This window comes from Heptranchias perlo, chromosome 9 (assembly GCF_035084215.1).
Source record: "Heptranchias perlo isolate sHepPer1 chromosome 9, sHepPer1.hap1, whole genome shotgun sequence".
Lineage (NCBI taxonomy): Eukaryota > Metazoa > Chordata > Chondrichthyes > Hexanchiformes > Hexanchidae > Heptranchias > Heptranchias perlo.
In genome coordinates, this window is record NC_090333.1 from 3,093,448 (window position 1) to 3,165,536 (window position 72,089).

The following is a 72,089-nucleotide window of genomic DNA, read 5'->3' on the forward strand; positions in this document are numbered from 1 at the left end:
AGAATCTTATAGGACAGGAGGATTTAAATAACAGGTGATGCAGTGCCCTGAGGAGAAGGGATCTGCACTGTTCTGTGTGGTACAAATGGAGAATAAGAGAGTTCAATAAAAATCCTGGGATGTGCTATTGCAGGCGGGTTGGTGAGTATTAGTGTGTTTAAACTCTGATCTCGGTCTCGCTGCACAGATAATGAAAGTATATTGTAGGATGGTGTGTGCGAGACTCCTTGCTCTGTATTTTTACTGATGAATGTGGATTTTCACTGATGTGAGTGTGGAGATTTACTGATGATGTGAGTGTGGAGATTGAGCACAGAGTTTGGGAAAGACAGAGAGTGAGCCTCGAACGGAGTGAACACATTCAACTGGGAATTTGGTGCATGTGGGAATTAGGTGCAGAGGGGGAAGGAGGTGCTAAGTGATTTAAACCCAAGAACTGTAGACGTAGACTGAGCGGAGCATAAAGGGAGACGCAGGAGGAATCAAATCAAGGCAAGGAGGCGTGCTGAGGGCAGGTCAGTAAGTATTTAGTTCATTGGTTCGTGTTTTTTAGTGGTTGGTTCGTGTTTTACTGTCAGATAAACAGTAAAGTGCCTTAAAGCTAAAGAAACAGTTTACGTGGCAGGACAGCTGGGGCCCGTCCCATGCACATCCTGTGCCATGTGGGAACTCCAGAACGCACTTTGTGTCCTGGAAAACCACATGTACAGGAAGTGCCGCCATCTGCTGGAGTTCAAGCTCAGGGCTTCTGAGTTTGAGGGGCGGCTGGCGTCACTACAGTGAATGCGGGAAGCTGAGAGTTTTGTGGATCGCACGTTTCAGGAGGTGGTCACCCCCCAGCTACTGAGAGTTCAGTGTTGAATACCAGTGAGGGTGTTTTTTTAAAATTCGTTCATGGGATGTGGGTGTCGCTGGCGAGGCCGGCATTTATTGCCCATCCCTAATTGCCCTTGAGAAGGTGGTGGTGAGCCGCCTTTTTGAATCGCTGCAGTCCGTGTGGTGAAGGTTCTCCCACAGTGCTGTTAGGAAGGGAGTTCCAGGATTTTGACCCAGCGACGATGAAGGAACGGCGATATATTTCCAAGTCGGGATGGTGTGTGACTTGGAGGGGAACGTGCAGGTGGTGTTGTTCCCATGTGCCTGCTGCTTTTGTCCTTCTAGGTGGTAGAGGTCGCGGGTTTGGGAGGTGCTACCGAAGAAGCCTTGGCGAGTTGCTGCAGTGCATCTTGTGGATGGTACACAATGCAGCCACTGTGTACCGGTGGTGAAGGGAGTGAATGTTTAGGGTGGTGGATGGGGTGCCAATCAAGCGGGCTGCTTTGTCCTGGATGGTATCGAGCTTCTTGAGTGTTATTGGAGCTGCACTCATCCAGGCAAGTGGAGAGTATTCTATCACACTCCTGACTTGTGCCTTGTAGATGGTGGAGAGGCTTTGGGGAGTCAGGAGGTGAGTCACTCGCTGCAGAATACCCAGCCTCTGACCTGCTCTTGTAGCCACAGTATTTATATGGCTGGTCCAGTTAAGTTTCTGGTCAATGGTGACCCTCAGGATGTTGATGGTGGGGGATTTGGCGATGGTAATGCCGTTGAATGTCAAGGGGAGGTGGTTAGACTCTCTCTTGTTGGAGATGGTCATTGCCTGGCACTTGTCTGGCGCGAATGTTACTTGCCACTTATCAGCCCAAGCCTGGATGTTGTCCAGGTCTTGCTGCGAGCAGGCTCGGACTGCTTCATTATTTGAGGGGTTGCGAATGGAACTGAACACTGTGCAATCATCAGCGAACATCCCCATTTCTGTCCTTACGATGGAGGGAAGGTCATTGATGAAGCAGCTGAAGATGGTTGGGCCGAGGACACTGCCCTGAGGAACTCCGGCAGCAATTTCCTGGGGCTGAGATGATTGGCCTCCAACAACCACTACCATCTTCCTTTGTGCTGGGTATGACTCCAGCCACTGGAGAGTTTTCCCCCTGATTCCCATTGACTTCAATTTTACTAGGGCTCCTTGGTGCCACACTCGGTCAAATGCTGCCTTGATGTCACGGGCAGTTCCTCTCACCTCACCTCTGGAATTCAGCTCTTTTGTCCATGTTTGGACCAAGGCCGTATTGAGCTCTGGAGCCGAGTGGTCCTGGCAGAACCCTAACTGAGCATCGGTGAGCAGGTTATTGGTGAGTAAGTGTAGCTTGATAGCACTGTTGACGACACCTTCCATCACTTTGCTGATGATTGAGAGTAGACTGATGGGGCGGTAATTGGCCGGATTGGATTTGTCCTGCTTTTTGTGGACAGGACATACCTGGGCAATTTTCTACATTGTCGGGTAGATGCCAGTGTTGTAGCTGTACTGGAACAGCTTGGCTAGAGGCGCAGCTAGTTCTGGAGCACAAGTCTTCAGCACTACAGCCGGGATGTTGTTGGGCCCATAGCCTTTGCTGGATTCAGTGCACTCAGCCCTTTCTTGATATCACGTGGAGTGAATCGAATTGGCTGAAGACTGGCTTATGTCATGATGGGGATATTGGGAGGAGGCCGAGATAGATCATCCACTCGACATTTCTGGCTGAGGATGGCTGCAAACGCTTCAGCCTTGTCTTTTGCACTCACGTGCTGGACTCCGCCATCATTGAGGATGGGGATGTTTACAGAGCCTCCTCCTCCCGTTAGTTGTTTAATTGTCCACCACCATTGACGACTGGCATGTGGCAGGACTGCAGAGCTTTGATCTGATCCGTTGGTTGTGGAATCGCTTAGCTCTGTCTATAGCATGTTGCTTCCGCTGTTTAACATGCATGTAGTCCTGAGCGGAGGCACTTGAAAGATTGGCAGGTCTCAAAGTAGAAAAGTCACCTCGTCCTGATGGGATATATCCTCGGTTACCGAGGGAAGTTAGGGTAGATATTACGGAGGCTCTGGCCACAAACTTCCAATCCTCCTTAGATATGGGGACGGTGCCGGAGGACTGGAGGATTTCAAATGTTACACTCCTGTTCACAAAGTGGGGGTGAGAGATAAACCCGGCAATTACAGGCCAGTCAGCCAAACATCAGTGGTGGGGAAACTTATGGAGACAATAATCCCGACAAAATTAATTGGCACTTGGAAAAGTATGGGCTAGTAAATGAAAGTCAGCACGGATTTGTTAAAGGAAAATCATATTTGACGAACTTGATTGAGTTCTTTGATGAAGTAACGGAGAGGGTTGATGAGGGTAGTGCGGTTGATGTTGTGTATATGAACTTTCAAAAGGCATTTGATAAAGTACCACATAATAGGCTTGTTAACAAAATTGAAGCCCATGGAATTAAAGGGACAGTGGTAGCGTGGATACAAAATTGGCTATGGGATAGAAAGCATAGAGTAGTGGTGAACGGTTGTTTTTCAGACTGGAGGGAAGTACACAGTGGTGGTCTCCAAGGGTCAGTATTAAGACCACTGCTCTTTTTGATAAATATTAATGACCTGGACTCCGGTATCAAGGGTATAATTTCAAAGTTTGCAGATGACACAAAACTTGGAAATGTAGTAAAAAATGTGGAGGATAATAACAGCCTTCAGGAGGACATAGGCAGACTGTTGAAATGGGCAGACACAAGGCAGATGGAATTTAACGCAGAGAAGTATGAAGTGATGTACTTTGGTAGGAAGAATGAGGAGGGGTGATAAACAAAATGGCACAATTTTAAAGGGGTACAGGAACAGAGAGACTTGGGGGTGCACATACACAAATCTTTGAAGGTAGCAGGACAAGTTGAGAACGCTGTTAATTCAGCATATGGGATCCTGAGCTATATAAATAGAGGCATAGAGTACAAAAGCAAGAAAGTTATGCTGAACCTTTATAAAACACTGGTTAGGCCTCAGCTGGAGTATTGTGTCCAATTCTGGGCACCACACTTTGGGAAGGATGTCACGGTCTGAGAGAGGGTGCAGAAGAGATTTACTGGAATGGTACCAGGGATGAGGGACTTCAATTATTTGGAGAGACTGGGACAGCTGGGATTGTTCTCCTTCGAGCAGAGAAGGTTAAGGCGAGATTTGATAGAGGTGTTCAAAATCATGAACTGTTTTGATAGAGTAAATAAGGAGAAACTGTTTCCAGTGGCAGAAGGGTCAGTAACCAGAGGACACAGATTTAAGTTGATCGGCAAAAGAGCCAGAGGCGACATGAGGAAACATTTTTTTTTACGCAGCGACTTGTGATGATCTGGAATACACTGCCTGAAAGGGCGGTGGAAGCAGATTCAATGGTAACTTTCAAAAGGGAATTGGATAAATACTTGAAGGGAAAAAGTTACAGGGCTATGTGGAAAGAGCAGGGGAGTGGGATTAATTGGATAGCTCTTTCAAAGAGCCAGCACGGGCTCGATGGGCTGAATGGCCTCCTCCTGTGTTGTAGCCAATCTAAGATTCGATGAAAATACTGCGGATGCTGGAAATCTGAAATAAAAAGAGAAAATGCTGGAAATATTCATCAAGTCAGGCAGCATCTCTGGAGAAAGAAACAGAGTTAATGTTTCAGGTCAAAGACCTTTCATCAGAACTGGAAGAAGCTAAAGATTTAACCGTTTTTAAGCAAGTACAGAGCCAGGGAATGGGCGGTAGGAAGGGGAGGGAGGGAAAGGCCTGTGATAGGGTGGTGGGCAGGAGTGATTAAATGACAAAAGAGATGATGGTGCAAGGCAAGGAGGGTGATAACGGGACAATTAAAGAAACAAAAGATGGTCCAGAGGAGCTGTAAATGGTAACAGCGGAACGATTACCAGCACTCGCTGTCCGATACAATGGGAGCAGTGGTTATGATCTGAAGTTATTGAAATCATGGTTGAGTCCAGAAGGTTGTAAAGTGCCTAAACGAAAGATGAGGAGCTGTTCCTCGAGCTTCAGTTGAGCTTCATTGGAACAGTGTAAGAGGCCGAGGACAGAGAGGTCAGAGTAGGTGTGGGACGGGGAATTAAAATGGCAAGTGACCGGCAGGTCAGGGTCACACTTGTGGACAGAGCGGAGGTGTTCAGCAAAGCGATCACCCAGTCTGCATTTGGTCTCCCCAGTGCAGAGGAGACCGCATGTGTGCAGCGGATACAGTATAGTAAATTGAAAGAAGTACAAGGAAATCACTGTTTCACCTGCAGGTTACATCAAGTACAGTTCAATGAAACACATTGGACATAATTACAGTTCATGACACTCGAGGGTGCCTCATTGCATTACACTCAATACACATTTTTGATAACAGGTACGTTACAGATTCTTTACAGGTTCATTACATCAATTTGAATTTTACATTCTGCCCGAGGGGGTTTTCCCTGATTGCAGCCCCTCGGTTTACAATGGCGGGAAGGCTCCAAACGGTTGCCTTTCCCCACAGAGCCTTTGCGGCGGCCGCACCCATCCTCAGTGCGTCCCTCAGCACGTAGTCCTGGACCTTGGAATGTGCCAGTCTGCAACACTCGGTCAAGGACAGCTCCTTGTGCTGGAAGACCAGCAAGTTTCGGGCAGACCAAAGGGCGTCTTTCACCGAGTTGATGGTCTTCCAGCAGCAGCTGATGTCCGTCTCAGTGTGCGTCCCCGGGAACAGCCCGTAGAGCACAGAAACCTGTGTTACGGAACTGCTCGGGACGAACCTGGACAGATACCACTGCATCTCTCTCCAGACCTTCTTTGCAAAGGCACATTCCATAAGGAGATGGGTGACGGTCTCGTCTCCACCGCAGCCTCCTCTGGGACAGCGCGCGGTGGCGCTGAGAGTCCGGGAGTGCATGAAGGATCTGACGGGAAGGGCCCTTCTCACCACCAGCCAAGCTAGGTCTTGGTGCTTGTTTGAAAGCTCTGGCGATGAGGCGTTCTGCCAAATGACATTGACAGTCTGCTCGGGGAACCAACCGACAGGATCCACCATCTCCTTTTCCTGCAGGGTCTCGAGGACGTTACGTGCGGACCACTTGCTGATCGCCTTGTGGTCAAAAGTGTTTTCCTGCACAAACCTTTCCACGAAGGACAGGTGGGGCGGAACGGTCCAACTGGACGGAGCGTTCCGTGGCAGCGTGGCCAGGCCCATCCTTCTCAACACCGGGGACAGGTAGAACCTCAGCACGTAGTGACACTTTGTGTTTGCGTACTGAGGGTCTATGCACAGCTTGATGCAGCCGCACACAAAGGTGGCCATCAGGATGAGGGCCACGTTGGGCACGCCTTTCCCCCCTTTCTCTGGAGATTTGTACATCGTGACCCTGCGGACACGGTCCATTTTTGATCTCCAGACAAAGTGGAAGATGGCTCGGGTGACTGTCGCGGCGCAGGAGCGAGGTATGGGCCAGACCTGCGCCACGTACAGCAACACCGAGAGCACCTCGCACCTGATGACCAGGTTCTTGCCCACGATTGAGAGGGATCGTTGATCCCACAGTCCCAGTTTCTGCTTAACCTTGGAGATACGCTCCTCCCAGTTTTTGGTGCACGCCCCGGCCCCCCCGAACCAGATCCCCAGCACCTTCAGGTAATCCGACCTGACGGTGAAGGGGACAAAGGATCGGTCGGTCCAGTTCCCAAAGAATATGGCCTCGCTCTTGCTACGATTTACCCTGGCCCCCAAGGCCAGTTCGAACAGATGCTCATCAATCTGCGGACCGACAGCTGATCCGAGCAAAAGACGGCGACGTCATCCATGTGCAGGTAGGCCTTGACCTGAGTGCCTCCGCTGCCTGGGATCGTCACCCCTCTTATGCCCGCATCCCTCCTGATGGACTCGGCAAAGGGTTCGATGCAACACACGAACAAGACGGAGGAGAGAGGACAGCCCTGCCTGACTCCAGATTTGATCGGAAAGCTTTCTGATTCCCACCCGTTGATTGAAACTGCGCTACTGATGTTTGTGTAGAGCAGTTGGATCCAATTGCGGATTCCCTCCCCAAACCCCATTTTGGAGAGCACGTCCATCATGTAGAGTCATAGAGTCATCGAGTCATCGAGTTATACAGCACGGATAGAGGCCCTTCGGCCCTTGTGTCCGCGCCGGCCATCAGCCCAGTCTAATCTAATCCCATATTCCAGCATTTGGTCCGTAGCCTTGTATGCTATGGCATTTCAAGTGCTCATCCAAATGCTTCTTGAATGTTGTGAGGGTTCCTGCCTCCACAACCCTCTCAGGCAGTGAGTTCCAGACTCCAACCACTCTTTGGGTGAAAAAGTTCTTTCTCAAATCCCCTCTAAACCTCCCGCCTTTTACCTTGAATCTATGCCCCCTTGTTATAGAACCCTCAACGAAGGGAAAAAGCTCCTTAGTATCCATCCTATCTGTGCCCCTCATAATTTTGTACACCTCAATCATGTCCCCCCTCAGCCTCCTCTGCTCCAAGGAAAACAAACCCAATCTTCCCAGTCTCTCTTCATAGCTGAAGCGCTCCAGCCCTGGTAACATCCTGGTGAATCTCCTCTGCACCCTCTCCAAAGCGATCACATCCTTCCTGTAGTGTGGCGACCAGAACTGCACACAGTACTCCAGCTGTGGCCGAACCAGTGTTTTATACAGCTCCATCATAACCTCCTTGCTCTTATATTCTATGCCTCGGCTAATAAAGGCAAGTATCCCATATGCCTTCTTTACCACCTTATCTACCTGTTCCGCCGCCTTCAGGGATCTGTGAACTTGCACACCAAGATCCCTCTGACCCTCTGTCTTGCCTAGGGTCCTCCCATTCATTGTGTATTCCCTTGCCTTGTTAGTCCCTCCAAAGTGCATCACCTCGCACTTTTCCGGGTTAAATTCCATTTGCCACTGTTCCGCCCATCTGACCAACCCATCTATATCGTCCTGCAGACTGAGGCTATCCTCCTCGCTATTTACCACCCTACCAATTTTTGTATCATCAGCGAACTTACTGATCATACCTTTTACATTCATATCCAAGTCGTTAATGTAGACCACAAACAGTAAGGGACCCAGCACAGATCCCTGTGGTACCCCACTGGCCACAGGCTTCCAGTCACAAAAACAACCTTCGACCATCACCCTCTGCCTTGCCAGTTTTGTATCCAAAGTGCCAAGGCACCCTGGACTCCATGGGCTCGTACCTTCTTGACCAGTCTCCTGTGCGGGACTTTATCGAAGGCCTTACTGAAATCCATGTATACCACATCCACTGCGTTACCCTCATCCACACGCCTGGTCACCCCCTCAAAAAATTCAATCAAATTAGTCAGACATGATCTTCCCTTGACAAAGCCATGTTGACGATCCCTGATTAATCCTTGCTTCTCCAAGTGGAGACTAATTTTGTCCTTCAGAATTTTTTCCAATAATTTTCCTACCACTGATGTTAGGCTCACTGGCCTGTAGTTCCCCGGTTTTTCCCTACTCCCCTTCTTGAATAATGGTACTACATTAGCGGTTCTCCAGTCCTCTGGCACATCCCCTGTGGCCAGAGAGGTTCTGAATATATGTGTTAGAGCCCCCGCAATCTCCTCCTTTGCCTCACACAGTAGCCTGGGATACATTTCGTCAGGGCCTGGGGATTTATCCATTTTTAGGCCTGCTAAAACCGCCAATACCTCCTCCCGCTCGATGTTAATATGTTCGAGTATATCACAGTCCCCCTGCCGTATTTCTATGTCTACGTCGTCCTTCTCTTGGTCCTACGTGTGGGATATTCTGTCAAAGGCCTTCTCCTGGTCCAGGCTGATCAGGCAGGTGTTCACCCCCCTGTCCTGTACGTAGGCAATCGTATCCCTGAGTAGCGCCAGGCTATCAGAGATCTTCCTGCCGGGTACGGCGCAGGTCTGATCGGGGTGGATCACCACCTCCAGGGCTGACTTGACACGATTGGCGATGACCTTGGACAGAATTTTGTAGTCCACGTTAAGTAGTGAGATGGGTCGCCAATTTTTGATTTCTTCCCTCTCCCCCTTCTGCTTGTAGATGAGGGTGATGATGCCTTTCCTCATGGAGTCTGACATGCTGCCTGCCAGGAGCATACCCCCGTACACTTCCAGCAGGTCTGGGCCTATCCAGTCCCACAGAGCGGAGTACAACTCCATCGGTAAGCCGTCGCTTCCGGGAGTCTTACTCTTCGCGAAGGAACGGACGGCCTTTGTCAGTTCGTCCAGAGTTAGCGGGTGATCCAGACTCTCCCGCTTGCTGTCGTCTAGAACCTCCGTGATAGACGACAAGAAGGAGTGGGAGGCCGCGCTGTCTGTGGGCTTCGCGTTGTACAGTCCGGCATAAAAGGATTTGCAGATCCTCAGTATGTCGGGCTGCGAGGACGTGACTGAGCCGTTCTCTTCCTTCAGGCTGCTGATCACAGAGCTCTCTCTGTGCACCTTTTGGAAGAAGAAGCGCGAGCAAGTCTCGTCCTGCTCCACGGAGCGGACTCTGGACCGGAAGATGATCTTGGAGGCCTCGGAGGCAAAGAGCGAGGCTTGCTGGTCCTTCACCTCTCTGAGTTCCTCCCCGACATCGATCCCCATCGACTGCAGCAGAAGATTCTGCATGCTTTTCTGGAGTCGGGACGTTTCCCTCTGCCTCTCTCTCGCCTTCTGAACACCTTTGAGGATGAAGAACCTCTTGATGTTCGCCTTGATGGCTTCCCACCAGTGCACTGGGGAGTCAAAGAGGGGCTTTACGGTTCTCCAACCTTTGTAATCCCTCGTCAGTTCCTCAATGTTTCCCGGGGTCAACAGTTTCACGTTCAGCTTCCATGTCCCCATGTGATAGACACTGACAGAGGGAGATCAATCAAGGTGAGACTCAGTACAGTACGACAGAGAGACACCAGCAGAGGGGGATAACGTGTGACTGAGTACAGTGAGTAATAGAGACAAACCAACAGAGGGAGTTAGTTCAAAGTGAGACTCAGTATAGTGAGTGATACAAAGAGAATCCAACAGAGGGAGGTAGTTAAAAGTGAGACTCAGTACAGTGAGTGATACATGGAGACACCAAGAGGGGCGACAGATCACGGTGAGACTGAGTGCAGGAGGTGATAGAGGGAGATAGATAAAGGTGTGACTCAGTACAGTAATTGAAACAGACACCAACAGAGAGAGATAGATAAAGGTGTGAGTGATACAGAGGGAGATAGATCCAGTTGTGTATTGGTAAATATAAAGACACAGAAAGGGAAGAGTTTGATCAAGGTCCTGACCATTCCACCTGTTTAAATGAGGGGTGATGCAGTGCAGTGAACGGATCTGCACTGTTCTGTGTGATACATGTAGAAAATGAAAGTGTTCAGTAAAAACAGGTTGAGGCACAGTGACTCCCACAGACGGACAGCGAGAGCGAGACAAACAATGCTTGAAGCACATGCTTCAAGTGCAGAGGACTTCTGCACACAGATGTCTTTGTGAATGGAAATCCGTTTCCAGTGGTGTGCCACAGGGCTCAGTGTTGGGTCCCTTGCTGTTTGTGGTATATATTAATGATTTGGACTTGAATGTAAGGGGCATGATTGGCAAATTTGCAGACGACACAAAAATTGGCCGTGTAGTTGATAGTGAAGAGGATAGCTGTAGACTCCAAGAAAATATCAATGGTTTGGTGGAATGGGCGGAAAAGTGGCAAATGGAGTTCAACCCGGAGAAGTGTGAGGTAATGCACTTAGGGAGGGCAAACAGTAAACGGGAACACGCAGTAAACGGGAATATATTGAGAGGGGGAGAGGAAGTGAGAGATCTTGGAGTGCGTGTGCACAGGTCCCTGAAGGTGGCAGTACAGGTAGATAAGGTTGTGAAGAAGGCATATGGAATGCTCTCCATTATTAGCCGAGGTATAGAATAAAAAGCAGGGATGTAATGATGGAACTGTATAAAATGCTGGTAAGGCCACAGCTGGAGTATTGAGCGCAGTTCTGGTCACCACATTACAGGAAGGATGTAATTGCTGTGGAGAGAGTGCAAAGAAGTATTACAAGAATGTTGTCAGGGCTTGAAAATTGCAGCTATGAGGAGAGATTGGATAGGCTGGGGTTGTTTTCCTTGGAGCAGAGGAGGCTGAGGGGAGACTTGATTGAGGTGTACAAAATTATGTGGGGCCTAGATAGAGTAGACAGGAAGTACCTGTTTCCCCTAGCGGAGAGTTCAAGAACGAGAGGACATTGATTTAAGATGATTGGCGGAAGGATTAGAGGGGACATGAGGAAAAATGTTTTTACCCAGAGGGTGGTGGGTGTATGGAATTCACTGCCCGAATTGGTGGTAGAGGCAGGGACCCTCAACTCTTTTAAAAAGTACCTGGACCTGCACCTAAAGTGCTGTAAGCTGCAGGGCGACAGACCGGATGCTGGAAGGTGGGATTAGAATGGGCACCTGGTTGTTCTTCGAGCCGGTGCGGACACGATGGGCCGAATGGCCCCTTCTGTGCTGTATCTTTTCCATGGTTCTATTGATGTCACAATGGGAAATGGCTGGGGATGTCAGGATTACAGGAGGAGGAGGTGCTTAAAAGATTGGCAATGCTCAAAGTAGAAAAATCACCCGGTCCAGATGGGATGCATCCGAGGTGATTGAGGGAAGTAAGGGTGGAAATTGCGTTGGGTCTGGCCACAATCTTCCAATCCTCCTTTAGATATGGGGATGGTGCCGGAGGACTGGAGGATTGCAAATGTTATACCCCTGTTCAAAAAAGGGAGAGGGATAAACCCGGCAATTGCAGTCAGCCTAACGTCGGTGGTGGGGAAACTTTTAGGGACAACAATCCGGGACAAAATGAATCAGCAGAAGAGCCAGAGGTGACGAGAGGAAACATTTTTTAATGCAGTGAGTTGTAATGATCTGGAATGCACTGCCTGAAAGGGTGGTGGAAGCAGATTCAATAGTAACTTTCAACAGAGAATTAGATAAATACTTGAAGGGAAATAACTTACAGGGCTGTGGGGAAAGAGCAGAGGGAGTGGGATTAATTGGATAGTTCTTTCAAAGAGACAGCACAGGCACGAGGGGCTGAATGGCCACCTCCTGTGCTGTATCTACTATAATACAAAGGGAACAGGGGGAGATGGAGAGACAAGAGCAGAGGGAAAAGCAGAAAGTGGATGGATACTTCAAAGGAAAAATTTGTCTACGGTGAATTAGCTGGGGAGTGGGACTAATTGGACAGCTCTTTCAAAGAGCCGGCACCGGCTCGATGGGCCCAATGGGCTCCTTCTGTGCTGTTTGATTCTGATTCTATAACAGATGGGGAACAGGGAAAGAGCAACCAAAAAGCAGACGGGTAACAGACAAAGAAGCAGCAGGTTAAAATAAAGCAAGGAACATTGAAATGAGACAATTGAGGTGATTGTAATGAAAGGAAGATCCTTCTTTTCATTAATGCTCCAGTGAGCAATGGAGCTTTGGAGGTGAGTGAGGGCTCCCCTCAGTTTCAGCTCACTGACTCTGTGCACAATGGTTAACAGGGCCCTGGCCTCCACAGGTAGTAGGCCTTATTCCTGGCTCCCAGCAGGAGGTCTGACCTCAGACAGGCCCAGGAAGGAACCACCTGGGTCACTGCACCAAGACAGAAGGCCCTCCCCCTCACAGACAGACTCACCTTGGACCCTTCCACAGAAGGGGGCTGGGTTTGAGACAGAGAAAGCAGTTACCTGGTAGGTTGGGGGCTTTGGACTGGGAGGAGAAGACTTTTGACTGACAAGTTTCTGCTCCATCAGGGGAGGCAGATGCACTGGCCCCTCTCTCTCTTACTCCTGGGATGTGCTACTGTCGGCAGGTTGGTGAGTATTACTCTTGATCTCTGTCTTGCTGCACAGGTAATGAAAGTGTATTGGAGGATGGTGTGTGGGAGACCTCTTGCTCTGTGGATTTTTACTGATGTTTTGAATGTGGATTTTTGCTGATGGAATCATAGAACCTTACAGCACAGAAGGATTTAAATGACAAGTGATGCCTGTACAAGCAATGAAAGTATATTGTAGGACAGTGCAAGTGTCTCTCTATCTTTAAACTCTTGGGTTAAATTTGTTAACTCCTGAAAACAGGTGCTGGGATCGCAGTAGGTGATTAACCTTCGCCTGTTGTTTGCGATGCAGGCAGCACGTAACATTCGTGCCACCTGATGATTTATGATTACAGTGAGTCCCCATCCCTGATTCAAAATTAGTTTCCTTGGGATGTCCAGCATGCTATCCTCTTCCTCTACTGTAAATACTGACGCAAAGTAATTAACGTAGTAAAAACAGGCTGAGGTACAGTGACTACCACAGACAGAGACAGTGAGAGAGACAAACATTGCTTGAAGCACAGACACAGAGACCTGTACACACGGACTGCACAGTGTCACAGGGGGAAATGGAAGCAAACGTCGTGATTATAAAGGGAACGGGGGGAGACGGAGAAAAAGAGCAGAGGGAAAAGCAGAAAGTGGATGTATACTTCGAAAGGAAAAATTTGCAGGGCTACAGGGAATTAGCAGGGAGTGGGACTAATTGGATAGATCTTTCAAAGAGTCAGCCCAATGGCCTCCTTCTGTGCTGTTTGATTCTATGACCGATAGGGAACAGGGAAAAAGCAATCAAAAAGCAGATGGATAACAGACAAAGAAGTAGCAGGTTAAAATAAAAGAAAGGAAACTTTTGAAATCAGACAATTGAGGTGAGTTTAATGAAAGGAAGGTGTGAGCAAAGGAGCTTTGCAGGTGATTGAGGGCTCCGTTCAGTTCATTTGCTCACTGCCTGTCTGCACACAATGGTGAAAAGAGCTCTGTCCTCTCCAGGTAGCAGACCTTGGACCTGGCTCCCAGCAGGAGGTCTCACCTCACACAGCCCCGGGAAGGAACAATCTGGGTCACTGCACCAAGACAAAATGCCCTCCCCCCTCACAGACAGACTCAACTTGGACCTTTCCACAGCAGGGGGCTGTTTGAGACAGAGAAAGCAGTTAGCTGGTAGGATAGGGGCTTTGGACTGGGAGGAGAGGACTTTTGACTGACAAGCTTCTGTTACATCAGGGCAGGTAGGTGCACTGACCCCTCTCTCTCTCACTCTTTCTCCTGGGATGTGTTATTGAAGACGGACTGGTGAGTGTAAGCATGTTTAAACTCTTGGTCTCTGTCTCACTGTACAGGTAATGAAAGTGTATTGTAGGATGGTGCGTGCGGGACTCCTTGCTCTAACAGTGATTGAGTGTGTGCGAGATTCCTTGCTCTGTGGATCTTGACCGGAGATGTGTGTGTGGATTTTGACTGATGGAATCGTAGAATCTTATAGGACAGGAGGATTTAAATAACAGGTGATGCAGTGCCCTGAGGAGAAGGGATCTGCACTGTTCTGTGTGGTACAAATGGAGAATAAGAGAGTTCAATAAAAATCCTGGGATGTGCTATTGCAGGCGGGTTGGTGAGTATTAGTGTGTTTAAACTCTGATCTCGCTGCACAGATAATGAAAGTATATTGTAGGATGGTGTGTGCGAGACTCCTTGCTCTGTATTTTTACTGATGAATGTGGATTTTCACTGATGTGAGTGTGGAGATTTACTGATGATGTGAGTGTGGAGATTGAGCACAGAGTTTGGGAAAGACAGAGAGTGAGCCTCGAACGGAGTGAACACATTCAACTGGGAATTTGGTGCATGTGGGAATTAGGTGCAGAGGGGGAAGGAGGTGCTAAGTGATTTAAACCCAAGAACTGCAGATGTTGACTGAGCGGAGCATAAAGGGAGACGCAGGAGGAATCAAAACAAGGCAAGGAGGCGCGCCGAGGGCAGGTCAGTAAGTATTTAGTTCATTGGTTAGTGTTTTTTAGTGGTTGGTTCGTGTTTTACTGTCAGATAAACAGTAAAGTGCCTTAAAGCTAAAGAAACAGTTTCCATGGCAGGACAGCTGGGGCCCGTCCCATGCACATCCTGTGCCATGTGGGAACTCCAGAACGCACTTTGTGTCCTGGAAAACCACATGTACAGGAAGTGCCGCCATCTGCTGGAGTTCAAGCTCAGGGCTTCTGAGTTTGAGGGGCGGCTGGCGTCACTACAGTGAATGCGGGAAGCTGAGAGTTTTGTGGATCGCACGTTTCAGGAGGTGGTCACCCCCCAGCTGCAGAGAGTTCAGGTGGAGAGGGAGTGGGTGTCCACCGGACAGACAAGAAGGAACAGGCAGGCCGTGCAGGAGTCCCCTGGGAGTGTGGCACTCACAAATTGGTATTCAGTGTTGAGTCCCAGTGAGGGTGTTGACACCATGGGGGAGTGCAGTCTGGAGCAAATCCACGGCACCGTGGGAGACTCGGCTGCACAGGGTCGGGGGGAGGGGGGGCACAAGAAATGCAGCTGTTATAGAGGATTCGAAAGTCCGGGGGATAGACAGGCATTTCTGCAACCGGCGACGTGAGTCCCACATGGTGTGTTGCCTCCCTGGTGCCAGGGTAAAGGACATCACTGAGAGGGTGCGGAACATTTTGAGGGGGGGCAGGGGAACAGCCAGAAGTCGTGGTCTATGTGGGAACCAATGACATAGGAAGGAAAGGGGTTGAGGTTCTGCAGCGTTTCAGGAGCTAGGGAGGAAGTTAAAAAGCAGGACCTCAAAGATAGTAATTTCTGGATTACTCCCAGTGTCTCGTGCTGGTGAGTGCAGGAATAGTAGGAAAAGACAAGTTAATGCGTGGCTGGAGCAATGGTGCAGGAGAGAGGGCTTCAGGTTCCTGGGGCATTGGGACCAGTTCTGTAGGAGGGATCTGTTCAAGATGGACGGGTGACACCTCAACAGAACTGGGACCAGTGTCCTCATGGGGAGGTTAACTAGTGCTGTGGGGGAGGGTTAATATAATATAATTGGAATATAATGTGGGAAAATGTGAAGTCATCCACTTTGGGAGGAAAAATAAAAAAGCAAAATATTATTTGAATGGAGAAATACTACAAAATGCTGCGGTACAGTGGGATCTGGGTGTCCTCGTACATGACACACAAAAAGTCAACATACAGGTGCAGCAGGTAATCCGGAAGGCAAACGGACTATTGGCCTTTATTTCTCGGGGGATGGAGTATAAAAGCAGGGAAGTCATGCTACAACTGTACAGGGTGCTGGTGAGACCACACCTGGAGTACTGCGTACAGTTCTGGTGCCCTTATTTAATGAAGGACATACTTGCATTGGAGGCAGTTCAGAGAAGGGTCACGAGGTTGATTCCGGGTATGGAAGGGTTGTCTTATGAGGAAAAATTGAACAGGCTGGGTCTATACTCATTGGAATTCAGAAGAATGAGAGGAGATCTTCTTGAAACATACAAGATTCTGAGGGGACTCGATAGGGTAGATGCTGAGAGGATGTTACCCCTCATGGGGGAATCTAAAACCAGGGGGCATAGTCTCAGAATAAGGGGTGACCGGTTTAGACTGAAATGAAGTGGAATTTCTTCTCCCAGAGGATCGTGAATCTTTGGAATTCTTTACCCCAAAAAGCTGTGGAGGCTGAGTCATTGAATACATTCAAGGCTGAGTCAGACAAATTTTTAATCAGCAAGGGAGTCAAAGGATATGGGGAAAGGGCGGGAAAGTGGAGTTGAGGTAAAAATCAGATCAGGCATGGTCTCATTAAATGGTGGAGCCGGCTCGAGGGGCCGAATGGCCTACTCCTGCTCCTATCTCGATGGTCTTATGGTGAAAACTAATTTGGCAGGGGAATGGACACCAGGAGGAAATACTTGAGGGGCGAAACAAGATGCTCAGAGGACTGGGAGGGACACGTAGCACTAGATTAAAGAATAGTTCAGAAATAGGGATCAGTCAGGGGGAAAATGCGAGGCAGTTTAAGATGAGATTGTGGGAGTACCTTCATCACACGGACTGCAGCGGTTCAAGAAGGCGGCTCACCACCACCAGCAACACCCACATTCCATGAACGAATCAGAAAAAAGATTGGAGTGCATTTGCGTAAATTCACGTAGTGTGGTAAATAAGGTTGGTGAGCTGCAGGTTCAAGTCGCCACATGGGACAATGATATAGTGGCAATAACAGAGACCTGGCTCAAAGAAGGGGAGGATTACGTACTTAATATTCCTGGCTACAAGGTATTCAGGAGAAAGAGGGAAGGATAGAAAGGAGGGGGGACTAGCAGTGTTGATCAAAGAAACTGTTATAGCACTGGAAAGGGATGATGTTGTTGAGGGGTCAAAGACAGAATCTATTTGGTTAGAATTAAGGGACAATAGAGGAACTATTATGTTACTGGGTGTATACTACAGGCCACCAAATAGTGGGGAGGAGAGAGAGGAGAACATTTGCAGGCAAATTACAGAAAGATGCAAGAACTATAGGGCAGTAATAATGGGGGACTTCAATTATCCTAATATAGATTGGGATAGTAACAGTATAAAGGGCAAAGAGGGGGAGGAATTCCTGAAATGTGTTCCAGAGAGCTTTCTGGAACAGTGTGTTTCCAGCCCAACCAGGAAGGAAACAGTGCTGGACCTAGTTCTGGGGAATGAAGTGGGGCAGGGAGAGCATGTTTCAGTGGGGGAGCATTTGGGGAACAGTGATCATAATGTCATTAGGTTTAGAATAGTAATGGAAAAGAACAAGGAACAATCAAATGTGAAAATGCTTAACTGGAGAAGGGCAAATTTCAGTCAGTTAAAAGAGATCATGCCCAGGTGGAGTGGAATCAAAAATCGGCAGGCAAAACGGTAATTGAACGATGGGAGGCCAGTAAGGAGAAGTCTGTTTGAGTGCAGAGTGGACACATCCCAATGAGGGGAAAAGGGCGTTACAAAGCTAGAGCTCCCTGAATGACTAAAGATATCGAGATTAAAATGAAACATAAAAAGGAGGCTTATGATGAATGTAAGGTTCATAATACAGTAGAGAACCAGGCTGAATAATGGAAGTACAGTGGAGACCTTGTTTAAAATAAAGGGAATAATAGGGGCAAAGAGAGAGGATGAGAATAGATTAGAGGCTAATATAAAAGGGAACCCAAAAGTCTTTCATAAACACACGAATAGTAAAAGGGTAGTCAAAGGAGATCTTCTTGTGCAGGCAGAGGATATGGCTGAGGTACTAAATGAATACTTTGCATCGGTCTTCACTAGAGAAGAGGATGCTGCCATTGTACCAGTAAAGGAGGAGGTGGTAGTGATGTTGGACAGGATAAAAATAGATAAAGAGGAGATACTTAAAAGATTGGCAGGGCTCAAAGTAGAAAAGTCACCTGGTCCAGATGGGATGCAATCCAGGTTACTGAGGGAAGTAAGGGTAGAAATTACAGAGGCTCTGGCCACAATCTTCTAATCCTCCTTCGATACGGGGATGGTGCTGGAGGATTGCAAATGTTACACCCCTGTTCAAAAAAGGGGCGAGGTATAAACCCGGCAATTCCAGGCAGTCAGCCCAACATCGGTGGTGAGGAAACTTTGAGGCAAAAATCCAGACAAAATAAATTGGCACTTGGAAGAGTCTGGGCTAATAAATGAAAGTCAGCATGGATTTGTTAAAGGAAAATCGAGTTTGACTAACTTGATTGAGTTCTTTGATGAAATAACGGAGAGGGTTGATATTGTGTTTATGGACTTTCAAAAGGCAATTGATAAAGTACCGCATAATAGACTTGTTAGCAAATTTCTACCCCATTGCGATTAAAACGACAGTGGCAGCATGGATATAAACTTGGCTATGGGATAGAAAGCAGAGAGTACTGGTGACCGGTTATTTTTCAGACTGGAGGGAAGTATAGAGTGGTGTTCCCCAGGGGTCAGTATTCGGACCACTGCTATTTTTAATATATATTAGTGACCTGGACTTGGATCTGGAGGGTATAATTTCAAAGTTTGCAGATGACACAAAACTCGGAAAAGTAGTAAACAATGTGGAGGATAGTAACAGACTTCAGGGGGACGTAGACAGACTGGTGAAATGGGCAGACACATGGCAGTGAAATTTACTGCAGAGAAGTGTGAAGTGATGCATTTTGGTAAGAAGAATAAGGAGAGGCAATATAAACTAAATGGTACAATTTTAAAGGGGGTGCAGGAACAGAGAGAACTGGGGGTGTATATACATTAACCTTTGAAGGTGACAGGACAAGTTGAGAAGGCTCTTAATCAAGTCCAGGATCCCATATGCTTTATTAAGAGCATAGAGTACAAAAGCAAGGAAGTTAAGTTAAACCTTTATAAAACACTGGTTAGGCCTCAACTGGAGTATTGTGTTCAATTCTGGGCACCGCACTTCAGGAAGGATGGAAAGGCCTTAGGGTTCAAAAGAGATTTACTAGAATGGAACCAGGGATGAGGGACTTCAGTGATGTGGAGAGACTGAAGAAGCTTGGGTTGTTCTCCTTGGAGCAGAGAAGGCGAAGGGGAGATTTGTTAGAGGTGCTCAATATCATGAACGGTTTTGACAGAGTAAATATGAGAAACTGTTTCCAGAGGCAGAAGGGTCAGTCACGAGTGGGTACAGAGATAAAATGATTGGCAAAAGAACCAGAGGCGACATGAGGAAACATTTTTTTATGCAGCCAGTTGTAATGATCTGGAATACACTGCCTGAAAGGGTGGATGAAGCAGATTCAATTGTAACTTTCAAAAGGGAATTGGATAAATACTTGACTTGGAAAAAAATTGACAGGGCCATGGGGAAAGACCACTGCATCGCTGCAGTATTTTCTCTGAGTATGTTATCGGATACATGTTACAATACAGGAGCAAAATTAATCTCTGAGCATTAGCACATTGTGAGTGAAGAGGCAGTGAATGCTGTCAAGTGGCACTGTGTGGAGACATAAGGCATACTTACCTGGCAGGGGAGAATCTGTGATCCTGAAGGTGGATCTCCCAGGATGAGGCTAGCCCATTGCACACGGGGTGCGCTGACGCCTGCGATGTCCCCAAATGCGGGATACTTAACTGCAAAATTTGTGGTAGTGGGGGACTGCGTTCGGGCTCTCCCCTGCATTGAAACTAAAAGTTTGATTTTCGATCCAGTAGTCCACCAATCGGATGGGAGGCGGTGTTGTGTGTGTGTGTGTGTGTGTGTATGTGTGTGTACGTTGTGTCAGTCAGTGAGTCTCTCTCTCTCTCTCTCTCTCTCTCACCCAGAGGCTGCTGTGGAAGGAAAGCTTTTTAAAAGGAACTTGCAGATTGAAAGAAAGATGTGTCTGAAGCTGCTGGGCCCTGTCCATTGTCACGTTAATGGCAGGGCGGGGCAGGACTGCTTTGACCAGGAGACCTGTTTTCTGGGTCGGAGGTGTGACATTCCACTGATTTCCCACCCTCCCGTCCTTCCTTCTGAACACCTTTGCCGTTTAATCGAGGGCCAAAAGCCTGTGAAAGGGAAGGACCGGACGGACAGCTCCCTGCTGGTCGGTGCTGCCATTGGGGCCGGCGTGCATGTTCTCAGCCTCATGTGCAGGTTCCTCAGGGAGGTTGAGGCAGGTCTAGTGGTTAGGACTGTAGGGTGCTTTGGGGTTGTTCTCACCCTATTGATCGGTGCAGATATCTGGTCCCCGGTCTAGCCAAGGAACACTTATACCTCACGGACCGGGGGTTCAGGAAGACAGGACTTTTGCTAACGCACCCGGTGATGGATCACGTAGCCGAATAGCACAGAGAACACACAAACTCGGTGTTTGAATTTAATTGGAATGTTGCTTTTATTATTCCATCAACACGAAGAAAATAACGATAAAAACGGTCCTGCACAGTACATTGAGTTACACACACCCACGACAGTACCTTATCCCGCTAAACTAAGAGGCTGGTGGGGACCCTGGAGACACCTATCACACACACACACGTATGGTTGGGGCTCACCATTCCTTTGCACTCTTCGGTCTGGCTGATCGGTTCTCTCACATTGGTTTCACTGGAAGCTGCTCGTCTCCCTGGAGAGCTCGGGTGAAAAAAAAAGAGCGAGCAGGAACAAAGAGAGAGAGAAAGAGAGATAGAGCTGGAAAAGGGATAAGAGCTCAGAAGCAAGAGAGCAAGAACCAGAGACAGCAAACAAGAGCAAAAAACAAGAGACCAAACGCAAGAGAGCAAACAAGAGAGAGAGGGGTTTCGAGCTTCCACTTATATACCCCTCTCTTACAATAGTTTTCGTTGTTAAATGAGGCCCTTCCATGTCTGTTTAGCAGTTCTTACAAAGTCGTTAAGAGTCTTTAATGGTTTTTGATGGTCTCTCATCATGTTGCAATTGCTTCTCTCGATGGGCCATTGTTCTTCGAATTCATTCCGATCGTCGAGCACTTGCCACACAAGGCTCCCTTTTCACCCCACGTCCTCGCTGTCGATTGGTTTTGCATCAGAACCGAGGCATGGCTCCGCCATGTCTGGAGCAGTTGCCTCTCTCAATGACCGACTGCCTCTCGAATTAGTGCTGATCATTGACCACCTGCTGTAGGTTTTGCATTGAAACAGAGACTGGTGACGTCTCACCTATCCTTCCATCTTAGGATTTTGGTCAATGGCCACAGTTTTACATACTCGGAAAAGGAGGAATTCCCAGAATTCTGACAGGACGCAACCTTTCAAACTCGTTGAGACCTGGGTTCGAATCCCGGTCGGGGGGAGCGACTTTCTGGTGCGGATTAATTGGCACCATCAAAGAAAGTCTCCTTTCCTGAGCGCGATGCTCCACCCTCACCACCACCGCCTTTTCCTCTCCTTGACAGACAGACAGAGAGTTCAGGAGCACGCACACTTTAATCTCGCAGTTTTCATTTGTACGCACAAAGACACGCAGACCCTGCTCGTTTAAAGTCAACGACGTCAAGGTATTTTGCAGTTTGAATTATATCGCTGCGAGGGAGCGAGGGGCACTCAGCCCAGGAGAAGAAAAGAATAGCAATGAGCTGAGAAAGTAAGTGCAATATATCAGCTTTATTCTGAGTAATAATCCATACACACGTAGAGAGACACTGGGAAAGAGCTGTTTTTCCTTTTGAATATCTCCCCACAGGGAGGTGCACCGTTCCCAGAGACACTGCAATACTGGGTCGATGCGTGGAGTGGACGGAGCAAGCCCCTATTCCATCTCCCTGTTCCAAAAATCAATTTAATATATGGTCCCCAGATAGGGGACGTATCAGATATTAAACTGATAAGAACAGATTTTTTTTCAAAAAATATACTTTATTCATAAAATTTGCAGCAGTACATACAAAACAGTTGTCATATCACATTCCAAACGTACACAATACAGATTATATAATTTGCAGGTTACGTTAAGTGCAGTACAATGAACACATTGGACATTATTACAGTTCATGACACTCTAGGGTGTCTCATTGCATCATACTCAACACAGATTATTGATTTCAGATTCATTTCAGATTCATTACAGGTACATCTCAGCAATTTGAATTTTACATTCTGCCCGAGGGGGTTTTTCCCTGATTGCAGCCCCTCGGTTTACAATGGCGGGAAGGCTCTAAACGGTTGCCTTTCCCCACAGAGCCTTTGCGGCGGCCGCACCCATCCTCAGTGCGTCCCTCAGCACGTAGTCCTGGACCTTGGAATGTGCCAGTCTGCAACACTCGGTCGAGGACAGCTCCTTGTGCTGGAAGACCAGCAAGTTTCGGGCAGACCAAAGGGCGTCTTTCACCGAGTTGATGGTCTTCCAGCAGCAGCTGATGTCCGTCTCAGTGTGCGTCCCCGGGAACAGCCCGTAGAGCACAGAAACCTGTGTTACGGAACTGCTCGGGACGAACCTGGACAGATACCACTGCATCTCTCCAGACCTTCTTTGCAAAGGCACACTCCATAAGGAGATGGGTGACGGTCTCGTCTCCACCGCAGCCTCCTCTGGGGCAGCGCGCGGTGGCGCTGAGAGCCCGGGAGTGCATGAAGGATCTGACGGGAAGGGCCCTTCTCACCACCAGCCAAGCTCGGTCTTGGTGCTTGTTTGAAAGCTCTGGCGATGAGGCGTTCTGCCAAATGACATTGACAGTCTGCTCGGGGAACCAACCGACAGGATCCACCATCTCCTTTTCCCGCAGGGTCTCGAGGACGTTACGTGCGGACCACTTGCTGATCGCCTTGTGGTCAAAGGTGTTTTCCTGCACAAACCTTTCCACGAAGGACAGGTGGGGCGGAACGGTCCAACTGGACGGAGCATTCCGTGGCAGCGTGGCCAGGCCCATCCTTCTCAACACCGGGGACAGGTAGAACCTCAGCACGTAGTGACACTTTGTGTTTGCGTACCGAGGGTCTATGCACAGCTTGATGCAGCCGCACACAAAGGTGGCCATCAGGATGAGGGCCACGTTGGGCACGCCTTTCCCCCCTTTCTCTGGAGATTTGTACATCGTGACCCTGCGGACACAAAGGGAACGGGGGGAGATGGAGAGACAAGAGCAGAGGGAAAAGCAGAAAGTGGATGTTTTCTTCAAAAGGAAAAATTTGGCTACGGGGGATTAGCTGGGGAGTGGGACTAATTGGACAGCTCTTTCAAAGAGCCGGCACAGGCACGATGGGCCCAATGGGCTCCTTCTGTGCTGTTTGATTCTGATTCTATAACAGATGGGGAACAGGGAAAGAGCAACCAAAAAGCAGACGGGTAACAGACAAAGAAGCAGCAGGTTAAAATAAAGCAAGGAACATTGAAATGAGACAATTGAGGTGATTGTAATGAAAGGAAGATCCTTCCTTTCATTAATGCTCCAGTGAGCAATGGAGCTTTGGAGGTGAGTGAGGGCTCCCCTCAGTTTCAGCTCACTTACTCTGTGCACAATGGTTAACAGGGCCCTGGCTTCCACAGGTAGTAGGCCTTATTCCTGGCTCCCAGCAGGAGGTCTGACCTCACACAGGCCCAGGAAGGAACCACCTGGGTCACTGTACCAAGACAGAAGGCCCTCCCCCCTCACAGACAGATTTATCTTGGACCCTTCCACAGAAGGGGGCTGGGTTTGAGACAGAGAAAGCAGTTACCTGGTAGGTTGGGGGCTTTGGACTGGGAGGAGAGGACTTTTGACTGACAAGCTTCTGCTACATCAGGGGAGGCAGATGCACTGGCCCCTCTCTCTCTTACTCCTGGTATGTGCTGCTGCAGGCAGGTTGGTGAGTATTACTCTTGATCTCTGTCTTGCTGCACAGGTAATGAAAGTGTATTGGAGGATGGTGTGTGGGAGACCTCTTGCTCTGTGGATTTTTACTGATGTTTTGAATGTGGATTTTTGCTGATGGAATCATAGAATCTTACAGCACAGAAAGATTTAAATGACAAGTGATGCCTGTACAAGTAATGAAAGTATATTGTAGGACAGTGCAAGTGTCTCTCTATCTTTAAACTCTTGGGTTAAATTTGTTAACTCCTGAAAACAGGTGCTGGGATCGCGGTAGATGATTAACCTTCGCCTGTTGTTTGCGATGCAGGCAGCACGTAACATTCGTGCCACCTGATGATTTATGATTGCTGTGTGCAATCAGCGCTACCTGCACTTTTCATTGGCTGCACGCATGAGCAGGGGGCCCCAATATCGGGAGTGACTGGCACTACTTAAAGGCAGCCTGCACCTCTTAAAAGGGAGGTGCACTGTGGCTGCAGAAAGTGGTGAGAGAAGTGATTCCTGGGCTCTGATATTTGGAAGAATGGCTGCAGCTGGGAAAGAGCGAACACCAAGGTTCTCTGATGATGCACTAGAGACCTTGGTGCAAGAGATGGACAGAAGGTGGGGCATCCCATATCAGGGCAAGAGGCCCTCCAGAGGCAGTGGGAGGAATTAGCCCCAAGAATCTGGATGCAGTGCAGGAAGAAATTCAATGTATTCTGATCTATCCTTTTTAGGTCCACAGTGGATGACCTCACACTTGCTTACATTGGTCAAAACTGTGGCAAATGGATTTCATTCACTTTATCTGTTAATATGTCATTTTATGCTTCCATCTACACTGCTTACAATGCTGCCTATCTTTTGTGTCATCGGCAAACTTGGATATGTGACACTCTATGCCGTCATCTAAGTCGTTAATAAATACAGTGAATAGTTGAGGCTCCAACGCAGATCCCTGTGGGACACCACTAGTCACATCCTGCCAATTGGAGTTCCTGCCCATTACCCCTACTGTCTGCCTCCTGCTGCTCAGCCAATTTCCTAACCAGGTCAATAATTTGCCCTCCGTTCCATGAGCTTCAACTTTATCTAACAATCTCTTATGAGGGACTTTATTGAATGCCTTCTCGAAGTCCATATAAACAACATCCATAGACATTCCCCTGTCCGCTACTTTAATCACCTCTTCAAAAAATTCAACCAGGTTCATTAGCCATGACCTACCCTTTACAAATCCATGCTGGCTCTCTCTGATCAGCTGAAAATTTTCAAGATGTTCAGTCACTCTATCCTTGATTATAGACTCGAGTAATTTCCCGACAACAGATGTTAGGTTAACTGGTCTATAATTTCCTGGTTTCCCCCTCTCACCATTCTTGAATCGCGGAGTGATGTGCAAATTTCCATTCTAAAGGAATGGTTCCTGAATTGAGAGAACTATGGACGATTATAGTTCGGGCATCTGCAGTGTCCTCACCTACTTCCTGCAAAACCCTGGGATGGAAATCCTGGGCATTTGTCACTCTTTAGTGCCATTATTTTCTTCATTACTGTTAATGTGCTCACGTTAATTATAATGAGTCCCCATCCCTGATTCAAAATTAGTTTCCTTGGGATGTCCAGCATGCTATCCTCTTCCTCCACTGTAAATACTGACGCAAAGTAATTAACGTAGTAAAAACAGGCTGAGGTACAGTGACTACCACAGACAGAGACAGTGAGAGAGACAAACATTGCTTGAAGCACAGACACAGAGACCTGTACACACGGACTGCACAGTGTCACAGGGGGAAATGGAAGCAAACGTCATGATTATAAAGGGAACGGGGGGAGACGGAGAAAAAGAGCAGAGGGAAAAGCAGAAAGTGGATGTAGACTTCAAAAGGAAAAATTTGCAGGGCTACGGGGAATTAGCAGGGAGTGGGACTAATTGGATAGATCTTTCAAAGCGTCAGCCCAATGGCCTCCTTCTGTGCTGTTTGATTCTATGACCGATAGGGAACAGGGAAAAAGCAATCAAAAAGCAGATGGATAACAGACAAAGAAGTAGCAGGTTAAAATAAAAGAAAGGAAACTTTTGAAATCAGACAATTGAGGTGAGTTTAATGAAAGGAAGGTGTGAGCAAAGGAGCTTTGCAGGTGATTGAGGGCTCCGTTCAGTTCATTTGCTCACTGCCTGTCTGCACACAATGGTGAAAAGAGCTCTGACCTCTCCAGGTAGCAGACCTTAGACCTGGCTCCCAGCAGGAGGTCTCACCTCACACAGCCCCGGGAAGGAACAATCTGGGTCACTGCACCAAGACAAAATGCCCTCCCCCCTCACAGACGGACTCAACTTGGACCTTTCCACAGCAGGGGGCTGTTTGAGACAGAGAAAGCAGTTAGCTGGTAGGATAGGGGCTTTGGACTGGGAGGAGAGGACTTTTGACTGACAAGCTTCTGTTATATCAGGGCAGGTAGGTGCACTGACCCCTCTCTCTCTCACTCTTTCTCCTGGGATGTGTTATTGAAGACGGACTGGTGAGTGTAAGCATGTTTAAACTCTTGGTCTCTGTCTCACTGTACAGGTAATGAAAGTGTATTGTAGGATGGTGCGTGCGGGACTCCTTGCTCTAACAGTGATTGAGTGTGTGCGAGACTCCTTGCTCTGTGGATCTTGACCGGAGTTGTGTGTGTGGATTTTGACTGATGGAATCGTAGAATCTTATAGGACAGGAGGATTTAAATAACAGGTGATACAGTGCCCTGAGGAGAAGGGATCTGCACTGTTCTGTGTGGTACAAATGGAGAATAAGAGAGTTCAATAAAAATCCTGGGATGTGCTCTTGCAGGCAGGTTGGTGAGTATTAGTGTGTTTAAACTCTGATCTCGGTCTCGCTGCAGATAATGAAAGGAAATTGTAGGATGGTGTGTGCGAGACTCCTTGCTCTGTATTTTTACTGATGAATGTGGATTTTCACTGATGTGAGTGTGGAGATTTACTGATGATGTGAGTGTGGAGATTTACTGATGATGTGAGTGTGGAGATTGAGCACAGAGTTTGGGAAAGACAGAGAGTGAGCCTCGAACGGAGTGAACACATTCAACTGGGAATTTGGTGCATGTGGGAATTAGGTGCAGAGGGGGAAGGAGGTGCTAAGTGATTTAAACCCAAGAACTGTAGACGTAGACTGAGCGGAGCATAAAGGGAGACGCAGGAGTAATCAAATCAAGGCAAGGAGGCGTGCTGAGGGCAGGTCAGTAAGTATTTAGTTCATTGGTTAGTGTTTTTTAGTGGTTGGTTAGTGTTTTACTGTCAGATAAACAGTAAAGTGCCTTAAAGCTAAAGAAACAGTTTACGTGGCAGGACAGCTGGGGCCCGTCCCATGCACATCCTGTGCCATGTGGGAACTCCAGAACGCACTTTGTGTCCTGGAAAACCACATGTACAGGAAGTGCCGCCATCTGCTGGAGTTCAAGCTCAGGGCTTCTGAGTTTGAGGGGCGGCTGGCGTCACTACAGTGAATGCGGGAAGCTGAGAGTTTTGTGGATAGCACGTTTCAAGAGGTGGTCACCCCCCAGCTACTGAGAGTTCAGTGTTGAATACCAGTGAGGGTGTTTTTTTAAAATTCGTTCATGGGATGTGGGTGTCGCTGGCGAGGCCGGCATTTATTGCCCATCCCTAATTGCCCTTGAGAAGGTGGTGGTGAGCCGCCTTTTTGAATCGCTGCAGTCCGTGTGGTGAAGGTTCTCCCACAGTGCTGTTAGGAAGGGAGTTCCAGGATTTTGACCCAGCGACGATGAAGGAACGGCGATATATTTCCAAGTCGGGATGGTGTGTGACTTGGAGGGGAACGTGCAGGTGGTGTTGTTCCCATGTGCCTGCTGCTTTTGTCCTTCTAGGTGGTAGAGGTCGCGGGTTTGGGAGGTGCTACCGAAGAAGCCTTGGTGAGTTGCTGCAGTGCATCTTGTGGATGGTACACACTGCAGCCACAGTGCGCCGGTGGTGAAGGGAGTGAATGTTTAGGGTGGTGGATGGGGTGCCAATCAAGCGGGCTGCTTTGTCCTGGATGGTATCGAGCTTCTTGAGTGTTATTGGAGCTGCACTCATCCAGGCAAGTGGAGAGTATTCTATCACACTCCTGACTTGTGCCTTGTAGATGGTGGAGAGGCTTTGGGGAGTCAGGAGGTGAGTCACTCGCTGCAGAATACCCAGCCTCTGACCTGCTCTTGTAGCCACAGTATTTATATGGCTGGTCCAGTTCAGTTTCTGGTCAATGGTGACCCCCAGGATGTTGATGGTGGGGGATTTGGCGATGGTAATGCCGTTGAATGTCAAGGGGAGGTGGTTAGACTCTCTCTTGTTGGAGATGGTCATTGCCTGGCACTTGTCTGGCGCGAATGTTACTTGCCACTTATCAGCCCAAGCCTGGATGTTGTCCAGGTCTTGCTGCGAGCAGGCTCGGACTGCTTCATTATTTGAGGGGTTGCGAATGGAACTGAACACTGTGCAATCATCAGCGAACATCCCCATTTCTGTCCTTACGATGGAGGGAAGGTCATTGATGAAGCAGCTGAAGATGGTTGGGCCGAGGACACTGCCCTGAGGAACTCCGGCAGCAATTTCCTGGGGCTGAGATGATTGGCCTCCAACAAGCACTACCATCTTCCTTTGTGCTGGGTATGACTCCAGCCACTGGAGAGTTTTCCCCCTGATTCCCATTGACTTCAATTTTACTCGGGCTCCTTGGTGCCACACTCGGTCAAATGCTGCCTTGATGTCACGGGCAGTTCCTCTCACCTCACCTCTGGAATTCAGCTGTTTTGTCCATGTTTGGACCAAGGCCGTATTGAGCTCTGGAGCCGAGTGATCCTGGCAGAACCCTAACTGAGCATCGGTGAGCAGGTTATTGGTGAGGAAGTGTAGCTTGATAGCACTGTTGACGACGCCTTCCATCACTTTGCTGATGATTGAGAGTAGACTGATGGGGCGGTAATTGGCCGGATTGGATTTATCCTGCTTTTTGTGGACAGGACATACCTGGGCAATTTTCTACATTGTCAGGTAGATGCCAGTGTTGTAGCTGTACTGGAACAGCTTGGCTAGAGGCGCAGCTAGTTCTGGAGCACAAGTCTTCAGCACTACAGCCGGGATGTTGTTGGGCCCATAGCCTTTGCTGGATTCAGTGCACTCAGCCCTTTCTTGATATCACGTGGAGTGAATCGAATTGGCTGAAGACTGGCTTATGTCATGATGGGGATATTGGGAGGAGGCCGAGATAGATCATCCACTCGACATTTCTGGCTGAGGATGGCTGCAAACGCTTCAGCCTTGTCTTTTGCACTCACGTGCTGGACTCCGCCATCATTGAGAATGGGGATGTTTACAGAGCCTCCTCCTCCCGTTAGTTGTTTAATTGTCCACCACCATTGACGACTGGCATGTGGCAGGACTGCAGAGCTTTGATCTGATCCGTTGGTTGTGGAATCGCTTAGCTCTGTCTATAGCATGTTGCTTCCGCTGTTTAACATGCATGTAGTCCTGAGCGGAGGCACTTGAAAGATTGGCAGGTCTCAAAGTAGAAAAGTCACCTCGTCCTGATGGGATATATCCTCGGTTACCGAGGGAAGTTAGGGTAGAAATTACGGAGGCTCTGGCCACAAACTTCCAATCCTCCTCAGATATGGGGACGGTGCCGGAGGACTGGAGGATTTCAAATGTTACACTCCTGTTCACAAAGTGGGGGTGAGAGATAAACCCGGCAATTACAGGCCAGTCAGCCAAACATCAGTGGTGGGGAAACTTATGGAGACAATAATCCCGACAAAATTAATTGGCACTTGGAAAAGTATGGGCTGGTAAATGAAAGTCAGCACGGATTTGTTAAAGGAAAATCATATTTGACGAACTTGATTGAGTTCTTTGATGAAGTAACGGAGAGGGTTGATGAGGGTAGTGCAGTTGATGTTGTGTATATGAACTTTCAAAAGGCATTTGATAAAGTACCACATAATAGGCTTGTTAACAAAATTGAAGCCCATGGAATTAAAGGGACAGTGGTAGCGTGGATACAAAATTGGCTATGGGATAGAAAGCAGAGAGTAGTGGTGAACGGTTGTTTTTCAGACTGGAGGGAAGTACACAGTGGTGGTCTCCAAGGGTCAGTATTAAGACCACTGCTCTTTTTGATAAATATTAATGACCTGGACTCCGGTATCAAGGGTATAATTTCAAAGTTTGCAGATGACACGAAACTTGGAAATGTAGTAAAAAATGTGGAGGATAATAACAGCCTTCAGGAGGACAAAGGCAGACTGTTGAAATGGGCAGACACAAGGCAGATGGAATTTACCGCAGAGAAGTATGAAGTGATGTACTTTGGTAGGAAGAATGAGGAGGGGTGATAAACAAAATGGTACAATTTTAAAGGGGTACAGGAACAGAGAGACTTGGGGGTGCACATACACAAATCTTTGAAGGTAGCAGGACAAGTTGAGAACGCTGTTAATTAAGCATATGGGATCCTGAGCTATATAAATAGAGGCATAGAGTACAAAAGCAAGAAAGTTATGCTAAACCTTTATAAAACACTGGTTAGGCCTCAGCTGGAGTATTGTGTCCAATTCTGGGCACCACACTTTGGGAAGGATGTCACGGTCTGAGAGAGGGTGCAGAAGAGATTTACTGGAATGGTACCAGGGATGAGGGACTTCAATTATTTGGAGAGACTGGGACAGCTGGGATTGTTCTCCTTCGAGCAGAGAAGGTTAAGGCGAGATTTGATAGAGGTGTTCAAAATCATGAACTGTTTTGATAGAGTAAATAAGGAGAAACTGTTTCCAGTGGCAGAAGGGTCTGTAACCAGAGGACACAGATTTAAGTTGATCGGCAAAAGAGCCAGAGGCGACATGAGGAAACATTTTTTTTTACGCAGCGAGTTGTGATGATCTGGAATACACTGCCTGAAAGGGCGGTGGAAGCAGATTCAATAGTAACTTTCAAAAGGGAATTGGATAAATACTTGAAGGGAAAAAGTTACAGGGCTATGTGGAAAGAGCAGGGGAGTGGGATTAATTGGATAGCTCTTTCAAAGAGCCAGCACGGGCTCGATGGGCTGAATGGCCTCCTCCTGTGTTGTAACCAATCTAAGATTCGATGAAAATACTGCGGATGCTGGAAATCTGAAATAAAAAGAGAAAATGCTGGAAATATTCATCAAGTCAGGCAGCATCTCTGGAGAAAGAAACAGAGTTAATGTTTCAGGTCAAAGACCTTTCATCAGAACTGGAAGAAGCTAAAGATTTAACAGTTTTTAAGCAAGTACAGAGCCAGGGAATGGGCGGTAGGAAGGGGAGGGAGGGAAAGGCCTGTGATAGGGTGGTGGGCAGGAGTGATTAAATGACAAAAGAGATGATGGTGCAAGGCAAGGAGGGTGATAACGGGACAATTTAAAGAAACAAAAGATGGTCCAGAGGAGCTGTAAATGGTAACAGCGGAACGATTACCAGCACTCGCTGTCCGATACAATGGGAGCAGTGGTTATGATCTGAAGTTATTGAAATCATGGTTGAGTCCAGAAGGTTGTAAAGTGCCTAAACGAAAGATGACGAGCTGTTCCTCGAGCTTCAGTTGAGCTTCATTGGAACAGTGTAAGAGGCCGAGGACAGAGAGGTCAGAGTAGGTGTGGGACGGGGAATTAAAATGGCAAGTGACCGGCAGGTCAGGGTCACACTTGTGGACAGAGCGGAGGTGTTCAGCAAAGCGATCACCCAGTCTGCGTTTGGTCTCCCCAGTGTAGAGGAGACCGCATGTGTGCAGCGGATACAGTATAGTAAATTGAAAGAAGTACAAGTAAATCACTGTTTCACCTGCAGGTTACATCAAGTACAGTTCAATGAAACACATTGGACATAATTACAGTTCATGACACTCGAGGGTGCCTCATTGCATTACACTCAATACACATTTTTGATAACAGGTACGTTACAGATTCTTTACAGGTTCATTACAGATTCATTACAGTTACATTACATCAATTTGAATTTTACATTCTGCCCGAGGGGGTTTTTCCCTGATTGCAGCCCCTCGGTTTACAATGGCGGGAAGGCTCTAAACGGTTGCCTTTCCCCACAGGGCCTTTGCGGCGGCCGCACCCATCCTCAGTGCGTCCCTCAGCACGTAGTCCTGGACCTTGGAATGTGCCAGTCTGCAACACTCGGTCGAGGACAGCTCCTTGTGCTGGAAGACCAGCAAGTTTCGGGCAGACCAAAGGGCGTCTTTCACCGAGTTGATGGTCTTCCAGTAGCAGCTGATGTCCGTCTCAGTGTGCGTCCCCGGGAACAGCCCGTAGAGCACAGAATCCTGTGTTACGGAACTGCTCGGGACGAACCTGGACAGATACCACTGCATCTCTCTCCAGACCTTCTTTGCAAAGGCACATTCCAGAAGGAGATGGGTGACGGTCTCGTCTCCGCCGCAGCCTCCTCTGGGACAGCGCGCAGTGGCGTTGAGAGCCCGGGAGTGCATGAAGGATCTGACGGGAAGGGCCTTTCTCACCACCAGCCAAGCTCGGTCTTGGTGCTTGTTTGAAAGCTCTGGCGATGAGGCGTTCTGCCAAATGACATTGACAGTCTGCTCGGGGAACCAACCGACAGGATCCACCATCTCCTTTTCCCGCAGGGTCTCGAGGACGTTACGTGCGGACCACTTGCTGATCGCCTTGTGGTCAAAAGTGTTTTCCTGCACAAACCTTTCCACGAAGGACAGGTGGGGCGGAACGGTCCAACTGGACGGAGCGTTCCGTGGCAGCGTGGCCAGGCCCATCCTTCTCAACACCGGGGACAGGTAGAACCTCAGCACGTAGTGACACTTTGTGTTTGCGTACTGAGGGTCTCTGCACAGCTTGATGCAGCTGCACACAAAGGTGGCCATCAGGATGAGGGCCACGTTGGGCACGCCTTTCCCCCCTTCCTCTGGAGATTTGTACATCGTGACCCTGCGGACACGGTCCATTTTTGATCTCCAGACAAAGTGGAAGATGGCTCGGGTGACTGTCGCGGCGCAGGAGCGAGGTATGGGCCAGACCTGCGCCACGTACAGCAACACCGAGAGCACCTCGCACCTGATGACCAGGTTCTTGCCCACGATCGAGAGGGATCGTTGATCCCACAGTCCCAGTTTCTGCTTAACCTTGGAGATACGCTCCTCCCAGTTTTTGGTGCACGCCCCGGCCCCCCCGAACCAGATCCCCAGCATCTTCAGGTAATCCGACCTGACGGTGAAGGGGACAAAGGATCGGTCGGTCCAGTTCTCAAAGAACATGGCCTCGCTCTTGCTACGATTTACCCTGGCCCCCGAGGCCAGTTCGAACTGGTCGCAGATGCTCATCAATCTGCGGACCGACAGCTGATCCGAGCAAAAGACGACGACGTCATCCGTGTACAGGGAGGCCTTGACCTGAGTGCCTCCGCCGCCTGGGATCGTCACCCCTCTTATGCCCGCATCCCTCCTGATGGACTCGGCAAAGGGTTCGATGCAACACACGAACAAGACGGAGGAGAGAGGACAGCCCTGCCTGACTCCAGATTTGATCGGAAAGCTTTCTGATTCCCACCCGTTGATTGAAACTGCGCTACTGATGTTTGTGTAGAGCAGTTGGATCCAATTGCGGATTCCCTCCCCAAACCCCAATTTGGAGAGCACGTCCATCATGTAGAGTCATAGAGTCATGGAGTTATACAGCACGGATAGAGGCCCTTCGGCCCATTGTGTCCGCGCCGGCCATCAAGCCCAGTCTAATCTAATCCTATATTCCAGCATTTGGTCCGTAGCCTTGTATGCTATGGCATTTCAAGTGCTCATCCAAATGCTTCTTGAATGTTGTGAGGGTTCCTGCCTCCACAACCCTCTCAGGCAGTGAGTTCCAGACTCCAACCACTCTCTGGGTGAAAAAGTTCTTTCTCAAATCCCCTCTAAACCTCCCGCCTTTTACCTTGAATCTATGCCCCCTTGTTTTGAACCCTCAACGAAGGGAAAAAGCTCCTTAGTATCCATCCTATCTATGCCCCTCATAATTTTGTACACCTCAATCATGTCCCCCCTCAGCCTCCTCTGCTCCAAGGAAAACAAACCCAATCTTCCCAGTCTCTCTTCATAGCTGAAGCGCTCCAGCCCTGGTAACATCCTGGTGAATCTCCTCTGCACCCTCTCCAAAGCGATCACATCCTTCCTGTAGTGCGGCGACCAGAACTGCACACAGTACTCCAGCTGTGGCCTAACCAGTGTTTTATACAGCTCCATCATAACCTCCTTGCTCTTATATTCTATGCCTCGGCTAATAAAGGCAAGTATCCCATATGCCTTCTTTACCACCTTATCTACCTGTTCCGCCGCCTTCAGGGATCTGTGAACTTGCACACCAAGATCCCTCTGACCCTCTGTCTTGCCTAGGGTCCTCCCATTCATTGTGTATTCCCTTGCCTTGTTAGTCCCTCCAAAGTGCATCACCTCGCACTTTTCCGGGTTAAATTCCATTTGCCACTGTTCCGCCCATCTGACCAACCCATCTATATCGTCCTGCAGACTGAGGCTATCCTCCTCGCTATTTACCACCCTACCAATTTTTGTATCATCAGCGAACTTACTGATCATACCTTTTACATTCATATCCAAGTCGTTAATGTAGACCACAAACAGCAAGGGACCCAGCACAGATCCCTGTGGTACCCCACTGGCCACAGGCTTCCAGTCACAAAAACAACCTTCGACCATCACCCTCTGCCTTCTGCCACTAAGCCAGTTTTGTATCCAAAGTGCCAAGGCACCCTGGACTCCATGGGCTCGTACCTTCTTGACCAGTCTCCTGTGCGGGACTTTATCGAAGGCCTTACTGAAATCCATGTATACCACATCCACTGCGTTACCCTCATCCACACGCCTAGTCACCCCCTCAAAAAATTCAATCAAATTAGTCAGACATGATCTTCCCTTGACAAAGCCATGTTGACTATCCCTGATTAATCCTTGCTTCTCCAAGTGGAGACTAATTTTGTCCTTCAGAATTTTTTCCAATAATTTTCCTACCACTGATGTTAGGCTCACTGGCCTGTAGTTCCCCGGTTTTTCCCGACTCCCCTTCTTGAATAATGGTACTACATTAGCGGTTCTCCAGTCCTCTGGCACATCCCCTGTGGCCAGAGAAGTTCTGAATATATGTGTTAGAGCCCCCGCAATCTCCTCCTTTGCCTCACACAGTAGCCTGGGATACATTTCGTCCGGGCCTGGGGATTTATCCATTTTTAGGCCTGCTAAAACCGCCAATACCTCCTCCCGCTCGATGTTAATATGTTCGAGTATATCACAGTCCCCCTGCCGTATTTCTATGTCTACGTCGTCCTTCTCTTGGTCCTACGTGTGGGATATTCTGTCAAAGGCCTTCTCCTGGTCCAGGCTGATCAGGCAGGTGTTCACCCCCCTGTCCTGTACGTAGGCAATCGTATCCCTGAGTAGCGCCAGGCTATCAGAGATCTTCCTGCCGGGTACGGCGCAGGTCTGATCGGGGTGGATCACCACCTCCAGGGCTGACTTGACCCGATTGGCGATGACCTTGGACAGAATTTTGTAGTCCACGTTAAGTAGTGAGATGGGTCGCCAATTTTTGATTTCTTCCCTCTCCCCCTTCTGCTTGTAGATGAGGGTGATGATGCCTTTCCTCATGGAGTCTGACATGCTGCCTGCCAGGAGCATACCCCGTACACTTCCAGCAGGTCTGGGCCTATCCAGTCCCACAGAGCCGAGTACAACTCCATCGGCAAGCCGTCGCTTCCGGGAGTCTTACTCTTCTCCAAGGAACGGACGGCCTTTGTCAGTTCGTCCAGAGTTAGCGGGTGATCCAGACTCTCCCGCTTGCTGTCGTCTAGAACCTCCGTGATAGACGACAAGAAGGAGTGGGAGGCCGCGCTGTCTGTGGGCTTCGCGTCGTACAGTCCGGCATAAAAGGATTTGCAGATCCTCAGTATGTCGGGCTGCGAGGATGTGACCGAGCCGTTCTCTCTGTGCACCTTTTGGAAGAAGAAGCGCGAGCAAGTCTCGTCCTGCTCCACGGAGCGGACTCTGGACCGGAAGATGATCTTGGAGGCCTCGGAGGCAAAGAGCGAGGCTTGCTGGTCCTTCACCTCTCTGAGTTCCTCCCCGACATCGATCCCCATCGACTGCAGCAGGAGAAGATTCTGCATGCTTTTCTGGAGTCGGGACGTTTCCCTCTGCCTCTCTCTCGCCTTCTGAACACCTTTGAGGATGAAGAACCTCTTGATGTTCGCCTTGATGGCTTCCCACCAGTGCACTGGGGAGTCAAAGAGGGGCTTTACGGTTCTCCAACCTTTGTAATCCCTCGTCAGTTCCTCAATGTTTCCCGGGGTCAACAGTTTCACGTTCAGCTTCCATGTCCCCATGTGATAGACACCGACAGAGGGAGATAAATAAAGGTGAGACTCAGTACAGTACGACAGAGAGACACCAGCAGAGGGGGATAACGTGTGACTGAGTACAGTGAGTAATAGAGACAAACCAACAGAGGGAGTTAGTTCAAAGTGAGACTCAGTATAGTGAGTGATACAAAGAGAATCCAACAGAGGGAGGTCTCCAACCTTTTTTTTATTCGTTCACGGGATGTGGGCGTCGCTGGCGAGGCCGGCATTTATTGCCCATCCCTAATTGCCCTTGAGAAGGTGGTGGTGAGCCGCCTTCTTGAACCGCTGCAGTCCGTGTGGTGAAGGTTCTCCCACAGTGCTGTTAGGAAGGGAGTTCCAGGATTTTGACCCAGCGACAATGAAGGAACGGCGATATATTTCCAAGTCGGGATGGTGTGTGACTTGGAGGGGAACGTGCAGGTGGTATTGTTCCCATGCGCCTGCTGTTCTTGTCCTTCTAGGTGGTAGAGGTCGCGGGTTTGGGAGGTGCTGTCGAAGAAGCCTTGGCGAGTTGCTGCAGTGCATCCTGTGGATGGTGCACACTGCAGCCACAGTGCGCCGGTGGTGAAGGGAGTGAATGTTTAGGGTGGTGGTTGGTGTGCCAATCAAGCGGGCTGCTTTATCTTGGATGGTGTCGAGCTTCTTGAGTGTTGTTGGAGCTGCACTCATCCAGGCAAGTGGAGAGTATTCCATCACACTCCTGACTTGTGCCTTGTAGATGGTGGAAAGGCTTTGGGGAGTCAGGAGGTGAGTCACTCGCCGCAGAATACCCAGCCTCTGACCTGCTCTCGTAGCCACAGTATTTATATGGCTGGTCCAGTTAAGTTTCTGGTCACTGGTGACCTCCAGGATGTTGATGGTGGGGGATTCGGCGATGGTAATGCCGTTGAATGTCAAGGGGAGGTGGTTAGACGCTCTCTTGTTGGAGATGGTCATTGCCTGGCACTTATCTGGCGCGAATGTTACTTGCCACTTATGAGCCCAAGCCTGGATGTTGTCCAGGTCTTGCTGCATGCAGACTCGGACTGCTTCATTATTTGAGGGGTTGCGAATGGAACTGAACACTGTGCAGTCATCAGCGAACATCCCCATTTCTGACCTTATGATGGAGGGAAGGTCATTGATGAAGCAGCTGAAGATGGTTGGGCCTAGGACACTGCCCTGCGGAACTCCTGCAGCAATGCCCTGGGGCTGAGATGATTGGCCTCCAACAACCACTACCATCTTCCTTTGTGCTCAGTATGACTCCAGCCACTGGAGAGTTTTCCCCCTGATTCCCATTGACTTCAATTTTACTCGGGCTCCTTGGTGCCACACTCGGTCAAATGCTGCCTTGATGTCAAGGGCAGTCACTCTCACCTCACCTCTGGAATTCAGCTCTTTTGTCCATGTTTGGACCAAGGCTGTAATGAGGTCTGGAGCCGAGTGGTCCTGGCGGAACCCAAACTGAGCATCGGTGAGCAGGTTATTGGTGAGTAAGTGCTGCTTGATAGCACTGTCGACGACACCTTCCATCACTTTGCTGATGATTGAGAGTGAACTGATGGGGCAGTAATTGGCCGGATTGGATTTGTCCTGCTTTTTGTGGACAGGACATACCTGGGCAATTTTCCACATTGTCGGGTGGATGCCAGTGTTGTAGCTGTACTGGAACAGCTTGGATAGAGGCGCAGCTAGTTCTGGAGCACAAGTCTTCAGCACTACAGCTGGGATGTTGTCGGGGCCCATAGCCTTTGCTGTATCCAGTGCACTCAGCCGTTTCTTGATATCACGTGGAGTGAATCGAATTGGCCGAAGACTGGCTTCCGTGATGGTGGGGATATCGGGAGGAGGCTGAGATGGATTATCCACTCGGCACTTCTGGCTGAAGATGGTTGCAAACGCTTCAGCCTTGTCTTTTGCACTCACGTGCTGGACTCCGCCATCATTGAGAATGGGGATGTTTACAGAGCCTCCTCCTCCCGTTAGTTGTTTAATTGTCCACCACCATTGACGACTGGATGTGGCAGGACTGCAGAGCTTTGATCTGATCCGTTGGTTGTGGAATCGCTTAGCTCTGTCTATAGCATGTTGCTTCCGCTGTTTAACATGCATGTAGTCCTGAGCGGAGGCACTTGAAAGATTGGCAGGTCTCAAAGTAGAAAAGTCACCTCGTCCTGATGGGATATATCCTCGGTTGCCGAGGGAAGTTAGGGTAGAAATTACGGAGGCTCTGGCCACAAACTTCCAATCCTCCTTAGATATGGGGACGGTGCCGGAGGACTGGAGGATTTCAAATGTTACACTCCTGTTCACAAAGTGGGGGTGAGAGATAAACCCGGCAATTACAGGCCAGTCAGCCAAACATCAGTGGTGGGGAAACTTATGGAGACAATAATCCCGACAAAATTAATTGGCACTTGGAAAAGTATGGGCTAGTAAATGAAAGTCAGCACGGATTTGTTGAAGGAAAATCATATTTGACGAACTTGATTGAGTTCTTTGATGAAGTAATGGAGAGGGTTGATGAGGGTAGTGCGGTTGATGTTGTGTATATGAACTTTCAAAAGGCATTTGATAAAGTACCACATAATAGGCTTGTTAACAAAATTGAAGCCCATGGAATTAAAGGGACAGTGGTAGCGTGGATACAAAATTGGCTATGGGATAGAAAGCAGAGAGTAGTGGTGAACGGTTGTTTTTCAGACTGGAGGGAAGGACACAGTGGTGGTCTCCAAGGGTCAGTATTAAGACCACTGCTCTTTTTGATAAATATTAATGACCTGGACTCCGGTATCAAGGGTATAATTTCAAAGTTTGCAGATGACACGAAACTTAGAAATGTAGTAAAAAATGTGGAGGATAATAACAGCCTTCAGGAGGACAAAGGCAGACTGTTGAAATGGGCAGACACAAGGCAGATGGAATTTAACGCAGATAAGTATGAAGTGATGTACTTTGGTAGGAAGAATGAGGAGGGGTGATAAACAAAATGGCACAATTTTAAAGGGGTACAGGAACAGAGAGACTTGGGGGTGCACATACACAAATCTTTGAAGGTAGCAGGACAAGTTGAGAACGCTGTTAATTAAGCATATGGGATCGTGGGCTTTATAAATAGAGGCATAGAGTACAAAAGCAAGAAAGTTATGCTAAACCTTTATAAAACACTGGTTAGGCCTCAGCTGGAGTATTGTGTCCAATTCTGGGCACCACACTTTGGGAAGGATGTCACGGTCTGAGAGAGGGTGCAGAAGAGATTTATTGGAATGGTACCAGGGATGAGGGACTTCAATTATTTGGAGAGACTGGGACAGCTGGGATTGTTCTCCTTCGAGCAGAGAAGGTTAAGGCGAGATTTGATAGAGGTGTTCAAAATCATGAACTGTTTTGATAGAGTAAATAAGGAGAAACTGTTTCCAGTGGCAGAAGGGTCGGTAACCAGAGGACACAGATTTAAGTTGATCGGCAAAAGAGCCAGAGGCGACATGAGGAAACATTTTTTTTTACGCAGCGAGTTGTGATGATCTGGAATACACTGCCTGAAAGGGCGGTGGAAGCAGATTCAATAGTAACTTTCAAAAGGGAATTGGATAAATACTTGAAGGGAAAAAGTTACAGGGCTATGTGGAAAGAGCAGGGGAGTGGGATTAATTGGATAGCTCTTTCAAAGAGCCAGCACGGGCTCGATGGGCTGAATGGCCTCCTCCTGTGTTGTAGCCAATCTAAGATTCGATGAAAATACTGCGGATGCTGGAAATCTGAAATAAAAAGAGAAAATGCTGGAAATATTCATCAAGTCAGGCAGCATCTCTGGAGAAAGAAACAGAGTTAATGTTTCAGGTCAAAGACCTTTCATCAGAACTGGAAGAAGCTAAAGATTTAACCGTTTTTAAGCAAGTACAGAGCCAGGGAATGGGCGGTAGGAAGGGGAGGGAGGGAAAGGCCTGTGATAGGGTGGTGGGCAGGAGTGATTAAATGACAAAAGAGATGATGGTGCAAGGCAAGGAGGGTGATAACGGGACAATGAAAGAAACAAAAGATGGTCCAGAGGAGCTGTAAATGGTAACAGCGGAACGATTACCAGCACTCGCTGTCCGATACAATGGGAGCAGTGGTTATGATCTGAAGTTATTGAAATCATGGTTGAGTCCAGAAGGTTGTAAAGTGCCTAAACGAAAGATGAGGAGCTGTTCCTCGAGCTTCAGTTGAGCTTCATTGGAACAGTGTAAGAGGCCGAGGACAGAGAGGTCAGAGTAGGTGTGGGACGGGGAATTAAAATGGCAAGTGACCGGCAGGTCAGGGTCACACTTGTGGACAGAGCGGAGGTGTTCAGCAAAGCGATCACCCAGTCTGCGTTTGGTCTCCCCAGTGTAGAGGAGACCGCATGTGTGCAGCGGATACAGTATAGTAAATTGAAAGAAGTACAAGGAAATCACTGTTTCACCTGCAGGTTACATCAAGTACAGTTCAATGAAACACATTGGACATAATTACAGTTCATGACACTCGAGGGTGCCTCATTGCATTACACTCAATGCACATTTTTGATAACAGGTACGTTACAGATTCTTTACAGGTTCATTACAGATTCATTACAGTTACATTACATCAATTTGAATTTTACATTCTGCCCGAGGGGGTTTTTCCCTGATTGCAGCCCCTCGGTTTACAATGGCGGGAAGGCTCTAAACGGTTGCCTTTCCCCACAGAGCCTTTGCGGCGGCGGCACCCATCCTCAGTGCGTCCCTCAGCACGTAGTCCTGGACCTTGGAATGTGCCAGTCTGCAACACTCGGTCGAGGACAGCTCCTTGTGCTGGAAGACCAGCAAGTTTCGGGCAGACCAAAGGGCGTCTTTCACCGAGTTGATGGTCTTCCAGCAGCAGCTGATGTCCGTCTCAGTGTGCGTCCCCGGGAACAGCCCATAGAGCACAGAATCCTGTGTTACGGAACTGCTCGGGACGAACCTGGACAGATACCACTGCATCTCTCTCCAGACCTTCTTTGCAAAGGCACATTCCAGAAGGAGATGGGTGACGGTCTCGTCTCCACCGCAGCCTCCTCTGGGACAGCGCACGGTGGCGCTGAGTCCGGGAGTGCATGAAGGATCTGACGGGAAGGGCCTTTCTCACCACCAGCCAAGCTAGGTCTTGGTGCTTGTTTGAAAGCTCTGGCGATGAGGCGTTCTGCCAAATGACATTGGCAGTCTGCTCGGGGAACCAACCGACAGGATCCACCATCTCCTTTTCCCGCAGGGTCTCGAGGACGTTACGTGCGGACCACTTGCTGATCGCCTTGTGGTCAAAAGTATTTTCCTGCACAAACCTTTCCACGAAGGACAGGTGGGGCGGAACGGTCCAACTGGACGGAGCGTTCCGTGGCAGCGTGGCCAGGCCCATCCTTCTCAACACCGGGGACAGGTAGAACCTCAGCACGTAGTGACACTTTGTGTTTGCGTACTGAGGGTCTCTGCACAGCTTGATGCAGCTGCACACAAAGGTGGCCATCAGGATGAGGGCCACGTTGGGCACGCCTTTCCCCCCTTCCTCTGGAGATTTGTACATCGTGACCCTGCGGACACGGTCCATTTTTGATCTCCAGACAAAGTGGAAGATGGCTCGGGTGACTGTCGCGGCGCAGGAGCGAGGTATGGGCCAGACCTGCGCCACGTACAGCAACACCGAGAGCACCTCGCACCTGATGACCAGGTTCTTGCCCACGATCGAGAGGGATCGTTGATCCCACAGTCCCAGTTTCTGCTTAACCTTGGAGATACGCTCCTCCCAGTTTTTGGTGCACGCCCCGGCCCCCCCGAACCAGATCCCCAGCATCTTCAGGTAATCCGACCTGACGGTGAAGGGGACAAAGGATCGGTCGGTCCAGTTCCCAAAGAACATGGCCTCGCTCTTGCTACGATTTACCCTGGCCCCCGAGGCCAGTTCGAACTGGTCGCAGATGCTCATCAATCTGCGGACCGACAGCTGATCCGAGCAAAAGACGACGACGTCATCCGTGTACAGGGAGGCCTTGACCTGAGTGCCTCCGCCGCCTGGGATCGTCACCCCTCTTATGCCCGCATCCCTCCTGATGGACTCGGCAAAGGGTTCGATGCAACACACGAACAAGACGGAGGAGAGAGGACAGCCCTGCCTGACTCCAGATTTGATCGGAAAGCTTTCTGATTCCCACCCGTTGATTGAAACTGCGCTACTGATGTTTGTGTAGAGCAGTTGGATCCAATTGCGGATTCCCTCCCCAAACCCCAATTTGGAGAGCACGTCCATCATGTAGAGTCATAGAGTCATGGAGTTATACAGCACGGATAGAGGCCCTTCGGCCCATTGTGTCCGCGCCGGCCATCAAGCCCAGTCTAATCTAATCCTATATTCCAGCATTTGGTCCGTAGCCTTGTATGCTATGGCATTTCAAGTGCTCATCCAAATGCTTCTTGAATGTTGTGAGGGTTCCTGCCTCCACAACCCTCTCAGGCAGTGAGTTCCAGACTCCAACCACTCTCTGGGTGAAAAAGTTCTTTCTCAAATCCCCTCTAAACCTCCCGCCTTTTACCTTGAATCTATGCCCCCTTGTTATAGAACCCTCAACGAAGGGAAAAAGCTCCTTAGTATCCATCCTATCTATGCCCCTCATAATTTTGTACACCTCAATCATGTCCCCCCTCAGCCTCCTCTGCTCCAAGGAAAACAAACCCAATCTTCCCAGTCTCTCTTCATAGCTGAAGCGCTCCAGCCCTGGTAACATCCTGGTGAATCTCCTCTGCACCCTCTCCAAAGCGATCACATCCTTCCTGTAGTGCGGCGACCAGAACTGCACACAGTACTCCAGCTGTGGCCTAACCAGTGTTTTATACAGCTCCATCATAACCTCCTTGCTCTTATATTCTATGCCTCGGCTAATAAAGGCAAGTATCCCATATGCCTTCTTTACCACCTTATCTACCTGTTCCGCCGCCTTCAGGGATCTGTGAACTTGCACACCAAGATCCCTCTGACCCTCTGTCTTGCCTAGGGTCCTCCCATTCATTGTGTATTCCCTTGCCTTGTTAGTCCCTCCAAAGTGCATCACCTCGCACTTTTCCGGGTTAAATTCCATTTGCCACTGTTCCGCCCATCTGACCAACCCATCTATATCGTCCTGCAGACTGAGGCTATCCTCCTCGCTATTTACCACCCTACCAATTTTTGTATCATCAGCGAACTTACTGATCATACCTTTTACATTCATATCCAAGTCGTTAATGTAGACCACAAACAGCAAGGGACCCAGCACAGATCCCTGTGGTACCCCACTGGCCACAGGCTTCCAGTCACAAAAACAACCTTCGACCATCACCCTCTGCCTTCTGCCACTAAGCCAGTTTTGTATCCAAAGTGCCAAGGCACCCTGGACTCCATGGGCTCGTACCTTCTTGACCAGTCTCCTGTGCGGGACTTTATCGAAGGCCTTACTGAAATCCATGTATATCACATCCACTGCGTTACCCTCATCCACACGCCTAGTCACCCCCTCAAAAAATTCAATCAAATTAGTCAGACATGATCTTCCCTTGACAAAGCCATGTTGACTATCCCTGATTAATCCTTGCTTCTCCAAGTGGAGACTAATTTTGTCCTTCAGAATTTTTTCCAATAATTTTCCTACCACTGATGTTAGGCTCACTGGCCTGTAGTTCCCCGGTTTTTCCCTACTCCCCTTCTTGAATAATGGTACTACATTAGCGGTTCTCCAGTCCTCTGGCACATCCCCTGTGGCCAGAGAGGTTCTGAATATATGTGTTAGAGCCCCCGCAATCTCCTCCTTTGCCTCACACAGTAGCCTGGGATACATTTCGTCCGGGCCTGGGGATTTATCCATTTTTAGGCCTGCTAAAACCGCCAATACCTCCTCCCGCTCGATGTTAATATGTTCGAGTATATCACAGTCCCCCTGCCGTATTTCTATGTCTACGTCGTCCTTCTCTTGGTCCTACGTGTGGGATATTCTGTCAAAGGCCTTCTCCTGGTCCAGGCTGATCAGGCAGGTGTTCACCCCCCTGTCCTGTACGTAGGCAATCGTATCCCTGAGTAGCGCCAGGCTATCAGAGATCTTCCTGCCGGGTACGGCGCAGGTCTGATCGGGGTGGATCACCACCTCCAGGGCTGACTTGACCCGATTGGCGATGACCTTGGACAGAATTTTGTAGTCCACGTTAAGTAGTGAGATGGGTCGCCAATTTTTGATTTCTTCCCTCTCCCCCTTCTGCTTGTAGATGAGGGTGATGATGCCTTTCCTCATGGAGTCTGACATGCTGCCTGCCAGGAGCATACCCCGTACACTTCCAGCAGGTCTGGGCCTATCCAGTCCCACAGAGCCGAGTACAACTCCATCGGTAAGCCGTCGCTTCCGGGAGTCTTACTCTTCTCCAAGGAACGGACGGCCTTTGTCAGTTCGTCCAGAGTTAGCGGGTGATCCAGACTCTCCCGCTTGCTGTCGTCTAGAACCTCCGTGATAGACGACAAGAAGGAGTGGGAGGCCGCGCTGTCTGTGGGCTTCGCGTTGTACAGTCCGGCATAAAAGGATTTGCAGATCCTCAGTATGTCGGGCTGCGAGGATGTGACCGAGCCGTTCTCTCTGTGCACCTTTTGGAAGAAGAAGCGCGAGCAAGTCTCGTCCTGCTCCACGGAGCGGACTCTGGACCGGAAGATGATCTTGGAGGCCTCGGAGGCAAAGAGCGAGGCTTGCTGGTCCTTCACCTCTCTGAGTTCCTCCCCGACATCGATCCCCATCGACTGCAGCAGGAGAAGATTCTGCATGCTTTTCTGGAGTCGGGACGTTTCCCTCTGCCTCTCTCTCGCCTTCTGAACACCTTTGAGGATGAAGAACCTCTTGATGTTCGCCTTGATGGCTTCCCACCAGTGCACTGGGGAGTCAAAGAGGGGCTTTACGGTTCTCCAACCTTTGTAATCCCTCGTCAGTTCCTCAATGTTTCCCGGGGTCAACAGTTTCACGTTCAGCTTCCATGTCCCCATGTGATAGACACCGACAGAGGGAGATAAATAAAGGTGAGACTCAGTACAGTACGACAGAGAGACACCAGCAGAGGGGGATAACGTGTGACTGAGTACAGTGAGTAATAGAGACAAACCAACAGAGGGAGTTAGTTCAAAGTGAGACTCAGTATAGTGAGTGATACAAAGAGAATCCAACAGAGGGAGGTCTCCAACCTTTTTTTTATTCGTTCACGGGATGTGGGCGTCGCTGGCGAGGCCGGCATTTATTGCCCATCCCTAATTGCCCTTGAGAAGGTGGTGGTGAGCCGCCTTCTTGAACCGCTGCAGTCCGTGTGGTGAAGGTTCTCCCACAGTGCTGTTAGGAAGGGAGTTCCAGGATTTTGACCCAGCGACAATGAAGGAACGGCGATATATTTCCAAGTCGGGATGGTGTGTGACTTGGAGGGGAACGTGCAGGTGGTATTGTTCCCATGCGCCTGCTGCTCTTGTCCTTCTAGGTGGTAGAGGTCGCGGGTTTGGGAGGTGCTGTCGAAGAAGCCTTGGCGAGTTGCTGCAGTGCATCCTGTGGATGGTGCACACTGCAGCCACAGTGCGCCGGTGGTGAAGGGAGTGAATGTTTAGGGTGGTGGTTGGTGTGCCAATCAAGCGGGCTGCTTTATCTTGGATGGTGTCGAGCTTCTTGAGTGTTGTTGGAGCTGCACTCATCCAGGCAAGTGGAGAGTATTCCATCACACTCCTGACTTGTGCCTTGTAGATGGTGGAAAGGCTTTGGGGAGTCAGGAGGTGAGTCACTCGCCGCAGAATACCCAGCCTCTGACCTGCTCTCGTAGCCACAGTATTTATATGGCTGGTCCAGTTAAGTTTCTGGTCACTGGTGACCTCCAGGATGTTGATGGTGGGGGATTCGGCGATGGTAATGCCGTTGAATGTCAAGGGGAGGTGGTTAGACGCTCTCTTGTTGGAGATGGTCATTGCCTGGCACTTATCTGGCGCGAATGTTACTTGCCACTTATGAGCCCAAGCCTGGATGTTGTCCAGGTCTTGCTGCATGCAGGCTCGGACTGCTTCATTATTTGAGGGGTTGCGAATGGAACTGAACACTGTGCAGTCATCAGCGAACATCCCCATTTCTGACCTTATGATGGAGGGAAGGTCATTGATGAAGCAGCTGAAGATGGTTGGGCCTAGGACACTGCCCTGCGGAACTCCTGCAGCAATGCCCTGGGGCTGAGATGATTGGCCTCCAACAACCACTACCATCTTCCTTTGTGCTCAGTATGACTCCAGCCACTGGAGAGTTTTCCCCCTGATTCCCATTGACTTCAATTTTACTCGGGCTCCTTGGTGCCACACTCGGTCAAATGCTGCCTTGATGTCAAGGGCAGTCACTCTCACCTCACCTCTGGAATTCAGCTCTTTTGTCCATGTTTGGACCAAGGCTGTAATGAGGTCTGGAGCCGAGTGGTCCTGGCGGAACCCAAACTGAGCATCGGTGAGCAGGTTATTGGTGAGTCAGTGCTGCTTGATAGCACTGTCGACGACACCTTCCATCACTTTGCTGATGATTGAGAGTGAACTGATGGGGCGGTAATTGGCCGGATTGGATTTGTCCTGCTTTTTGTGGACAGGACATACCTGGGCAATTTTCCACATTGTCGGGTGGATGCCAGTGTTGTAGCTGTACTGGAACAGCTTGGCTAGAGGCGCAGCTAGTTCTGGAGCACAAGTCTTCAGCACGACAGCTGGGATGTTGTCGGGGCCCATAGCCTTTGCTGTATCCAGTGCACTCAGCCGTTTCTTGATATCACGTGGAGTGAATCGAATTGGCCGAAGACTGGCTTCCGTGATGGTGGGGATATCGGGAGGAGGCTGAGATGGATTATCCACTCGGCACTTCTGGCTGAAGATGGTTGCAAACGCTTCAGCCTTGTCTTTTGCACTCACGTGCTGGACTCCGCCATCATTGAGAATGGGGATGTTTACAGAGCCTCCTCCTCCCGTTAGTTGTTTAATTGTCCACCACCATTGACGACTGGATGTGGCAGGACTGCAGAGCTTTGATCTGATCCGTTGGTTGTGGAATCGCTTAGCTCTGTCTATAGCATGTTGCTTCCGCTGTTTAACATGCATGTAGTCCTGAGCGGAGGCACTTGAAAGATTGGCAGGTCTCAAAGTAGAAAAGTCACCTCGTCCTGATGGGATATATCCTCGGTTACCGAGGGAAGTTAGGGTAGAAATTACGGAGGCTCTGGCCACAAACTTCCAATCCTCCTCAGATATGGGGACGGTGCCGGAGGACTGGAGGATTTCAAATGTTACACTCCTGTTCACAAAGTGGGGGTGAGAGATAAACCCGGCAATTACAGGCCAGTCAGCCAAACATCAGTGGTGGGGAAACTTATGGAGACAATAATCCCGACAAAATTAATTGGCACTTGGAAAAGTATGGGCTAGTAAATGAAAGTCAGCACGGATTTGTTGAAGGAAAATCATATTTGACGAACTTGATTGAGTTCTTTGATGAAGTAATGGAGAGGGTTGATGAGGGTAGTGCGGTTGATGTTGTGTATATGAACTTTCAAAAGGCATTTGATAAAGTACCACATAATAGGCTTGTTAACAAAATTGAAGCCCATGGAATTAAAGGGACAGTGGTAGCGTGGATACAAAATTGGCTATGGGATAGAAAGCAGAGAGTAGTGGTGAACGGTTGTTTTTCAGACTGGAGGGAAGGACACAGTGGTGGTCTCCAAGGGTCAGTATTAAGACCACTGCTCTTTTTGATAAATATTAATGACCTGGACTCCGGTATCAAGGGTATAATTTCAAAGTTTGCAGATGACACGAAACTTAGAAATGTAGTAAAAAATGTGGAGGATAATAACAGCCTTCAGGAGGACAAAGGCAGACTGTTGAAATGGGCAGACACAAGGCAGATGGAATTTAACGCAGATAAGTATGAAGTGATGTACTTTGGTAGGAAGAATGAGGAGGGGTGATAAACAAAATGGTACAATTTTAAAGGGGTACAGGAACAGAGAGACTTGGGGGTGCACATACACAAATCTTTGAAGGTCGCAGGACAAGTTGAGAACGCTGTTAATTAAGCATATGGGATCGTGGGCTTTATAAATAGAGGCATAGAGTACAAAAGCAAGAAAGTTATGCTAAACCTTTATAAAACACTGGTTAGGCCTCAGCTGGAGTATTGTGTCCAATTCTGGGCACCACACTTTGGGAAGGATGTCACGGTCTTAGAGAGGGTGCAGAAGAGATTTATTGGAATGGTACCAGGGATGAGGGACTTCAATTATTTGGAGAGACTGGGACAGCTGGGATTGTTCTCCTTCGAGCAGAGAAGGTTAAGGCGAGATTTGATAGAGGTGTTCAAAATCATGAACTGTTTTGATAGAGTAAATAAGGAGAAACTGTTTCCAGTGGCAGAAGGGTCGGTAACCAGAGGACACAGATTTAAGTTGATCGGCAAAAGAGCCAGAGGCGACATGAGGAAACATTTTTTTTTACGCAGCGAGTTGTGATGATCTGGAATACACTGCCTGAAAGGGCGGTGGAAGCAGATTCAATAGTAACTTTCAAAAGGGAATTGGATAAATACTTGAAGGGAAAAAGTTACAGGGCTATGTGGAAAGAGCAGGGGAGTGGGATTAATTGGATAGCTCTTTCAAAGAGCCAGCACGGGCTCGATGGGCTGAATGGCCTCCTCCTGTGTTGTAACCAATCTAAGATTCGATGAAAATACTGCGGATGCTGGAAATCTGAAATAAAAAGAGAAAATGCTGGAAATATTCATCAAGTCAGGCAGCATCTCTGGAGAAAGAAACAGAGTTAATGTTTCAGGTCAAAGACCTTTCATCAGAACTGGAAGAAGCTAAAGATTTAACAGTTTTTAAGCAAGTACAGAGCCAGGGAATGGGCGGTAGGAAGGGGAGGGAGGGAAAGGCCTGTGATAGGGTGGTGGGCAGGAGTGATTAAATGACAAAAGAGATGATGGTGCAAGGCAAGGAGGGTGATAACGGGACAATTTAAAGAAACAAAAGATGGTCCAGAGGAGCTGTAAATGGTAACAGCGGAACGATTACCAGCACTCGCTGTCCGATACAATGGGAGCAGTGGTTATGATCTGAAGTTATTGAAATCATGGTTGAGTCCAGAAGGTTGTAAAGTGCCTAAACGAAAGATGAGGAGCTGTTCCTCGAGCTTCAGTTGAGCTTCATTGGAACAGTGTAAGAGGACGAGGACAGAGAGGTCAGAGTAGGTGTGAGACGGGGAATTAAAATGGCAAGTGACCGGCAGGTCAGGGTCACACTTGTGGACAGAGCGGAGGTGTTCAGCAAAGCGATCACCCAGTCTGCGTTTGGTCTCCCCAGTGTAGAGGAGACCGCATGTGTGCAGCGGATACAGTATAGTAAATTGAAAGAAGTACAAGTAAATCACTGTTTCACCTGCAGGTTACATCAAGTACAGTTCAATGAAACACATTGGACATAATTACAGTTCATGACACTCGAGGGTGCCTCATTGCATTACACTCAATACACATTTTTGATAACAGGTACGTTACAGATTCTTTACAGGTTCATTACAGATTCATTACAGTTACATTACATCAATTTGAATTTTACATTCTGCCCGAGGGGGTTTTTCCCTGATTGCAGCCCCTCGGTTTACAATGGCGGGAAGGCTCTAAACGGTTGCCTTTCCCCACAGGGCCTTTGCGGCGGCCGCACCCATCCTCAGTGCATCCCTCAGCACGTAGTCCTGGACCTTGGAATGTGCCAGTCTGCAACACTCGGTCGAGGACAGCTCCTTGTGCTGGAAGACCAGCAAGTTTCGGGCAGACCAAAGGGCGTCTTTCACCGAGTTGATGGTCTTCCAGTAGCAGCTGATGTCCGTCTCAGTGTGCGTCCCCGGGAACAGCCCATAGAGCACAGAATCCTGTGTTACGGAACTGCTCGGGACGAACCTGGACAGATACCACTGCATCTCTCTCCAGACCTTCTTTGCAAAGGCACATTCCAGAAGGAGATGGGTGACGGTCTCGTCTCCGCCGCAGCCTCCTCTGGGACAGCGCGCAGTGGCGTTGAGAGCCCGGGAGTGCATGAAGGATCTGACGGGAAGGGCCTTTCTCACCACCAGCCAAGCTCGGTCTTGGTGCTTGTTTGAAAGCTCTGGCGATGAGGCGTTCTGCCAAATGACATTGACAGTCTGCTCGGGGAACCAACCGACAGGATCCACCATCTCCTTTTCCCGCAGGGTCTCGAGGACGTTACGTGCGGACCACTTGCTGATCGCCTTGTGGTCAAAAGTGTTTTCCTGCACAAACCTTTCCACGAAGGACAGGTGGGGCGGAACGGTCCAACTGGACGGAGCGTTCCGTGGCAGCGTGGCCAGGCCCATCCTTCTCAACACCGGGGACAGGTAGAACCTCAGCACGTAGTGACACTTTGTGTTTGCGTACTGAGGGTCTCTGCACAGCTTGATGCAGCTGCACACAAAGGTGGCCATCAGGATGAGGGCCACGTTGGGCACGCCTTTCCCCCCTTCCTCTGGAGATTTGTACATCGTGACCCTGCGGACACGGTCCATTTTTGATCTCCAGACAAAGTGGAAGATGGCTCGGGTGACTGTCGCGGCGCAGGAGCGAGGTATGGGCCAGACCTGCGCCACGTACAGCAACACCGAGAGCACCTCGCACCTGATGACCAGGTTCTTGCCCACGATCGAGAGGGATCGTTGATCCCACAGTCCCAGTTTCTGCTTAACCTTGGAGATACGCTCCTCCCAGTTTTTGGTGCACGCCCCGGCCCCCCCGAACCAGATCCCCAGCATCTTCAGGTAATCCGACCTGACGGTGAAGGGGACAAAGGATCGGTCGGTCCAGTTCCCAAAGAACATGGCCTCGCTCTTGCTACGATTTACCCTGGCCCCCGAGGCCAGTTCGAACTGGTCGCAGATGCTCATCAATCTGCGGACCGACAGCTGATCCGAGCAAAAGACGACGACGTCATCCGTGTACAGGGAGGCCTTGACCTGAGTGCCTCCGCCGCCTGGGATCGTCACCCCTCTTATGCCCGCATCCCTCCTGATGGACTCGGCAAAGGGTTCGATGCAACACACGAACAAGACGGAGGAGAGAGGACAGCCCTGCCTGACTCCAGATTTGATCGGAAAGCTTTCTGATTCCCACCCGTTGATTGAAACTGCGCTACTGATGTTTGTGTAGAGCAGTTGGATCCAATTGCGGATTCCCTCCCCAAACCCCAATTTGGAGAGCACGTCCATCATGTAGAGTCATAGAGTCATAGAGTTATACAGCACGGATAGAGGCCCTTCGGCCCATTGTGTCCGCGCCGGCCATCAAGCCCAGTCTAATCTAATCCTATATTCCAGCATTTGGTCCGTAGCCTTGTATGCTATGGCATTTCAAGTGCTCATCCAAATGCTTCTTGAATGTTGTGAGGGTTCCTGCCTCCACAACCCTCTCAGGCAGTGAGTTCCAGACTCCAACCACTCTCTGGGTGAAAAAGTTCTTTCTCAAATCCCCTCTAAACCTCCCGCCTTTTACCTTGAATCTATGCCCCCTTGTTATAGAACCCTCAACGAAGGGGAAAAGCTCCTTAGTATCCATCCTATCTGTGCCCCTCATAATTTTGTACACCTCAATCATGTCCCCCCTCAGCCTCCTCTGCTCCAAGGAAAACAAACCCAATCTTCCCAGTCTCTCTTCATAGCTGAAGCGCTCCAGCCCTGGTAACATCCTGGTGAATCTCCTCTGCACCCTCTCCAAAGCGATCACATCCTTCCTGTAGTGCGGCGACCAGAACTGCACACAGTACTCCAGCTGTGGCCTAACCAGTGTTTTATACAGCTCCATCATAACCTCCTTGCTCTTATATTCTATGCCTCGGCTAATAAAGGCAAGTATCCCATATGCCTTCTTTACCACCTTATCTACCTGTTCCGCCGCCTTCAGGGATCTGTGAACTTGCACACCAAGATCCCTCTGACCCTCTGTCTTGCCTAGGGTCCTCCCATTCATTGTGTATTCCCTTGCCTTGTTAGTCCCTCCAAAGTGCATCACCTCGCACTTTTCCGGGTTAAATTCCATTTGCCACTGTTCCGCCCATCTGACCAACCCATCTATATCGTCCTGCAGACTGAGGCTATCCTCCTCGCTATTTACCACCCTACCAATTTTTGTATCATCAGCGAACTTACTGATCATACCTTTTACATTCATATCCAAGTCGTTAATGTAGACCACAAACAGCAAGGGACCCAGCACAGATCCCTGTGGTACCCCACTGGCCACAGGCTTCCAGTCACAAAAACAACCTTCGACCATCACCCTCTGCCTTCTGCCACTAAGCCAGTTTTGTATCCAAAGTGCCAAGGCACCCTGGACTCCATGGGCTCGTACCTTCTTGACCAGTCTCCTGTGCGGGACTTTATCGAAGGCCTTACTGAAATCCATGTATACCACATCCACTGCGTTACCCTCATCCACACGCCTAGTCACCCCCTCAAAAAATTCAATCAAATTAGTCAGACATGATCTTCCCTTGACAAAGCCATGTTGACTATCCCTGATTAATCCTTGCTTCTCCAAGTGGAGACTAATTTTGTCCTTCAGAATTTTTTCCAATAATTTTCCTACCACTGATGTTAGGCTCACTGGCCTGTAGTTCCCCGATTTTTCCCTACTCCCCTTCTTGAATAATGGTACTACATTAGCGGTTCTCCAGTCCTCTGGCACATCCCCTGTGGCCAGAGAGGTTCTGAATATATGTGTTAGAGCCCCCGCAATCTCCTCCTTTGCCTCACACAGTAGCCTGGGATACATTTCGTCCGGGCCTGGGGATTTATCCATTTTTAGGCCTGCTAAAACCGCCAATACCTCCTCCCGCTCGATGTTAATATGTTCGAGTATATCACAGTCCCCCTGCCGTATTTCTATGTCTGCGTCGTCCTTCTCTTGGTCCTACGTGTGGGATATTCTGTCAAAGGCCTTCTCCTGGTCCAGGCTGATCAGGCAGGTGTTCACCCCCCTGTCCTGTACGTCGGCAATCGTATCCCTGAGTAGCACCAGGCTATCAGAGATCTTCCTGCCGGGTACGGCGCAGGTCTGATCGGGGTGGATCACCACCTCCAGGGCTGACTTGACCCGATTGGCGATGACCTTGGACAGAATTTTGTAGTCCACGTTAAGTAGTGAGATGGGTCGCCAATTTTTGATTTCTTCCCTCTCCCCCTTCTGCTTGTAGATGAGGGTGATGATGCCTTTCCTCATGGAGTCTGACATGCTGCCTGCCAGGAGCATACCCCGTACACTTCCAGCAGGTCTGGGCCTATCCAGTCCCACAGAGCCGAGTACAACTCCATCGGTAAGCCGTCGCTTCCGGGAGTCTTACTCTTCTCGAAGGATCGGACGGCCTTTGTCAGTTCGTCCAGAGTTAGCGGGTGATCCAGACTCTCCCGCTTGCTGTCGTCTAGAACCTCCGTGATAGACGACAAGAAGGAGTGGGAGGCCGCGCTGTCTGTGGGCTTCGCGTTGTACAGTCCGGCATAAAAGGATTTGCAGATCCTCAGTATGTCGGGCTGCGAGGACGTGACCGAGCCGTTCTCTTCCTTCAGGCTGCTGATCACAGAGCTCTCTCTGTGCACCTTTTGGAAGAAGAAGCGCGAGCAAGTCTCGTCCTGCTCCACGGAGCGGACTCTGGACCGGAAGATGATCTTGGAGGCCTCGGAGGCAAAGAGCGAGGCTTGCTGGTCCTTCACCTCTCTGAGTTCCTCCCCGACATCGATCCCCATCGACTGCAGCAGGAGAAGATTCTGCATGCTTTTCTGGAGTCGGGACGTTTCCCTCTGCCTCTCTCTCGCCTTCTGAACACCTTTGAGGATGAAGAACCTCTTGATGTTCGCCTTGATGGCTTCCCACCAGTGCACTGGGGAGTCAAAGAGGGGCTTTACGGTTCTCCAACCTTTGTAATCCCTCGTCAGTTCCTCAATGTTTCCCGGGGTCAACAGTTTCACGTTCAGCTTCCATGTCCCCATGTGATAGACACCGACAGAGGGAGATAAATAAAGGTGAGACTCAGTACAGTACGACAGAGAGACACCAGCAGAGGGGGATAACGTGTGACTGAGTACAGTGAGTAATAGAGACAAACCAACAGAGGGAGTTAGTTCAAAGTGAGACTCAGTATAGTGAGTGATACAAAGAGAATCCAACAGAGGGAGGTCTCCAACCTTTTTTTTATTCGTTCACGGGATGTGGGCGTCGCTGGCGAGGCCGGCATTTATTGCCCATCCCTAATTGCCCTTGAGAAGGTGGTGGTGAGCCGCCTTCTTGAACCGCTGCAGTCCGTGTGGTGAAGGTTCTCCCACAGTGCTGTTAGGAAGGGAGTTCCAGGATTTTGACCCAGCGACAATGAAGGAACGGCGATATATTTCCAAGTCGGGATGGTGTGTGACTTGGAGGGGAACGTGCAGGTGGTATTGTTCCCATGCGCCTGCTGTTCTTGTCCTTCTAGGTGGTAGAGGTCGCGGGTTTGGGAGGTGCTGTCGAAGAAGCCTTGGCGAGTTGCTGCAGTGCATCCTGTGGATGGTGCACACTGCAGCCACAGTGCGCCGGTGGTGAAGGGAGTGAATGTTTAGGGTGGTGGTTGGTGTGCCAATCAAGCGGGCTGCTTTATCTTGGATGGTGTCGAGCTTCTTGAGTGTTGTTGGAGCTGCACTCATCCAGGCAAGTGGAGAGTATTCCATCACACTCCTGACTTGTGCCTTGTAGATGGTGGAAAGGCTTTGGGGAGTCAGGAGGTGAGTCACTCGCCGCAGAATACCCAGCCTCTGACCTGCTCTCGTAGCCACAGTATTTATATGGCTGGTCCAGTTAAGTTTCTGGTCACTGGTGACCTCCAGGATGTTGATGGTGGGGGATTCGGCGATGGTAATGCCGTTGAATGTCAAGGGGAGGTGGTTAGACGCTCTCTTGTTGGAGATGGTCATTGCCTGGCACTTATCTGGCGCGAATGTTACTTGCCACTTATGAGCCCAAGCCTGGATGTTGTCCAGGTCTTGCTGCATGCAGGCTCGGACTGCTTCATTATTTGAGGGGTTGCGAATGGAACTGAACACTGTGCAGTCATCAGCGAACATCCCCATTTCTGACCTTATGATGGAGGGAAGGTCATTGATGAAGCAGCTGAAGATGGTTGGGCCTAGGACACTGCCCTGCGGAACTCCTGCAGCAATGCCCTGGGGCTGAGATGATTGGCCTCCAACAACCACTACCATCTTCCTTTGTGCTCAGTATGACTCCAGCCACTGGAGAGTTTTCCCCCTGATTCCCATTGACTTCAATTTTACTAGGGCTCCTTGGTGCCACACTCGGTCAAATGCTGCCTTGATGTCAAGGGCAGTCACTCTCACCTCACCTCTGGAATTCAGCTCTTTTGTCCATGTTTGGACCAAGGCTGTAATGAGGTCTGGAGCCGAGTGGTCCTGGCGGAACCCAAACTGAGCATCGGTGAGCAGGTTATTGGTGAGTAAGTGCTGCTTGATAGCACTGTCGACGACACCTTCCATCACTTTGCTGATGATTGAGAGTGAACTGATGGGGCAGTAATTGGCCGGATTGGATTTATCCTGCTTTTTGTGGACAGGACATACCTGGGCAATTTTCCACATTGTCGGGTGGATGCCAGTGTTGTAGCTGTACTGGAACAGCTTGGATAGAGGCGCAGCTAGTTCTGGAGCACAAGTCTTCAGCACTACAGCTGGGATGTTGTCGGGGCCCATAGCCTTTGCTGTATCCAGTGCACTCAGCCGTTTCTTGATATCACGTGGAGTGAATCGAATTGGCCGAAGACTGGCTTCCGTGATGGTGGGGATATCGGGAGGAGGCTGAGATGGATTATCCACTCGGCACTTCTGGCTGAAGATGGTTGCAAACGCTTCAGCCTTGTCTTTTGCACTCACGTGCTGGACTCCGCCATCATTGAGAATGGGGATGTTTACAGAGCCTCCTCCTCCCGTTAGTTGTTTAATTGTCCACCACCATTCACGACTGGATGTGGCAGGACTGCAGAGCTTTGATCTGATCCGTTGGTTGTGGAATCGCTTAGCTCTGTCTATAGCATGTTGCTTCCGCTGTTTAACATGCATGTAGTCCTGAGCGGAGGCACTTGAAAGATTGGCAGGTCTCAAAGTAGAAAAGTCACCTCGTCCTGATGGGATATATCCTCGGTTACCGAGGGAAGTTAGGGTAGAAATTACGGAGGCTCTGGCCACAAACTTCCAATCCTCCTTAGATATGGGGACGGTGCCGGAGGACTGGAGGATTTCAAATGTTACACTCCTGTTCACAAAGTGGGGGTGAGAGATAAACCCGGCAATTACAGGCCAGTCAGCCAAACATCAGTGGTGGGGAAACTTATGGAGACAATAATCCCGACAAAATTAATTGGCACTTGGAAAAGTATGGGCTAGTAAATGAAAGTCAGCACGGATTTGTTGAAGGAAAATCATATTTGACGAACTTGATTGAGTTCTTTGATGAAGTAATGGAGAGGGTTGATGAGGGTAGTGCGGTTGATGTTGTGTATATGAACTTTCAAAAGGCATTTGATAAAGTACCACATAATAGGCTTGTTAACAAAATTGAAGCCCATGGAATTAAAGGGACAGTGGTAGCGTGGATACAAAATTGGCTGTGGGATAGAAAGCAGAGAGTCGTGGTGAACGGTTGTTTTTCAGACTGGAGGGAAGGACACAGTGGTGGTCTCCAAGGGTCAGTATTAAGACCACTGCTCTTTTTGATAAATATTAATGACCTGGACTCCGGTATCAAGGGTATAATTTCAAAGTTTGCAGATGACACGAAACTTAGAAATGTAGTAAAAAATGTGGAGGATAATAACAGCCTTCAGGAGGACAAAGGCAGACTGTTGAAATGGGCAGACACAAGGCAGATGGAATTTAACGCAGATAAGTATGAAGTGATGTACTTTGGTAGGAAGAATGAGGAGGGGTGATAAACAAAATGGCACAATTTTAAAGGGGTACAGGAACAGAGAGACTTGGGGGTGCACATACACAAATCTTTGAAGGTCGCAGGACAAGTTGAGAACGCTGTTAATTCAGCATATGGGATCGTGGGCTTTATAAATAGAGGCATAGAGTACAAAAGCAAGAAAGTTATGCTAAACCTTTATAAAACACTGGTTAGGCCTCAGCTGGAGTATTGTGTCCAATTCTGGGCACCACACTTTGGGAAGGATGTCACGGTCTTAGAGAGGGTGCAGAAGAGATTTATTGGAATGGTACCAGGGATGAGGGACTTCAATTATTTGGAGAGACTGGGACAGCTGGGATTGTTCTCCTTCGAGCAGAGAAGGTTAAGGCGAGATTTGATAGAGGTGTTCAAAATCATGAACTGTTTTGATAGAGTAAATAAGGAGAAACTGTTTCCAGTGGCAGAAGGGTCGGTAACCAGAGGACACAGATTTAAGTTGATCGGCAAAAGAGCCAGAGGCGACATGAGGAAACATTTTTTTTTACGCAGCGAGTTGTGATGATCTGGAATACACTGCCTGAAAGGGCGGTGGAAGCAGATTCAATAGTAACTTTCAAAAGGGAATTGGATAAATACTTGAAGGGAAAAAGTTACAGGGCTATGTGGAAAGAGCAGGGGAGTGGGATTAATTGGATAGCTCTTTCAAAGAGCCAGCACGGGCTCGATGGGCTGAATGGCCTCCTCCTGTGTTGTAACCAATCTAAGATTCGATGAAAATACTGCGGATGCTGGAAATCTGAAATAAAAAGAGAAAATGCTGGAAATATTCATCAAGTCAGGCAGCATCTCTGGAGAAAGAAACAGAGTTAATGTTTCAGGTCAAAGACCTTTCATCAGAACTGGAAGAAGCTAAAGATTTAACAGTTTTTAAGCAAGTACAGAGCCAGGGAATGGGCGGTAGGAAGGGGAGGGAGGGAAAGGCCTGTGATAGGGTGGTGGGCAGGAGTGATTAAATGACAAAAGAGATGATGGTGCAAGGCAAGGAGGGTGATAACGGGACAATTTAAAGAAACAAAAGATGGTCCAGAGGAGCTGTAAATGGTAACAGCGGAACGATTACCAGCACTCGCTGTCCGATACAATGGGAGCAGTGGTTATGATCTGAAGTTATTGAAATCATGGTTGAGTCCAGAAGGTTGTAAAGTGCCTAAACAAAAGATGAGGAGCTGTTCCTCGAGCTTCAGTTGAGCTTCATTGGAACAGTGTAAGAGGCCGAGGACAGAGAGGTCAGAGTAGGTGTGGGACGGGGAATTAAAATGGCAAGTGACCGGCAGGTCAGGGTCACACTTGTGGACAGAGCGGAGGTGTTCAGCAAAGCGATCACCCAGTCTGCGTTTGGTCTCCCCAGTGTAGAGGAGACCGCATGTGTGCAGCGGATACAGTATAGTAAATTGAAAGAAGTACAAGTAAATCACTGTTTCACCTGCAGGTTACATCAAGTACAGTTCAATGAAACACATTGGACATAATTACAGTTCATGACACTCGAGGGTGCCTCATTGCATTACACTCAATGCACATTTTTGATAACAGGTACGTTACAGATTCTTTACAGGTTCATTACAGATTCATTACAGTTACATTACATCAATTTGAATTTTACATTCTGCCCGAGGGGGTTTTTCCCTGATTGCAGTCCCTCGGTTTACAATGGCGGGAAGGCTCTAAACGGTTGCCTTTCCCCACATAGCCTTTGCGGCGGCCGCACCCATCCTCAGTGCGTCCCTCAGCACGTAGTCCTGGACCTTGGAATGTGCCAGTCTGCAACACTCGGTCGAGGACAGCTCCTTGTGCTGGAAGACCAGCAAGTTTCGGGCAGACCAAAGGGCGTCTTTCACCGAGTTGATGGTCTTCCACCAGCAGCTGATGTCCGTCTCAGTGTGCGTCCCCGGGAACAGCCCGTAGAGCACAGAAACCTGTGTTACGGAACTGCTCGGGACGAACCTGGACAGATACCACTGCATCTCTCTCCAGACCTTCTTTGCAAAGGCACATTCCAGAAGGAGATGGGTGACGGTCTCGTCTCCACCGCAGCCTCCTCAGGGACAGCGCACGGTGGCGCTGAGTCCGGGAGTGCATGAAGGATCTGACGGGAAGGGCCTTTCTCACCACCAGCCAAGCTAGGTCTTGGTGCTTGTTTGAAAGCTCTGGCGATGAGGCGTTCTGCCAAATGACATTGGCAGTCTGCTCGGGGAACCAACCGACAGGATCCACCATCTCCTTTTCCCGCAGGGTCTCGAGGACGTTACGTGCGGACCACTTGCTGATCGCCTTGTGGTCAAAAGTGTTTTCCTGCACAAACCTTTCCACGAAGGACAGGTGGGGCGGAACGGTCCAACTGGACGGAGCGTTCCGTGGCAGCGTGGCCAGGCCCATCCTTTTCAACACCGGGGACAGGTAGAACCTCAGCACGTAGTGACACTTTGTGTTTGCGTACTGAGGGTCTATGCACAGCTTGATGCAGCCGCACACAAAGGTGGCCATCAGGATGAGGGCCACGTTGGGCACGCCTTTCCCCCCTTTCTCTGGAGATTTGTACATCGTGACCCTGCGGACATGGTCCATTTTTGATCTCCAGACAAAGTGGAAGATGGCTCGGGTGACTGTCGCGGCGCAGGAGCGAGGTATGGGCCAGACCTGCGCCACGTACAGCAACACCGAGAGCACCTCGCACCTGATGACCAGGTTCTTGCCCACGATTGAGAGGGATCGTTGATCCCACAGTCCCAGTTTCTGCTTAACCTTGGAGATACGCTCCTCCCAGTTTTTGGTGCACGCCCCGGCCCCCCCGAACCAGATCCCCAGCACCTTCAGGTAATCCGACCTGACGGTGAAGGGGACAAAGGATCGGTCGGTCCAGTTCCAAAAGAACATGGCCTCGCTCTTGCTACGATTTACCCTGGCCCCCGAGGCCAGTTCGAACTGGTCGCAGATGCTCATCAATCTGCGGACCGAGAGCTGATACGAGCAAAAGACGACGATGTCATCCGTGTACAGGGAGGCCTTGACCTGAGTGCCTCCGCCGCCTGGGATCGTCACCCCTCTTATGCCCGCATCCCTCCTGATGGACTCGGCAAAGGGTTCGATGCAACACACGAACAAGACGGAGGAGAGAGGACAGCCCTGCCTGACTCCAGATTTGATCGGAAAGCTTTCTGATTCCCACCCGTTGATTGAAACTGCGCTACTGATGTTTGTGTAGAGCAGTTGGATCCAATTGCGGATTCCCTCCCCAAACCCCAATTTGGAGAGCACGTCCATCATGTAGAGTCATAGAGTTATACAGCACGGATAGAGGCCCTTCGGCCCATTGTGTCCGCGCCAGCCATCAAGCCCAGTCTAATCTAATCCCATATTCCAGCATTTGGTCCGTAGCCTTGTATGCTATGGCATTTCAAGTGCTCATCCAAATGCTTCTTGAATGTTGTGAGGGTTCCTGCCTCCACAACCCTCTCAGGCAGTGAGTTCCAGACTCCAACCACTCTCTGGGTGAAAAAGTTCTTTCTCAAATCCCCTCTAAACCTCCCGCCTTTTACCTTGAATCTATGCCCCCTTGTTATCGAACCCTCAACGAAGGGAAAAAGCTCCTTAGTATCCATCCTATCTATGCCCCTCATAATTTTGTACACCTCAATCATGTCCCCCCTCAGCCTCCTCTGCTCCAAGGAAAACAAACCCAATCTTCCCAGTCTCTCTTCATAGCTGAAGCGCTCCAGCCCTGGTAACATCCTGGTGAATCTCCTCTGCACCCTCTCCAAAGCGATCACATCCTTCCTGTAGTGCGGCGACCAGAACTGCACACAGTACTCCAGCTGTGGCCTAACCAGTGTTTTATACAGCTCCATCATAACCTCCTTGCTCTTATATTCTATGCCTCGGCTAATAAAGGCAAGTATCCCATATGCCTTCTTTACCACCTTATCTACCTGTTCCGCCGCCTTCAGGGATCTGTGAACTTGCACACCAAGATCCCTCTGACCCTCTGTCTTGCCTAGGGTCCTCCCATTCATTGTGTATTCCCTTGCCTTGTTAGTCCCTCCAAAGTGCATCACCTCGCACTTTTCCGGGTTAAATTCCATTTGCCACTGTTCCGCCCATCTGACCAACCCATCTATATCGTCCTGCAGACTGAGGCTATCCTCCTCGCTATTTACCACCCTACCAATTTTTGTATCATCAGCGAACTTACTGATCATACCTTTTACATTCATATCCAAGTCGTTAATGTAGACCACAAACAGCAAGGGACCCAGCACAGATCCCTGTGGTACCCCACTGGCCACAGGCTTCCAGTCACAAAACCAACCTTCGACCATTACCCTCTGCCTTCTGCCACTAAGCCAGTTTTGTATCCAAAGTGCCAAGGCACCCTGGACTCCATGGGCTCGTACCTTCTTGACCAGTCTCCTGTGCAGGACTTTATCGAAGGCCTTACTGAAATCCATGTATACCACATCCACTGCGTTACCCTCATCCACATGCCTAGTCACCCCCTCAAAAAATTCAATCAAATTAGTCAGATATGATCTTCCCTTGACAAAGCCATGTTGACGATCCCTGATTAATCCTTGCTTCTCCAAGTGGAGACTAATTTTGTCCTTCAGAATTTTTTCCAATAATTTTCCTACCACTGATGTTAGGCTCACTGGCCTGTAGTTCCCCGGTTTTTCCCTACTCCCCTTCTTGAATAATGGTACTACATTAGCGGTTCTCCAGTCCTCTGGCACATCCCCTGTGGCCAGAGAGGTTCTGAATATATGTGTTAGAGCCCCCGCAATCTCCTCCTTTGCCTCACACAGTAGCCTGGGATACATTTCGTCCGGGCCTGGGGATTTATCCAATTTTAGGCCTGCTAAAACCGGCAATACCTCCTCCCGCTCGATGTTAATATGTTCGAGTATATCACAGTCCCCCTGCCGTATTTCTATGTCTACGTCGTCCTTCTCTTGGTCCTACGTGTGGGATATTCTGTCAAAGGCCTTCTCCTGGTCCAGGCTGATCAGGCAGGTGTTCACCCCCCTGTCCTGTACGTAGGCAATCGTATCCCTGAGTAGCGCCAGGCTATCAGAGATCTTCCTGCCGGGTACGGCGCAGGTCTGATCGGGGTGGATCACCACCTCCAGGGCTGACTTGACCCGATTGGCGATGACCTTGGACAGAATTTTGTAGTCCACGTTAAGTAGTGAGATGGGTCGCCAATTTTTGATTTCTTCCCTCTCCCCCTTCTGTTTGTAGATGAGGGTGATGATGCCTTTCCTCATGGAGTCTGACATGCTGCCTGCCAGGAGCATACCCCCGTACACTTCCAGCAGGTCTGGGCCTATGCAGTCCCACAGAGCCGAGTACAACTCCATCGGTAAGCCGTCGCTTCCGGGAGTCTTACTCTTCTCGAAGGATCGGACGGCCTTTGTCAGTTCGTCCAGAGTTAGCGGGTGATCCAGACTCTCCCGCTTGCTGTCGTCTAGAACCTCCGTGATAGACGACAAGAAGGAGTGGGAGGCCGCGCTGTCTGTGGGCTTCGCGTCGTACAGTCCGGCATAAAAGGATTTGCAGATCCTCAGTATGTCGGGCTGCGAGGATGTGACCGAGCCGTTCTCTTCCTTCAGGCTGCTGATCACAGAGCTCTCTCTGTGCACCTTTTGGAAGAAGAAGCGCGAGCAAGTCTCGTCCTGCTCCACGGAGCGGACTCTGGACCGGAAGATGATCTTGGAGGCCTCGGAGGCAAAGAGCGAGGCTTGCTGGTCCTTCACCTCTCTGAGTTCCTCCCCGACATCGATCCCCATCGACTGCAGCAGGAGAAGATTCTGCATGCTTTTCTGGAGTCGGGACGTTTCCCTCTGCCTCTCTCGCCTTCTGAACACCTTTGAGGATGAAGAACCTCTTGATGTTCGCCTTGATGGCTTCCCACCAGTGCACTGGGGAATCAAAGAGGGGCTTTACGGTTCTCCAACCTTTGTAATCCCTCGTCAGTTCCTCAATGTTTCCCGGGGTCAACAGTTTCACGTTCAGCTTCCATGTCCCCATGTGATAGACACCGACAGAGGGAGATAAATAAAGGTGAGACTCAGTACAGTACGACAGAGAGACACCAGCAGAGAGGGATAATGTGTGACTGAGTACAGTGAGTAATAGAGACAAACCAACAGAGGGAGTTAGTTCAAAGTGAGACTCAGTATAGTGAGTGATACAAAGAGAATCCAACAGAGGGAGGTAGTTAAAAGTGAGACTCAGTACAGTGAGTGATACATGGAGACACCAAGAGGGGCGACAGATAAAGGTGAGACTGAGTGCAGGAGGTGATAGAGGGAGATAGATAAAGGTGTGACTCAGTACAGTAATTGAAACAGACACCAACAGAGAGAGATAGATAAAGGTGTGAGTGATACAGAGGGAGATAGATCCAGTTGTGTATTGGTAAATATAAAGACACAGAAAGGGAAGAGTTTGATCAAGGTCCTGACCATTCCACCTGTTTAAATGAGGGGTGATGCAGTGCAGTGAACGGTTCTGCACTGTTCTGTGTGATACATGTAAAAAATGAAAGTGTTCAGTAAAAACAGGTTGAGGCACAGTGACTCCCACAGACGGACAGCGAGAGCGAGACAAACAATGCTTGAAGCACATGCTTCAAGTGCAGAGGACTTCTGCACACAGATGTCTTTGTGAATGGAAATCCGTTTCCAGTGGTGTGCCACAGGGCTCAGTGTTGGGTCCCTTGCTGTTTGTGGTACATATTAATGATTTGGACTTGAATGTAAGGGGCATGATTGGCAAATTTGCAGACGACACAAAAATTGGCCGTGTAGTCGATAGTGAAGAGGATAGCTGTAGACTCCAAGAAAATATCAATGGTTTGGTGGAGTGGGCGGAAAAATGGCAAATGGAGTTCAACCCGGAGAAGTGTGAGGTAATGCACTTAGGGAGGGCAAACAGTAAAAGGGAATACGCAGTAAACGGGAATATATTGAGAGGGGTAGAGGAAGTGAGAGATCTTGGAGTGCGTGTGCACAGGTCCCTGAAGGTGGCAGTCCAGGTTGATAAGGTTGTGAAGAAGGCATATGGAATGCTCTCCATTATTAGCCGAGGTATAGAATAAAAAGCAGGGATGTAATGATGGAACTGTATAAAATGCTGGTAAGGCCACAGCTGGAGTATTGAGCGCAGTTCTGGTCACCACATTACAGGAAGGATGTAATTGCTGTGGAGAGAGTGCAAAGAAGTATTACAAGAATGTTGTCAGGGCTTGAAAATTGCAGCTACGAGGAGAGATTGGATAGGCTGGGGTTGTTTTCCTTGGAGCAGAGGAGGCTGAGGGGAGATTTGATTGAGGTGTACAAAATTATGTGGGGCCTAGATAGAGTAGACAGGAAGTACCTGTTTCCCCTAGCGGAGAGTTCAAGAACGAGAGGACATTGATTTAATATGATTGGCGGAAGGATTAGAGGGGACATGAGGAAAAACTTTTTTACCCAGAGGGTGGTGGGTGTATGGAATTCACTGCCTGAATTGGTGGTAGAGGCAGGGACCCTCAACTCTTTTAAAAAGTACCTGGACCTGCACCTAAAGTGCTGTAAGCTGCAGGGCTACAGACCGGATGCTGGAAGGTGGGATTAGAATGGGCACCTGGTTGTTCTTCGAGCCGGTGCGGACACGATGGGCCGAATGGCCCCTTCTGTGCTGTATCTTTTCCATGGTTCTATTGATGTCACAATGGGAAATGGCTGGGGATGTCAGGATTACAGGAGGAGGAGGTGCTTAAAAGATTGGCAATGCTCAAAGTAGAAAAGTCACCCGGTCCAGATGGGATGCATCCTCGGTTATTGAGGGAAGTTAGGGTGGAAATTGCGTTGGGTCTGGCCACAATCTTCCAATCCTCCTTTAGATATGGGGATGGTGCCGGAGGACTGGAGGATTGCAAATGTTATACCCCTGTTCAAAAAAGGGGAGAGGGATAAACCCAGCAATTGCAGTCAGCCTAACGTCGGTGGTGGGGAAACTTTTAGAGACAACAATCCGGGACAAAATGAATCAGCAGAAGAGCCAGAGGTGACGAGAGGAAACATTTTTTAATGCAGTGAGTTGTAATGATCTGGAATGCACTGCCTGAAAGGGTGGTGGAAGCAGATTCAATAGTAACTTTCAACAGAGAATTAGATAAACACTTGAAGGGAAATAACTTACAGGGCTGTGGGGAAAGAGCAGAGGGAGTGGGATTAATTGGATAGTTCTTTCAAAGAGCCAGCACAGGCATGAGGGGCCGAATGGCCACCTCCTGTGCTGTATCTACTATACTACAAAGGGAACAGGGGGAGATGGAGAGACAAGAGCAGAGGGAAAAGCAGAAAGTGGATGGATACTTCAAAGGAAAAATTTGGCTACGGTGAATTAGCTGGGGAGTGGGACTAATTGGACAGCTCTTTCAAAGAGCCGGCACCGGCTCGATGGGCCCAATGGGCTCCTTCTGTGCTGTTTGATTCTGATTCTATAACAGATGGGAAACAGGGAAAGAGCAACCAAAAAGCAGACGGGTAACAGACAAAGAAGCAGCAGGTTAAAATAAAGCAAGGAACATTGAAATGAGACAATTGAGGTGATTGTAATGAAAGGAAGATCCTTCTTTTCATTAATGCTCCAGTGAGCAATGGAGCTTTGGAGGTGAGTGAGGGCTCCCCTCAGTTTCAGCTCACTGACTCTGTGCACAATGGTTAACAGGGCCCTGGCCTCCACAGGTAGTAGGCCTTATTCCTGGCTCCCAGCAGGAGGTCTGACCTCAGACAGGCCCAGGAAGGAACCACCTGGGTCACTGCACCAGGACAGAAGGCCCTCCCCCCTCACAGACAGACTCACCTTGGACCCTTCCACAGAAGGGGGCTGGGTTTGAGACAGAGAAAGCAGTTACCTGGTAGGTTGGGGGCTTTGGACTGGGAGGAGAAGACTTTTGACTGACAAGCTTCTGCTCCATCAGGGGAGGCAGATGCACTGGCCCCTCTCTCTCTTACTCCTGGGATGTGCTACTGTTGGCAGGTTGGTGAGTATTACTCTTGATCTCTGTCTTGCTGCACAGGTAATGAAAGTGTATTGGAGGATGGTGTGTGGGAGACCTCTTGCTCTGTGGATTTTTACTGATGTTTTGAATGTGGATTTTTACTGATGGAATCATAGAACCTTACAGCACAGAAAGATTTAAATGACAAGTGGTGCCTGTACAAGTAATGAAAGTATATTGTAGGACAGTGCAAGTGTCTCTCTATCTTTAAACTCTTGGGTTAAATTTGTTAACTCCTGAAAACAGGTGCTGGGATCGCGGTCGGTGATTAACCTTCGCCTGTTGTTTGCGATGCAGGCAGCACGTAACATTCGTGCCACCTGATGATTTATGATTACAGTGAGTCCCCATCCCTGATTCAAAATTAGTTTCCTTGGGATGTCCAGCATGCTATCCTCTTCCTCTACTGTAAATACTGACGCAAAGTAATTAACGTAGTAAAAACAGGCTGAGGTACAGTGACTACCACAGACAGAGACAGTGAGAGAGACAAACATTGCTTGAAGCACAGACACAGAGACCTGTACACACGGACTGCACAGTGTCACAGGGGGAAATGGAAGCAAATGTCGTGATTATAAAGGGAACGGGGGGAGACGGAGAAAAAGAGCAGAGGGAAAAGCAGAAAGTGGATGTATACTTCGAAAGGAAAAATTTGCAGGGCTACGGGGAATTAGCAGGGAGTGGGACTAATTGGATAGATCTTTCAAAGAGTCAGCCCAATGGCCTCCTTCTGTGCTGTTTGATTCTATGACCGATAGGGAAGAGGGAAAAAGCAATCAAAAAGCAGATGGATAACAGACAAAGAAGTAGCAGGTTAAAATAAAAGAAAGGAAACTTTTGAAATCAGACAATTGAGGTGAGTTTAATGAAAGGAAGGTGTGAGCAAAGGAGCTTTGCAGGTGATTGAGGGCTCCGTTCAGTTCATTTGCTCACTGCCTGTCTGCACACAATGGTGAAAAGAGCTCTGTCCTCTCCAGGTAGCAGACCTCAGACCAGGCTCCCAGCAGGAGGTCTCACCTCACACAGCCCCGGGAAGGAACAATCTGGGTCACTGCACCAAGACAAAATGCCCTCCCCCCTCACAGACAGACTCAACTTGGACCTTTCCACAGCAGGGGGCTGTTTGAGACAGAGAAAGCAGTTAGCTGGTCGGATAGGGGCTTTGGACTGGGAGGAGAGGACTTTTGACTGACCAGCTTCTGTTATATCAGGGCAGGTAGGTGCACTGACCCCTCTCTCTCTCACTCTTTCTCCTGGGATGTGTTATTGAAGACGGACTGGTGAGTGTAAGCATGTTTAAACTCTTGGTCCCTGTCTCACTGTACAGGGAATGAAAGTGTATTGTAGGATGGTGCGTGCGGGACTCCTTGCTCTGTGGATCTTGACCGGAGTTGTGTGTGTGGATTTTGACTGATGGAATCGTAGAATCTTATAGGACAGGAGGATTTAAATAACAGGTGATGCAGTGCCCTGAGGAGAAGGGATCTGCACTGTTCTGTGTGGTACAAATGGAGAATAAGAGAGTTCAATAAAAATCCTGGGATGTGCTATTGCAGGGAGGTTGGTGAGTATTAGTGTGTTTAAACTCTGATCTCGGTCTCGCTGCACAGATAATGAAAGTATATTGTCGGATGGTGTGTGCGAGACTCCTTGCTCTGTATTTTTACTGATGAATGTGGATTTTCACTGAGTGTGGAGATTTACTGATGATGTGAGTGTGGAGATTGAGCACAGAGTTTGGGAAAGACAGAGAGTGAGCCTCGAACGGAGTGAACACATTCAACTGGGAATTTGGTGCATGTGGGAATTAGGTGCAGAGGGGGAAGGAGGTGCTAAGTGATTTAAACCCAAGAACTGTAGACTTAGACTGAGCGGAGCATAAAGGGAGACGCAGGAGGAATCAAAACAAGGCAAGGAGGCGCGCCGAGGGCAGGTCAGTCAGTATTTAGTTCATTGGTTAGTGTTTTTTAGTGGTTGGTTCGTGTTTTACTGTCAGATAAACAGTAAAGTGCCTTAAAGCTAAAGAAACAGTTTCCATGGCAGGACAGCTGGGGCCCGTCCCATGCACATCCTGTGCCATGTGGGAACTCCAGAACGCACTTTGTGTCCTGGAAAACCACATGTACAGGAAGTGCCGCCATCTGCTGGAGTTCAAGCTCAGGGCTTCTGAGTTTGAGGGGCGGCTGGCGTCACTACAGTGAATGCGGGAAGCTGAGAGTTTTGTGGATCGCACGTTTCAGGAGGTGGTCACCCCCCAGCTGCAGAGAGTTCAGGTGGAGAGGGAGTGGGTGTCCACCGGACAGACAAGAAGGAACAGGCAGGCCGTGCAGGAGTCCCCTGGGAGTGTGGCACTCACAAATTGGTATTCAGTGTTGAGTCCCAGTGAGGGTGTTGACACCATGGGGGAGTGCAGTCTGGAGCAAATCCACGGCACCATGGGAGACTCGGCTGCACAGGGTCGGGGGGAGGGGGGGCACAAGAAATGCAGCTGTTATAGAGGATTCGAAAGTCCGGGGGATAGACAGGCATTTCTGCAACCGGCGACGTGAGTCCCACATGGTGTGTTGCCTCCCTGGTGCCAGGGTAAAGGACATCACTGAGAGGGTGCGGAACATTTTGAGGGGGGGCAGGGGAACAGCCAGAAGTCGTGGTCTATGTGGGAACCAATGACATAGGAAGGAAAGGGGTTGAGGTACTGCAGCGTTTCAGGAACTAGGGAGGAAGTTAAAAAGCAGGACCTCAAAGATAGTAATCTCTGGATTACTCCCAGTGTCTCGTGCTGATGAGTGTAGGAATAGTAGGAAAAGACAAGTTAATGCGTGGCTAGAGCAATGGTGCAGGAGAGAGGGCTTCAGGTTCCTGGGGCATTGGGACCAGTTCTGTAGGAGGGATCTGTTCAAGATGGACGGGTGACACCTCAACAGAACTGGGACCAGTGTCCTCATGGGGAGCTTAACTCGTGCTGTGGGGGAGGGTTAATATAATATAATTGGAATATAATGTGGGAAAATGTGAAGTCATCCACTTTGGGAGGAAAAATAAAAAAGCAAAATATTATTTGAATGGAGAAATACTACAAAATGCTGTGGTACAGTGGGATCTGGGTGTCCTCGTACATGACACACAAAAAGTCAACATACAGGTGCAGCAGGTAATCCGGAAGGCAAACGGACTATTGGCCTTTATTTCTCGGGGGATGGAGTATAAAAGCAGGGAAGTCATGCTACAACTGTACAGGGTGCTGGTGAGACCACACCTGGAGTACTGCGTACAGTTCTGGTGCCCTTATTTAATGAAGGACATACTTGCATTGGAGGCAGTTCAGAGAAGGTTCACGAGGTTGATTCCGGGTATGGAAGGGTTGTCTTATGAGGAAAACTTGAACAGGCTGGGTCTATACTCATTGGAATTCAGAAGAATGAGAGGAGATCTTCTTGAAACATACAATTTTGATGGTATTAGACAGGAACTTTCAGAAGTTGATTGGGAGAGTCTGTTGGCAGGCAAAGGGACGTCTGGTAAGTGGGAGGCTTTCAAAAGTGTGTTAACCAGGGTTCAGTGTAAGCACATTCCTTATAAAGTGAAGGGCAAGGCTGGTAGAAGTAGGGAACCTTGGATGACTCGGGAGATTGAGGCACTAGTCAAAAATAAGAAGGAGGCATATGACATGCATAGGCAGCTGGGATCAAGTGGATCCCTTGAAGAGTATAGAGATTGCCGGAGTAGAGTTAAGAGAGAAATCAGGAGGGCAAAAAGGGGATATGAGATTGCTTTGGCAGATCAGGCAAAGGTGAATCCAAAGAGCTTCTACAAATACATAAAGGGCAAAAGGGTAACTAGGGAGAGAGTAGGGCCTCTTAAGGATCAACAAGGTCATCTATGTGCGGAACCACAAGAGATGGGTGAGATCCTGAATGAATATTTCACATCGGTATTTACGGTTGAGAAAGGCATGGATGTTAGGGAACTTGGGGAAATAAATAGTGATGTCTTGAGGAGTGTACATATTACAGAGAGGGAGGTGCTGGAAGTCTTAACGCGCATCAAGGTAGATAAATCTCCGGGACCTGATGAAATGTATCCCAGGACGTTATGGGAGGTTAGGGAGGAAATTGCGGGACCCCTACCAGAGATATTTGAATTATCCACCGCTACAGGTGAGGTGCCTGAAGATTGGAGGGTAGCAAATGTTGTGCCTTTGTTTAAGAAGGGCGGCAGGGAAAAGCCTGGGAACTACAGACCAGTGAGCCTGACATCTGTAGTGGGTAAGTTGTTAGAGGGTATTCTGAGGGACAGAATCTACAGGCATTTGGAGAGGCAGGGACTAATTAGGAACAGTCAGCATGGTTTTGTGAGAGGAAAATCATGTCTCACGAATTTGATTGAGTTTTTTGAAGGGGTAACCAAGAAGATAGATGAGGGCTGTGCAGTAGACGTGGTCTACATGGACTTCAGCAAAGCATTTGACAAGGTACCGCATGGTAGGTTGTTACATAAGGTTAAATCTCATGGGATCCAAGGTGAGGTAGCCAATTGGATACAAAATTGGCTTGACGACAGAAGACAGAGGGTGGTTGTCGAGGGTTGTTTTTCAAACTGGATGCCTGTGTCCAGCGGTGTGCCTCAGGGATCGGTGCTGGGTCCGCTGTTATTTGTTATTTATATTAATGATTTGGATGAGAATTTAGGAGGCATGGTTAGTAAGTTTGCAGATGACACCAAGATTGGTGGCATTGTGGACAGTGAAGAAGGTTATCTAGGATTGCAACGGGATCTTGATAAATTGGGCCAGTGGGCCGATGAATGGCAGATGGAGTTTAATTTAGATAAATGTGAGGTGATGCATTTTGGTAGATCAAATCGGGCCAGGACCTACTCCGTTAATGGTAGGGCGTTGGGGAGAGTTATAGAACAAAGAGATCTAGGAGTACAGATTCATAGCTCCTTGAAAGTGGAGTCACAGGTGGATAGGGTGGTGAAGAAGGCATTCAGCATGCTTGGTTTCATTGGTCAGAACATTGAATGCAGGAGTTGGGATGTCTTGTTGAAGTTGTACAGGGCATTGGTGAGGCCACACTTGGAGTACTGTGTACAGTTCTGGTCACCCTATTATAGAAAGGATATTATTAAACTAGAAAGAGTGCAGAAAAGATTTACTAGGATGCTACCGGGACTTGATGGTTTGACTTACAGGGAGAGGTTAGACAGACTGGGACTTTATTCCCTGGAGAGTAGGAGGTTAAGGGGTGATCTGATAGAAGTCTATAAAATAATGAGGGGCATAGATAAGGTCGATAGTCAAAATCTTTTCCCAAAGGTAGGGGAGTCTATAACGAGGGGGCACAGATTTAAGGTGAGAGGGGAGAGATACAAAAGGATCCAGAGGGGCAATTTTTTCACTCAAAGGGTGGTGAGTGTCTGGAACGAGCTGCCAGAGGCAGTAGTAGAGGCGGGCACAATTTTGTCTTTTAAAAAGCATTTGGACAGTTACATGGGGAAGATGGGTATCGAGGGATATGGGCCAAGTGCAGGCAATTGGGACTA

At 49.0% G+C, this 72,089-nt stretch overlaps 1 non-coding gene and 1 pseudogene across 1 annotated transcript; one reads left to right on the top strand and one right to left on the bottom strand.

The window, feature by feature from the left end:
• Nucleotides 1-19,701: 19,701 nt before the first annotated feature.
• On the top strand, nucleotides 19,702-19,865 carry LOC137326070 (U1 spliceosomal RNA). Its single transcript, XR_010964087.1, has one exon. It is a non-coding gene; the product is annotated as a U1 spliceosomal RNA (small nuclear RNA).
• Nucleotides 19,866-21,871: 2,006 nt separating this feature from the next.
• On the bottom strand, nucleotides 21,872-22,042 carry LOC137325800 (U2 spliceosomal RNA; annotated as a pseudogene).
• Nucleotides 22,043-72,089: the final 50,047 nt, after the last annotated feature.